The sequence below is a fragment of the Misgurnus anguillicaudatus genome, chromosome 13, assembly GCF_027580225.2.
Source record: "Misgurnus anguillicaudatus chromosome 13, ASM2758022v2, whole genome shotgun sequence".
Classification (NCBI taxonomy): domain Eukaryota; kingdom Metazoa; phylum Chordata; class Actinopteri; order Cypriniformes; family Cobitidae; genus Misgurnus; species Misgurnus anguillicaudatus.
This window is the reverse complement of record NC_073349.2, coordinates 13,385,488-13,457,576: the sequence shown is the minus strand read 5'-3', so window position 1 is coordinate 13,457,576 and position 72,089 is coordinate 13,385,488. Positions and strand designations below refer to the sequence as shown.

The following is a 72,089-nucleotide window of genomic DNA, read 5'->3' as shown; positions in this document are numbered from 1 at the left end:
ATGTAAACCCCTGAGCATTATATTAATATAATTATTGTATTAAGAGGGAGGGTTTCGCAGTTGCGCTGAGTGCAACCTTTAATAAAAAATAATGGCATAGGCAGTAAAAATAGTAAAAATGTACTCACAGTCTGGAGCCCTGTACCTGAAAAAATATCAGTATTAGAGACCATTTTCGATACCAAAGGCGAAAATCTGCCACAACATTAAGGCCTTAAATGTTTTATTTTAATTATTCTTATTATAAGACAAATATAACATGGCAGGTGTGTTTGGTCACTTTCACATTTTTAACATGACTATGAGGTCATTGGAGATTTTTTTCTCATTTGTTTCTGTCTGATGCTATAACAGAAGAAATAGGCCTTTTTCTTCAGGATTTTAAAATAAACTTATCTTGGAAGCTAAAAGTTAATAGTAAATGGTAATACTTTATAATTAAGGTCCATTTTTTCAAATGATTAACAATAAAATTTACTTCTGAAGCATTTATTAATGTAATGTTAATTTCAACATTTTCTACATTTACTAATTAAAATCAAAAGTTGTATCAAAGGACAAGGACTTAAACAAATGTATTGCTTTTTGTTCATTAATGTTAGTTATACATTAAAGGGCTGCTTACCTAGGTGTTTTATCAATATAAAAATGCTGGTATCCCCAGAATGTGTGTGAAAATTTTCAGCTCAAAATACACCAAAGATCTTTCATTATATGATGTTGAACATGTCCATTTCTGGCTGCAATGAAAAATGCGCTGTTTTGTGTGTGTTTCTTTAAATGGAAAGTAAGCCTCTATTCCCCTCCCCGTTTGCAAAGTAGGTGGTGGAGCGCTTACACATGTGCTTTGGACTACATCAAAACATGTGTCTCTGGCAGAAGGTTGAACAATGCGCTCATAAGTCTGTGAGCGGTTATGGGTGGTGCGTAATCAATGTGACATCACATTGATAGGGGATCCCCAACTGCTGGTTTTTGTGACTTTTGCGGTTTAAAGGAGATTACACAAAGAAGAAAATATGGATTTGTATCTGCGGCCCCCCAAATCACAGGTCCTGGTACAACATTCCCAGTTTTCCTTTCCTTTCCCCTGATGCAGTCTCCTCAGATGGATGACTGTGGGTGGCTACCGCCGAACAAGCAGTATAAGGCCTTGCTCTCTTTGTACTGTTTATGTTCTGAATTTGAGAATAATGCATCACTATCATTAGGCCAGTGTTAAATGTAGAGCCCGGACTCTCTGAGTTATCGAGTGATGCATAATGTATTAAATTTGATGCTGGTGATTGTTCCAGATTGAAATTTATGAGCTCCTGAATTGTTCTGGCTGGATGAAATCGGGCTGCCGCGTGCGAGCGTGCCTACGGGCTGAAGTCATAAACTTTTCATGGATCGACCACATCATTGTGGGTAAAAATAAATCATTGTATTTTGCGTCACAAACAATTGAGACGGACACAAACCTATGTATAATCCATGTACAAGATAAAGAAACAACATAGCAATGCCAAGTGTCAGGCTGTGTGCTGTTTGTGTACCTCCTGAGTCTTGTAAATAACAGATAAAATAATGGATAGAATTTCTCCTATTTGGCTCCGTATTGATTTTCTCTCTCTCTCTCCTTCACCTGTTCTCTCACAACAATCACATGACCACTAACATACAAGACTTTTTCTGGTTTTATGTGTGTGTGTGTTGACAAGTGAAGAAAAACACAATGAGTCGGGAGGATATAAAACACTTAATTTATTGCATTAATCGTCTTACAAAGTAAAAGTTTAATCATATTGTCTCACAAAACAGTGGTGAGGTAAATAAGGTCCGATCCCTCACGGAGGACCAGGACGGTAAAGCCCCGGCGTCAGCAGTCTTGCGCTCCTGCTTTAAAACTCTAAAATAGCTGGTCAGTTCAAAAACTTGATTAATTTATCATTGCATTAGTGAACGTGGCCCGCTTGGGCGACAAAGTTTAAACACACCGTGACCCATTGCAGGTTTGAATCCCTGCCCAGGTCTCAAGAAACTCGATTGGTAATTTTCAGAGTGGGTGAGCCAATCACGGCTAATAAAATCAGCAGTTCTTAAAGCCATTACGCAGAGGAATCTGAAGGAAATTGTGCAGGTCTCTGAATGTGTATGTCTCCGTAAAACACACAGATCAATATTAAGAGAAAAAAGTGTGTGGCTATCTTCAGCAGTTTTGTTTGCATTCATTCGTCAGCGAACTGTAAGTCCGTCATCGCTGGTGCTTATTATAAGGGTAATTAGCAATTGCTCAAGAAAATTAAAAGAAAAGAAGTACTGTCAGTTTAAATTTCTTTGATTGCCTCAGGTTATGTAATATCTTTATCTTATATCTTAGACTAAAAGCAAGCCCTCTTACAAAACACATAAGATCAAACATTATAAGCCTAAAATTGGTATCGGCACATAAAAACATTTTTATCAGACATCAACTGATTGTTCAAAAACAACCTTGGCAATCAAAAGGGGTTAAAATGGATAAAAATCTGATTATTTTGAATTGGGTTGCAGTGACAACAAAAAAATGCAGTTTTGCATAGTAGTGAAATACGTCTGTTCGACCAGATGTGGAAAACACACTGCTGTTTTTTACACAATGTACCTCATTACCCATCATATTCAGCCTGGTCCATCGGGTTGGATTGCTTTCTCACCACACGCTCCAGAGTTCATTTTTGCTGGCCGAGACCACCTTGTTCAGGCAATCTCGTACGGACATTTTTTTGTGCGGATCCGAGTGTGTTTGCCATGTTCATACATGCCTGAACGAACTAAGGAAGAAAACCCTACAGGTTCTGAAACAGATGCTTTCAACGAACAAAGTGTGAGCATATTGTAACCCTTAGGGTGTATTGAAATAAATGTATTGACAAAAACAAGCTTGATTTGACTGTGGTGCTTAGCTGTTCAGTGTCTGATTTGCCTTCATAGATGTACAGTACTGTAAGAAAACATTCACAGTGACAAGCCCTTTTCACACAGACATTCCGTAAAATACACGGGAAAGGCATCCAGGATTTTTCCGGGATCCTTAGATTTTTTATTCATTCACACTGCCATGATTAGCCGGCATCTGATGGTCCCGGAAAGACACGTGACCTATTGAAAGTCCCGCCCTCTCTTCTACGCAGCGTCTTAAGTTTGCATATTATATAGTATTTCTCTCTCCAAGAACCACTCGCGTGCATTTTTTTTTATGATAAGACTACAAAGGAGCGCGTGAACGCACAGTTCTATGCTGGTGAATGATCTCAGCTTCAGAGTGGATATTTGACGAGCTCCCTGATCTCTGCTTTAAAACAGTTTTCAGATATTTCTAATCGTGAATGTTTATATGCATTTAAAACCCGCATTTTGAGGAGCTGAACGATATATCTTGTTGGGATGACGCGCGGGTATTTTCCTTTATTATAGCTCAAATGAGCAGGGGACGCAATATTCTTTTATGCTGCTGAATGATCTCCGTTTCAACGCAGTAAGTAATGAGCTAACTTACCTGATATCTGCTTCAGTCCAGTTTGCTGACACTCGTCGTGAATGTTGTAAATCCCTCATTTTAAAGAGTTGAACCAACTTGCAACTTCATGTTGCCATGACACGCGCGTCCACACTACGGCACGTGCGTCATTGTTTATGCGTCTCATTTATCATTTCCTGATAACTGCATCAATATAGTTTGCAACATTTCTCGTGGTGAATGTTTATATGCATGTTATCTTTCGTTTTAAAGAGCTGAACCATAACTTCGACACGCCCATTACGGCATTCTTTCGGCTTCTTGTTCACACAGAGGGTTTTCCGTTTATCTGACTAGGTCCTGTTTTCGGAAACGATCCCAGAAGATTAACGGGACGAGTTTGTGTTCACACAGACGCTTGTCTGGCAATTTTACGGGTATTTTCTGGGACCAAAGGTCTGTGTGAATGGGGTTATGCATAGCACATCGGCTTCCCTCGTCTTAAAAAAAATCATAGCTAGCTAGCTAACTTGAGGAGATGCTTGCAGAAGGAGGACAACAGAGAGCAGCAAACATTGCAAATTATTATGTTGGCTGTAACTGTACATATGCCAGTGTCATCCTACAATGACAGTATGTGCAAATCAGGCAAAGAAACAGCTGTTTTTCATTGGAGTTTCTTTCAAATGAGAACCACCAGGGACAGCCTGAAAGATACTGAAGATATTTCATTCGAAGTCAAAGTGAACCTAACAGCTGAAACTCCAGAAAACCAGGACGTCTGGTCACCTACTCTAATATAAAGGACCCTTTTGGGTTTAGCATCACAAATTTTGTTGCCGTTTGTTGCTAGCATCTCTCACCGTTAAAACTCAGTGTAAAGTGTCTGTGTGACACCTGCATGCATTCTGTTGTGCTTGTCTAGCTGTTTAAAACACAACAACACGTTCTGTGTAAATGGCTACTTACTATACTTATTCTGTGCTGATTGATACTTTTTTACGTGCATGTCATTCAACATCACTCTGTGTTTTTGCGCCCTTGAAGGGCACTTCAGGAAGGGGGTGTCGCATAAACAAATAAAGAGAAAATGACGTTGTTTTTCATTGCTCTATTCACCAAGTATATTTTAATAAGGCTGCACTATTTGCTCTTGAGTTTACACATCAAGAGTTCTGATCTTTGAAAGGAGTAGGGCATAGGGATGATCACTTCCGATTGGATTTCGCCCACTGCCTGCTTTAATAAACATATTTTCTTATATGTTGTGGGACATCTCTCTGTGCTTTTTATCTTTTTCTCAGTATCATTGCTTAACTGCTGCAGAGTTCCTGCCATGTCTCAATGCTCTCTCTCTCTCTCTCTCTCTCTCTCTCTCTCTCTCTCTCTCTCTCTCCCCAACTGTCCTAGTTGGTCTCAGGGGATGCTTTGTCGGTGGCGGTCGGCTGAAGGACGTAGCATGGCTCTCTGCTCCCTCTTCCTTGAGTCTGGAGGAGTTGTGTGTGTGTTTGTGTGTGTGTGTGTGTGTGTGTGTGTGTGTGAGAGAGAGAGAGAGAGAGAGAGAGAGAGATGATTCTTTGCTATGTCAGGAACAGCTGTACAACATGTATAACTCCATGATTGCTTTAGACAGAGTCAAGACGACTTCATTCAGCTGTGTCGTGTTGTAGCAACATGACGGGCTGTAAACACAGACGAAGAGCAAGTTTGCTTGTGTGTGTGTGCATTATATAGATGTCAGCATTTAAAGAACCTTGTGCTGTCAGGTGTTATATATGGTGTCTTAAAGATGCATTGAAGTATAGTTTTGATCTGGGAATGGTGTGGATAATAATTTCTATATTATACATAGAAATTATACCCTTTCATATATATATATATATATATATATATATATATATATATATATATATATATATATATATATATATATATATATATATATATATATATATATATATATATATATATATATATTAGGGGTGGAATGGTACACAGAAGTCCCGGTTCGGTTCGTACCTCGATTCAGGCGCCACGGTTCGATTCACTTTCGGTACAATGGAGGGAAAAGCAAAACAAAAATGTTTTAGTATTTAGTATTTAGTACTTAAGATATTCTTAAAAACATAGGTGTCCTTATCAGTGTTATTTTGAGATGTCATGAATATGAACTGAAATGCATTTAACATACTATCTCGTATTTCAAAAATGCATACCATTTTAAGTAATCTTGTACTCATCTTTCATACAAATATGGGTTCAAATGTATTACAAGTGTTACCTAAATACATTTTAAAATTACATTTTGGCCTTATTTCATATCAATGTACTAAAGAAAAAAAATAGTCTTGTAGGATGAATTAATAGGTGTGAACCACTTCATGAGGCGCTCCAAGAAACGACAAGTGGATGACGTCAGAGTAACGCGAGAGCGATTTGAAATCAGCCTCCTCCGCAAGATTTCTCGCGGTACTCTGACGCTGATGGCGCTGCGTAAAGTTGGACACACTTTTAAAAAAGCAGCTGAGCTCGACAGAACTGTGCCTCGTCCATTAATTGTATATTAGCAGGACAATTTATCTCCTACTTCTCAGCATGAGAAATACAAAGTGTGAGCGTGTGAACTGACTGAAATGCGTGTGTGTCAAGGTGAATGCGTGAGACTTGAGAGCCCCGATTAGATGTATTTCCACTAACATACCTAACAACTGCTGAACAACGCCGACGCAAAGTCCTCGTCTTTTCCACCACTCTCTCGCCTGTACTATTGTAACTGACTGGAAAACTGGAGTTTTGCCAAACTTGCGATCTTAAAGAGGCTGGCGGAGTGTCTAACTCTTGTGGAACACCACTTGCCATCCTCGCTATCGCTGCTCACTAACTGACTGGACCGGCGGACCCTACAAAAAACTGCAGAGTGCCAGAATGTAGACGGGCTCTGATAGAGCGCATACATAGCCGGAGCTCGGCTGCATCGGCGCCAATCAGAGCTTCAGAGCTAAAGCGGGGCAACAGATTAGCTGTCCATAAAGAACCCGCGGATCTAACAGTAGTTCCGCATTACATTATTTATTTTGCACGCAAGTTTTTTTTATTTTCATACCGTGTATTCTCCGTTTAAATTCACGCACCGAACCGTGACCCCCGTACCGTTTCGGTTCGAAACGAATACATGTACCGTTCCACCCCTAATATATATATATATATCGGTCGTCCGATTCACGATTTTTGTTATTTCCCTTTGGCGTGTTGGTGTGTATTAGTGCATGTTAACAAAATGCAAAAGGTACAAATCCCAAAGTAAATGATGACGCGAGTTATCGTCTCCAACATAAATCTCTTTTCTTGGACTACGGATTGTAGGCAACAATTTACTTCCTGTTGACGTGGACAAAACTGACATTATCATAATTCCTCTCGCTTTGACTCACAGCCTGTAAGTTAACTCCTGTAAGCATTGCATTGTGAGCTAATCTTTTAAACATGGTAATGAGCGTCACATTTCCGGCTGACGTCAGAGGTATTCAGGCCAATCACAACGTACAGATTAGCTGGCCAATCAGGGACATAGAGCTTTTCAGATCGGTGAGCTTTGTACAAAATCAGTGCGTTTGAGGATAGCAGTATATCTGGAGCTACACAAAATGTATGGTTTGTGGAAAAGAATGTGTTTTTTAACCATAAACCACGCGAACACATTGTATTATACCAAACACACAAATTAACGTTGCATTTTAGCAATGAAATAGGTGCACTTTAAGTGTCTAATACCAGAAGTGCAAACTTTTTTTCTGCTGGCGAAACTTCGTGCTTATTCCGAGTTACGGAAGCTGTATCCAGCTGTTTCTCAATTTATTTTCACATTAAGCTAACACCTAATTAATTAATGTGGACTTCAATAACTATTCAATTACTCCAGCATGTATAAAAGTCTATGTGATGTACTAAATTACATTGAGCACCATGCAGGCCAAACTCAGAGGCTAACTGGGGTTATATAATCACAGTATTAGAATTAGCTGAAGGAAACATTAATGATGGTAATTAAAGCAGCCAAAAAGAAAGTCAATTCTGTTGCTTTCAAACAAATTGGTCAGATTTGCATCACAATACAGGTGTTTTGTCATCAGTTACAGTTACTCAGGATATCAGTAACAAGTATTGTAATTCCTGGTACATCAATTGACAGTAGGTTACAGTAAGGCACTGTAAACCCCTCATGGATGTCTTTAGATACATGGAAATGAGCAAGAAGCTGTCATGTTAAATAACAGGTAACTATAAAGAAGTATGAACCAGACATAAGGGGCATTTCGTAAAAGGAGTCATGCTTTTTTAAAATTCATGTTAATTTAACTTTTCACATAAGTGTGTTATAATAAATATGCAAGGTGCTCTTGTGCTTTAACGTATAGCAAAGTGGATATCTTATTTCAGTAAAACTCCTTATGTATCTGAAGTACTTCTCTACTGTATATCTTTCTGCTGAATAGCACAAAGTGGACTCTGCAGAAAGAGTTCCCAGTACTCTGATGTGACGTAGCGTTATGAAACCGCTTTGTTCCTACCTTCAAATACCAGAGGACTTCAATGCAATCAAACTGCCCGAACTATTGTGATGATGACTGGAGCGATTGACCATTGCCGCATCAGCAACTTCCATTTCATTGGCCGACTTCTAGAAGTTCGCCCCTCATGTTTCCCAAAAGACCCAGTGATGTGATGATTAGTTTGATAAATGGATTTGATTGAATAAGAGATACGGCTGCAGGTATTTGATCCCTGGACTGAATGCAGACCCTTATAGAGCCGTCATCTCTGTCTGATGCTTCATCAGGCCCGTGAATTCTCATTTAAACTCACACGGGCGTTTTCATGTTATCGTTTATGTCGTTTTTCTGCACTGTCAGCACTGTGTAAATATTCATTTAGGGAAATTTGAAAATCTTTTGCCTGTGATGTGCTTATATTTTTATGCATAGATTCTCAAAAGTGGTGTGTTTATGGGCCAAGCAGATGGTACAGTTGTACTTATTTTTACTTCTGTAGAGTTTTGTTTACTGCGCATCAAGGTTGTTTTGTGATTTCTTTATTCTCCCTTCTCATAAAAAATAACTTTCAATGTGTGAAGTTGCACTGAAAAACAATGCGTCCAATTATTGCATTCGGTCCAAGTTCAATGATTTGTAAAATGTTTTGGCCCTGTGCCTTTCACAGGTGACACATATTTATACAAATAAATTTAAATACTTTAACATAGTGATTGCTTTCAGGATGTGAGGAGACTTTTAACCAGCATTACATAAAAATGTTTCTGGATAAAATCAGATACACTCTAAAAACAAACGGTGCTATATAGCACCAAAAGTGGTTCTTTGCTCGTAATCATAGAAGAACCGTTTTTAGTGCCATATAGCACCGGTGAAGCACCAGTGAAGCACCTGTGTAGAACCATATAGTGCTATGTAGAACCATATTTGGTGCTATAGTGGTTCTATATGGCCCCTATATGGTTCTACACAGGTGCTTCACTGGTGCTTCACCGGTGCTATATGGCACTAAAAACGGTTCTTCTATGATTACGATCCAAAGCAACAGTTTTGGTTCTATATAGCACCGTTTGTTTTTTTAGAGTGCCTGCCTTTAATACATATTTACACCCTACTAATAGTTTAAAACATTTTAATAGTTTGTGATGCAGACAGAAGTGAGAAAGATGAAGAATATCTGAGACACCCGAGGAACCCCAGTGTGTGTGTGTGTGTGTGTGTGTGTGTGTGTGTGTGTTCTTGTATGCTCTCATAGTTCAATGGTCCATGCTGTAATGCAGGTTATAGGAATGTGTTCAAACATCAATACATTTTGAGTAAAGATGTCAAACTCTCTAGGCTGCCATGTTGACGTTTACTTTTTTTTCTGCCATGCACCCTTCAGTGCCCTCCCTCTCCATCTCAATATTAAAATGCCTGCTATTACTTTGTTGCTTGGCACTCGCTCTCCGCTTTTCCAATGTCATCCGCTACATAAATCTCGGTTCTGCAAGAAAAGGCCTTATCATATTATATTATGGCAGAGTTGTCATGTTTGTGAGTGCGGTGTCCGGTTGATTGCTGAGGTTAAGGAGATCCATTCGATTTTTACTGCTATATGCTTGATTATGCGTACAGTATAGCAGCTGTGGTGAATAATGAAAATATGCAGTTCAATGAGAGGAGTAATTTTTATTGGTTAAATACAAAATGAATGTTTGTTTAACCTGTTGTAGGCTGATAAACTGGTTGATTTGCAGTGTTTTAGTGCAGAATTCACAAAAAGATATTTGTATCTACAAATGCCGCAATACATAGTCATGAATTTGCTCTTTAACAAGTAAAATAAATACAGTAGAATAGAAAATGTATATTGACATTTGTTTTAAATAAAGTTTCATGTAATGCTTGCTTTAGGCAGTTACAGTGCTTCAATAATTGCATCTCCAGAGAATCATCAGTCTTTATTGATTGAGGATTGGTTCTTTTTAATGGAAGGTGGTACTTCTGTCGTCAGAACGGCCATATTGTGCATTGCTTTGTCCCCTATTCATAGTAACAGGAGGGCTCAGTCTTGTTATACTGTATTCAATATCTTTGGTTTTAATAAGAAGCCTTATTTACATAAAAATGAGGTGTGCTCCCGCTCAAAGCGAATCACACTGGATTGTAGGGTTTTAGTGAGACACATGGGTTTTGTGCTAATATAACAAACACACTAAACACTTAAAACCCTAATAAGTTGACAACTCATTAGATTGAATGAAGTAATGGGTCTCCTAAAAACTTAAAGGGACATTTCACAAGACTTGTATAAAAACAAATAAATCTTTGTTGTCCCCAGAGTACATATGTGAAGTTCTAGCTCACTAGACCTCTTAGATAATTTATTATAGCATGTTAAAATTGCCACTGTAGGTGTGAGCAAAAATGTGTCGCTTTGGGGTGTGTCCTTTAAAAAGCAAATTAGCTGATCTCTACACTAAATGGCAGTGCTGTGGTTAGTGCAGATGAAGGGGGCATTATCCCCGTCTGACATCACAAGGAGAGCCATTACCTATTTTTTACATGCTTGTAGAGAATGGTTTACCAAAACTAAATTACTGGGCTGATCTTTTTCACATTTTCTAGGTTGATAGAAGCACTGGGGACCCAATTATAGTACTTAAACATGAAAAAAAAATCTGATTTTCATGATATGTCCTCTTTAAAAGAAAATAACATCAATAATGCTATAAGAGTGAAAAACTCCAACTGTTTATATGTCCCAGTAATTGTAATTCTTTGACCAAAATTAAATAATTCAAAAGGGCTTATGGGTATTCCTCACAGCATTTTGAACTGATAAATTTAAGTTAATTGCACTTGAATGTTTAAGTTTATGGTTTTTGTAAGTTAAAGGAAAACACCACCCTTTTTGAACATTCCACTATGTTCTTACCTCAACTTAGACAAATTAATACAAACCTTTTTTTCAGTGCATGCACTTTTAATCTTTGTACAGCACCTCGTGAAGTGTTAGCATTTAGCCTAGCCCCATTCATTCCCATGGCTCCAAACAGTGATGAATTTAGAAGCCACCAAACACTTACATGCTTTCTTTATTTAAAGACTGTTGCATGAGTAGTTACACAAGTAAGTATGGTGGCACAAAATAAAACTTTTGTTTGGAGCCACAGGAACAAATGGGGCCAGGCCAAATGCTGTCACGAAGCACTGTACAAAGACCAAGTGCATGCACTGAAAAAATATAGGTATGTATCTAAAGTCATCCAAGTTGAGGTAAGAACATAGTAAAATATTAAAAAATGGTTGTGTTTTTCTTTAATAAGTTAAATGAACAAAGCTAGTTAAGTTATCGATCCAAAATTTAAGTCATGATTGCTTGACTTTTGGAGTACAAACAGCATTCAGTGAAGTACTCATGAATGGTGGTTACGGGGTTGTGTGAGTGGTTACAGTAACATTATCTCTGATGTGTGTGTGAGACAATAATCTGAGAAAAGTATACAAGGCTGTGTGTATATTCATAGCCTCAAGCGTGTACTGAAAAGAGAAGCGAGTAAATTTCTCTTTGATTGCCGTCACACGTAGTTATTCAGTAATGGCTTCTTTTACTGTGCTATAAAACAGAAATATAAGATTTTAATACTTTAAATCTCTCAGAGCAAAGCTTTTGTGCCATTTATAATAGGGATGCATAACGATTAAATGCAATTAATCTATAGACGAATAAAAGTTTTCGTTTACATCATATATGTGTGTGAACTGTGTATAATAACTTTATAAATGCACACACATGCATGTATATATTTAAGAAATGTTTACATGTGTATATATATTTGAATATTTATGTATAATTTATATATAAATACTTAATTTTTTTTCTTAAAATTATACATGCATGTGTGCATATTTATATATACATAATTTTTATACACAGTTCACACACATATATGATCTAAACAAAAACCTTTATTCTGTTATAGATTAATCGCGATTAATCATTATGCATCCCTAATTTATAAAACAACAAGTGTAAACAATGTGGGTTTGTTGCATTCTTCAAAACATTGCTTTTTGAGCATCTGAAAATTTTCCTGATGTGAGTTTGACTTTTACCTAACCAATGGCAGATGAGGAGAGTGTTTGAGAAACATTTTAGTAAATATTACTAGAAAATAATTAGTGTTTCACTCAGAACACTCTTAAAACGGTTGTGTTAAAACAACACATTTTGTGTTTAGTTAAGAACACATTTTATGTTGTCCCTTTTATTTATTTGAACACAAAATAACATAAATAGCATAACACAAAACAATGTTTAACAAATAACACATCCTTTCTTAGAGTGTAGTGGCACATAAATTTTACTTTTATACAATTTTATTTCTTTTACTTTTTAGAATTGCAAGAATTACCTTTAGTCGGGTTTCCTGAATGCTCTGCTCATCTACACTTGGTTGACCAAAGAGATGGCCCAGTTGCAATAAAAAGTACAGTAGTATACTTAAGTATTTACTACAGTAAACTGTTTTATTTAACATTTTATTTTATAGTGTTTTACAGTGTAATTATACATGAATAAAAATAATAATTAACAACATTTATTACTATAGGGTTAAGATTTGGTTAAGGGTTAGTTGCATGTAATGATGCATAATTGTTTTACATGTAACGTGTAACAGAGAGAGAAGAGAGACGGCTACTATAGTAGTATACAGTGTATTATAGTAATTGCTACACTTGTATATTATGAACTATAGTGAATTAATAAGGTGTGGTAAATATTGTAGTATACTTTAATATTTAATATATTAAACTGTAATAGGCTACTGTAGTACATTAAAGTAATTGTTACATTTTGATATACTTCAACATTGTGTACTTTAATATTTCTAATGGTATAGTTAAAACACATCTATTTTACTACAGTTTACTGTAGTTTTCTGATACTGTGACTTTGATTATTGAGGTCAGGATGCTTTTGACAAGCTTTTGGACATTTTAGCACCACAATGTTTACACTAATACACAACATGCATACTCTAAATACACGTCTGTGAGCGGAAATATTTTTTATATTTTAAAAAACTTCAGATGTGTGTGCTAAGGGGATCTACACTTGATGTTTAGACCTGTGTGGATCTCATGACTATTATGTTTGTACTTGTAAGAAAGTACCATGTGTTTGTATATCATTTTTTTGGATGTAATATAGAACATATAAAGTGTAAAACATGGACTGAATTGGAGCGCTTTGTGTTTGCTCAATGCTCATTGTACAAGATGCAAATCAACACATAAAACATTTGGAGATACAGCATAAGAACTTGCACACACATATGAACACATGATCTTTTAAATGTTTGTACAAACCAAAACCACCAAAGTGTTGTACAGAGGCTGACAAGAAATATAAGCAAGTGTAGGACATAACAGTTTACATCGTTCGTAACAGCACAAGCACCATCAGTTGAAAAATACAATATAAGTGTCTCAGCTGCACAGGACACACCCTCCAGCTGGTCATTAAAACGCTGATACTGCACACCATGTGGCGAATCATTAACACAATGTACATTTTGTACCCGATTCAAAGTTGATCTAAAGACAATAAAATGTTTGTTTTTTTCTCAAAGTTTAACTTATACATTTCTCCAGCTTCTTCAGCTCTTCTGTTGATGTTGCTGAGGCCATATGGGCATGGCAAAAATAATGTTGGCCAGTAGCATCGTAGCATAATGTTTCAATCCTATAAAATCCCAAGAGATAAAATCAAGTCCCCTCCCAACATTATTTCCCGCTGAATAATCTGTTTCATTCCAAAAACCACTTCAGCAGTTTATGAACTTCAAGATGAGCTTTTATTGATCAGGTGTGTGCATTAAGAATCACGACAAGCATAGAAGGAAAAAATAGTGAGGGATAAAGTCGAACGAAACGTTTTACTTATTCAACAGCTTGACATGCACCCCCTCACTCATTCCCCACATCCATCCACCTCAGCTCATCCCCCTCTCGTTCATCCAGTGGAGAGACGTGAAATCAATCGGTGGCCATAAAGAGCCCACTTTCCAATAATAGTGATTTTGGTTGAATACATAATCAACAATTATAGCTCATGTATAATAAATCCCATGACATATATAATACTCACCTGGGTTTTAAAAGCACAATGACTTTTTAATCATTATATTAGTGCTTAAGAAACATGCATTCAAAGGTGGGTCCTGAGTTGGACATGGCCGGAGTGCACTGTAAGCTTAGATCCACGTAATGGCGAATATGCAGGGACAGGAAAGGTTAGCACGTGTGCTCGTTTCCATCTGTCGCAGCTGATCAATGCACAGCTACAGCTGGTTGAAGGGGACCAAATCCATAAAACAGTTGATTTGGTTCCATTTTACCAGCTTTAGCAAAGCATTTTAGAAAAAGACCCCTATGTGTGTGCCAAAATCCCAAGTTTAGGCCGGGGAAACAGCTCGGGATCGGAACCTGCGGAAGAAAGAAAAAAAAATATTAAGACTGTGTTGAAGTAATGCCTATATTGAAATGGGCTTATTTTTTTTTATAGACCGCAATATGTTTCAATTTGTTTTTATTAAAATCTGGACGTGCTATTCTCTGTTATTAGGAGCGGGATTCATCTTATTGGATACATTTATTTGATTAAAAGAGTAAGTGCATTATGAATCATTGCTATGTTTCGGTTCATTTTCGCAATAGAAAAAAAACTGCACAACTTAATCTGCAAAAAGTAAATGAATAGTAGAGTAGCAAATATGTTAAAGCTAATAGACACTAAAACCACAAAAGCAAACCATTTCTAGGCTGATTTCCCTTAATAGATTTAACATTGTTGTGGTTTCAAAACACTGCTTTTCCATTGCTGTCACTAGTTGCACAAAAATTTGACACTTTAGCTTTAAATATGGCAGTGAGGCACGACCACTTGATGTTTACAAGGAGCAGCAACATACATTTTTAACCTGCAGCAGCACAGAAAACAAAGACAAACAGATTACAATCTGTGCCAATTTAGACAACACATGCTAACAAGGATTAAAGGTGCAGTGTGTAATTTTTAGAAGGATCTCTTGAAAGAAATGCAAAATAATATACAAAACTATATTATCAGGGGTGTATAAAGACCTTTTATAATGAATCGTTATGTTTTTATAACCTTACAATGAGAAGTTTTTATCTACATACACTGAGGGTTCCCTTACATGGAAGTCGCCATTTTGTGCCGCCATGTTTCTACAGAAGCCCTTAACGGACAAACTTTTTTACTAAGTTGTCTCCGAAGATGACATGTTTGTCCGGTGGTGGCTATCGAAGCTTCTTTGTGCATTTTAAAATTGAGGGTTGGGCAGTGGGCTGAGCCGTTGGTTGCAATTCGCAACTTCACCACTAGATGGCGTTAAAATTTACACACTGCACCTTTAAGACGTTGAGACAAAACCTACAATAAAAATAGACACAATTTAGAGTGATGGAAAAGAAAATGATTTAAGTTAAGCACCAGTGACCGCTGCTGTATCTGATGACAGAGGAACAGAGGTGTAAATGATGGCTGGGGACAAATATTAGAAAATAAATAAATCATAAGCCTGCCAATACAGCTAACAAAGCCAGAAGGCAGCACACTGCTGGAATTAAAGGGATAGTTCACCAAAACATAAAATATCATAATTAACTCAAATAAAAAAAATTAACCAAGCAAATCTGGGGCATCATTCACTTCCATAGTATTATGGAAGTCAATGGTGCCCCAGATCTGCTTGGTACAAAAACATTCCTAAAAATATCTTAATTTGTATTAAGCAAAACAAAGAAATGTATACAGGTTTGGAGCAGCATGAGGGTTAATAAATGACAAAGTTTTAATTTTTCAGTGAACTGTCCCTTTAAACTCCCATTTGCCAGATGACTTTGCTTTCTGCTCCTTATTTTGTTTCGCCTTGTCTATTTTTATGTCTCAATCACCCATGTGTTGCCTCTTAAACTCTCTCGCTCATTCTCTCTCTCTCTATTTGCTCTAAAGCCTTTGCTTTTACAAGGCAGGTCTTTGCAGTGACAACTCATTGTATTCGGGTCTTTATGTTTGTCCTTCGGGCTCCTCTCAGGGATCCCTTTTAAATTAGCATGAGCTAATCATTTTGCCATTAGGGAAGTTGGCTACCACAATTCGTGGATTGCCTGAAGAGAAAAGCCTGTATTTATGGTGTAAGTGTGTGTTGAATTCAATGGGATTATTACAAGAATGGGCTGCTTGTTCGACACCACTTCATGGATGGTCACAATTTCACACAGAATATTTTAATGTTTTTTTTTTAAATGATACAGTCACATTGCAAGTATTAAAAGTACATAAGATATACATTCTCTAGAATTACGTCTGTTCATTGCGGCCGTGCGACTCATTAAAAATAAATGCAAGTGGAGGGCTGAAATCAATGTCTCTACATGGACGCTGCTCCATTTGTTTGTTTGTTTAACCACTGCAGAAATCTCACACAGTGGAATATACAGTAAATTGTGATTTATTGTCTCAGATCAGTTTAGTTATAAAGGCAGCGAAGATACAGAAAGAATGAGATGGTTTGTCTCTAGAGTTTAGTAAAGCTAAAGAAAAAGGAATCGCTTCTGCATTATGTTGCGAAAGAACACAAAAAAGGAAGTACAGACTTAATTAAACATTTTCTATGTGTAAATAAATAATGTGTAAAGTGTGTACTGGAGGGACAAACAACGTCCACACCTGCCAAATATTAATAATTCTTACTGGCTACATTGTACAGTATGTATCATCAGTTCTCTGAATGGATTTAACTGTAATGTAGAGCAGTGGTTCTCAAACTTTTTCCACGTGCGGCCCCCCTTGTGTACGGTGCATTCCTTCGCGGCCCCCCCAAGAAAATTTATGACAAAAAAAATTCTAAAATGTAACATTTTAATTAAACAAAACATATTAATATACAAAGTATAACACAGAATTTATGATAAATAATGTATTTTATAAAATGTCATAAAACCGGGGGGCCCCTGGGGGACCCGGCCCCCAGTTTGAGAACCACTGATGTAGAGTATATCTGGGTTTATTATAAAGTAATGTCACATTTATTAGCTTATCAGGATGGTGGAGTGCACGTGTTTTGTGCTCTTGCTATTTAAAACTTACACATTGTGACTTGTAGAGATCTACTGTTGCTTTGGTGTGTCCTGTACACTCCTAAAAATAAAGATGTAACAAAGTTGCACAAATGTTCTTTACAATGATGCCATATTAAGTCAAAGGTTCATTCTTTCACACCTTTTCATGGTTTAAACAAAACATTTTCACTACAAAATAACCTTTTATGAATTTTTTTATGATATCCTACAGCCAAATGGTTCTTTAATTGCATAGTGTAGCACCTTTATTTTTTTAGCACCTTTAAGTGTACAGAATAGGTCTGGTGCTTCACTATAAAAATGATATCAAATCAACAAATATTTTTATGTTTCTTTAAGTCGCCATGAAAATAAAATGAAAAACTGTAATTTGTTTTGGAATATTGTGGTTCTTTTTTACAAATAACTTTTTTTGAAGGCACTCGATGCAAAGTTTGTCACAACATGTATGTAGCCAGCGTGTGGTTCGTAATTTCAAGTATGTGTTCTGCGGATCGAGCGATCCTGTGTGCATCACGTGTCTTGTCAAAATAAGTGTCTGCTGCAGACGCGTCTAAAGGGTTTATGATAAAAGAGACGCTCGTGTTTGCCAGATACTCACATAATCTCATGCGTAATCACAGTTTACTGTTAAGTGAATGTCTTGCGTGCATTTTGTGAACGTGAGCATCTCTTTCATCATAAATGGTTTTGACACGTGTGCAGCAGGCACTTTGACAAAACACGTGATGCACATGGTTCACACGACGCAACAAACACATATTTTGAAAACACGAGCAACACACATGACACTCCGAACACTTATATTGAATTTGCGGCCCTCAGATGAGCAGTCACAAACCGCCACTGTCCCTAATAATCTTTCATCAAAAACGTAAATCTCCTCCCCTCCCTAAAACGATCTCTCTTTACTTCCCATCATATGGTATGGCAGGTGTGCGGGGTCCGGGAAACGTTTGCTGCGATCAAATGATCCAATGGCGCCTTTAACAAATTAAGTTAAACAATTTCAACTTGTTATGTCAACTAAAGTCAAAACTTAAAATAGTAGGTTACACTACAGATAGAAGATATGATTGAAAATGTATAATTGTAACTATGCAAATGATTAATTTTTTTGTATTTTCTCATTCACCCTTCCTTTTCTTGCAAAATCTCTTTCTTTCTTCATATACATGCTCACAGCTTTTCTCATTTGCCTGAGTGACACTCCCCTACAAGACCGCAACGGTTACAAACTGCACCCTGTCATGTTTAAACATCGCTTTAAAAGAATACAAAATAAAACAAAACTATATGTGACCCATACCCAGCAAAAAATTTTTTTTTTTAGATTTACTGTTTTCTACAAAATACAATCTTGATATCTTTAATGTCAAACATTGAAATCAATGTGAAATTAAACTTTCAGACTTTCCAGACTTAAATCTGGATTTCACAGACAAGGTCACATATTGTAGCATCTTTAGTGTGGCCCATCTTACAGCACACACTGAAAAAATTCCTTGAATTTACTATTCATTTAAACATTCTTGACTAGTGAGGAGTTTATATAAATTATAAACATAATATTTTTATATAGAAACTCTTCAAATCAAGAAAGTTGAAATAAATACTTCAAGTTAAGTGCGATTTTTTTACAGTTTAGAAAGTCAATGCATCTAAACAGAAGATGACTTTTTTCCTGCTATACACTTTGCATCCTGGACAGAGAATGTTGTTGTACTCAGCGATATATATATTCCAGGTTTTTGTGGTAATGAAGTTGTTTAGCAGACCCGACCCCATCAGATTCACACAGCGTTGATGCCACAACAAGCAGCCTCTGTGAACACTTTTATTAACAGGTCGACTAATTGAGTTAATTCACTCTGCTGTAGTGCATTAAGCCAGGCCTTTAGCAATTAGTATTTATTTATTTCCTCTTTATAAACTACATCCAATCTCTGCGAAAAGAGCTGAATCACGACCGCATACCTATCAACTGCAACCCAGAACTTTGGGCCCGGCTTTGCGCAACGGCCCGGGGCTAGAGTTTTGGAGGTGTCCTCAGATAAGGCAGAGGATGTGGATAGAGGTGCTGCAGTGTGTTTGCAGTGCTGACTTCTCTCCTCGCCTCTGCATTCGGACGTGAGCGCTGGCCCAGGCCCTTACTCAGCACTATTTCCGCCCCTGATTGGCTGATTCAGACCGCTATAGTACCGCTAGACCTTATGTTTGGCTGTTTGACTCAAGTTTATCAGGACAAAGTGTCAGAAAGTTTATTCGCTGTTCTATGAACTTCGTGTCGCATATTGGGGGCGGATCATGAAATAACCCAAGTCGAACTCGGGCCTATCACACAAATTTGCGCATTAGCGCATGCAGGTGATCCACCAGGCCATGCGTCTGAATAATTTTTTTTATTATAACACAATTGAAGTAGTTAATTCATAACATTACATTTGCCTTTGCCAGACAGCACTAACTGAAGCGACTTAAGGTATACGTTTTATCAGCATGAACTTTTGTTGATGCAATATTTTGCCGATTAAGCTACAGGAACTTGTTCAGATATGCCCTTAAATGGGCACGATAGTTCTTAGATAGTTATATCTGATTCAACGTTGTTTTATCCTGTTTTGGTTACTTTAAGATTACGTGCATCTTTTTTTTGCAAATCTTTGATTTAATTTCAGAATGGTGTAATCCCCGGAGCGGTTTTATTTCTTAACCTTTTAATCTAATGGTAACACCTTTTAAGAAAATCAATAGCAATTTAGATTTAGCTATTCTGGTTTTTATTTCTTTCTACTCCCCCCGCTCTCTCTATCTTTCTTTTTTTACCTCTCAGCTGATTGTGAAACAGTGGTTGTCTAGATCATTTGCTCCTCTGTGTTACTGTAGGGGGGGTCTGAAGTTTTTATTACCCGTAGGTCACTGTAATTTTGGTTAATAGAGGTTTTAACTTAGAGCTGTGTCATTTTTCTTTCAAAGTGAAACATCTAAATTGTGATAGCTTGGAAGTTCACATTCACTCTAGTTTGTAGCGCTGTTATTTTCTTGTACTGTTTTTTATTGCATCTGTCCATTTTTTTTTCAAGAGGGTTAGCCATGAATGCGAAATAGTGTGTTAAAATCTGTAAAAAAAAAACTGTAAAAGAGTGACATGGCTGCTGAAGGGAGCGCTGTTATGCACTGTTATTGACCATGCCGAATACTTGTGTATACTGTATTCAAACACATCTTAATGCCCTTGATTATAGTTAGGACGTCAAACCCCAAGGTCACGGGTTCGATCCCAGGAACACATATACTGATAAAAATGCATAACTTGATAAAAGCATTTGCCTAAAATGCTTAATTTTAAATTCAATAGAAATATGGATGTTAAAGGGGCCAGGAAGGAAAAAATGTCAGGCAGATCTATTTCGCTATCAGTGAACACACATACATCAAGATAACAATGCCATAAATTAATCAAAAAGCCTAAAAACTGCCTGAATACCCTCTTTTCTTTATTATTCTTAAATATAGACTTTAAGACACACAAAATTTATTTGGATTTTTTTATGTTTTTAATCTGCCTGTTAGTTATCTATGTGTTAGCCTGGTAATACCATCCTCTGCTATTTTGCTTCGCTTCATAGACAGAGTCTGGCTGCGCATAATTGACAATCGTTTTCCTTCTCGTGGGAGGGGCTTGTCTGAAGTTTAAAATCATTGGTCTAAACGTAAGCCAATCACACATAACATTTGGATATGATGTGCTTTATGCACCGGATCAGCCGCATCGAATCTCTGCTGTAAAATACACGTATAAACCCATCGAGCGAAATACCAGAGTTAACATGGCTATGAACGACTTTTGCAGATTATGTTAAGTAAATCGTGCCAGAGCTAGTTGAACACTATCCTTACGGTGGCTTTCCACTCACTGTATGATGTAACTGTTCATTGGCTATTTTAATAAAACATTTACGTACTACATGCAAAACCTTTGATTTCCTTGTGAAATATATTGTGAAACATGCCTCCCCACCTCTATCCACAAGTTATTTTAAGCAGTGGAAACACAACACAGGAAGCTTTAAATACACACATTCACTCACAATACAGGTCCAGTAGTGAGACAGTGAGAATGGGATCAGGGGCCTGTGGTGGCATTGTGTGTGTGTGTGTGTGTGTGTGTGTGTGTGTGTGTGTGTGTGTGTGTGTGTGTGTGTGTGTGTGTGTGTGTGTGTGTGAGTGCGTGTTTTCTAAAAAGTCACATAGTTAAAGTCACACAGGATTTGTGAGTAAATCATTTTTGCATAAATTGTTGCATTCAATTCAGTAGGGTAATTTCAGTACTGAGAGATTTACTAATGATTTATATGTAAATGCGTTCAACGGTTTTGTAAACAAGACGCACAAAAAAATAAGAAAATACACATTTATTGAAATACGGGGCAGATATTATAATGAAATGCTGTCCTTTGTGATTCTGGTTTTATTTATTTATGTTTTGATACAGTATCTCTTTGATATCTTAATTTACACCCCCTTCTTCCCTCACATATAACAATAACATTAGCATTATCATACAAAAGCATCTTACACAATCTCAGATAAGTTTTTATCATTATATGTAAATGAATATATTTTACTTTGTGTTGTAACACTTTAATAAAGACGTTTATTATGGATCTACACTATTTTAAGCTTCATAGAGCGCAAAAGTAGGGTTTCAGTTATAAAAATCCCATTGATTTTCTCTATAGAGAAATTGATTTTTAACAATGTATAAACCTTTCAATAGACTCCATGGTTTTTAAGTGATGAAATATATTTTTGTAAAAGCCGTAAGTCACTAGTGTAATTTCATCTTTATGTTATATATCAAAATTCTAGATAAACTGCCCTCCTCATATTTCTAAAGAGAGATTCACCAATGAGAGAAATCGATGTTACCATGGAAATGTAAGTAGTAATCTCACTGAACTCTTAAACTATATATGAAGAGCTCAGATGCAAAACCATCTAAATGCGTCTGACATGTTTTATTGTAAATAAGCATTTCTCAGACTCTTAATGGATTCTGCCAAAAACGGTATTTCTGAATGGCCTGAGGCCGGGATTAAGCGGATTTGAAGCTAAAGTATAAAAAAACGTATAATATGTGCCGAGAGCATTAAATCATTATCTCATTTTTGACTGAGGTGGCGTTTAGTGGCTTTTGCATCTGAGCTCCTCATACTTTATGTATATATTGATATACAATAGGGGTCAAAAGTAAAATTTTTCAGAAAAACTTAATTTTAAAAGATAATGTTATAGTCAGAGATATATTTTCGCTGTGGTTAATACCTCAGAAGTGTGGTCTATCAATACCAGGTGGAATTTTGTAAAAATGTAAAACGACTTCAGTATAATTTCACTTTAAACATAAGTAGTGAATTGTTACTTTCGACCCCACCTGCAAGACATATTTTTTGTGTTACACTTGTTTTTATAAAATATACATGACTATGACCTCGTTACTTTGTGACTGCAAACATATTTTGTAATTTATCTTTGTAAAAAATAATGAAATTACATTTTTATTTTAAATTTCAGTTTTATCAAATGTTTCAAAAGCAATCAACAGTACAAACTTAAATTGTTGAGAATAAAAAAAAATTCAACAGTTTGAACATTATGTAAATAACATTAAATCAAATTAGAATATAATGACTATAAGAATATAAATTTTCAACATACATCAGTATTGGCAGTAACCCGACAGGAACTCCTCACATTTAAACCAAATTTACTTTTATTTTGAAAAACTCAGAGAAGTCAAATTTCAGGATGTGTTAGATCACTAAATAACCAGGGTAGGGTTGCACCAGTCGTTCGCAAGTTCTTACTTAAACTGGGACGTAAAGTCCAAACTAGAGGCTTAGTAACTACTAGCTAGTTTATAACTAACTCTTTACTTAATTCGGTTGCACCATTTGTTCTTAAGGCAGAACGTAGCTAGTAGGTCGTAAGCTCTCCGTAAAGTATAGAGACAGAGCGCAGTTATGCAAATTTGAAAACCACGCCCACCGGGGGGGAATTCAATCCAACCGTCTCCATTGACTTTGTATTGCGAGAAGCCGCCTCCTTGTCATTTCTGGCTTATAACAAAAAACTGAATAATGCCTAAAAGCTGCTGTGTGACAATATGTACAGCTAACAAGCCAAAGAACCCAGAAATAAGTTTTTATAAGCTGTCGAGCCGTAAAACCCAGCCTTTAAGGAGAATAAAGTGGATCGCCGACTACGTTTCCCCCTAGTGGACGCAGTTCTACTAATAGAAGTACTATGAAAAGTTGCCTCTATCCATTTTTGTGTCTTTAAACGCTCGTTTTTTGGGGTCGACAGCTTATAAAAACTTATTTACAGATTAAACTTAAAAACAGAATAATACCTAAAAGCTGCTGTGTGACAAGGTGTACATCTAACACGCCAAAAAAATAAATAAATAATTTTTTATAAGCTGTCGACTTCAAAAAACGAGCGTTTAGACACAGAAATGGAAACAGGCAACTTTTCATAGTACTTCTATTAGTAAAACTGCGTCCAATAGGGGGAAACGTAATCGGCGATCCACTTTATTCTCCTTAAAGACTGGGTTTTACGGCTCGACAGCTTATAAAAACGTATTTCTGTGTTCTTTTGCTTGTTAGCTGTACATATTGTCCCAAAGCAGCTTTTAGGCATTATTCAGTTTTTTGTTATAAGCCAGAAATGACAAGGAGGCGGCCTTTTGCAATACAAAGTCAATGGAGACTGTTGCTTTCCCCCCCGGTGGGCGTGGTTTTCAGGTTGTGACGCGCTGCGCTCTGTCTCTATTGCGTTGTCGCATAGAATGACATCTATTTTTCTTAACCCAATCACAAGCCTTATAATGGGTAAACAGAAAAATAGTCTGAACAGTACGTAATTTCAAACTCATTCTTGTCTCGCCTAAACTGAAAGTTAAAAAGACGTTAAAGCAAACGTTATCGAATTCAAAACATTACACTTTTAATTAAAATATCTATTCCACACATGGACGAGAAAATAAACAGGAAGAAATTTTAAATCTTATTTTAATTGATAGATACATAGAAAATTAAACAGTTCTTGAAAACTCGTTGACGAACTTGTGGCTCTTCATAATTTATACGAGCTCATCAATGTAATATAATCTGTCTGACATCTTATTCCAAGCGTTATTCATGGACAGAGGCTTCCGTAAATATTTAGTTACAACGTATTGTTACGTTTAAACTAAGTTTAATGGTGCAACGCAAAAACATTTAGTAGTGCGTAAGTTGTAACTTAGTGCCCATTTACGTTGTAACTAAGCTACGTTGAAACTTACGCACAGCTGGTGCAACCGGCCCCTGTAGATTGATCAGTACGGTAACACAAGAAATTAGAAACACAATGCTTTATAAGAACAAAATGACCACTTTAGGAATTTACTTATCATGGTTGAAAACACCTTTCTGAATCTACACGCGGAAAACTGTGAGTAACGTGATATTTGTCATGTCTGTCAGAGGTTGTGTGCCTAAGATGCTGTCGTAGTTTGGGATGCAAATGTTATCAGGGCTCGGAGAAAATCGATTTGTTACTTTCGTCCCGCGTTACCTTGGCCCGGTTCTCCCCAACTTATTTATTTGAAAATTTTGCAAAACTAGAAAAATAAATTTGAATCATTTAATATTATTTCATATGTAGTATGTATGTACTGCAGTTATTCACTATGCTTAATAGACGAGTAGTTCAGAATGAGTTTTATGTTTTACAGTAAATCGACTTGTAGTAATGTGATTCACGTCAGAGCTGGTTGGTTCGGATCACGACTCTTGATTGAAGATTTTTTTTTTAAAATCCCTACTGAGAAAATGAATGAGAAAAATATTTTCACTAAAGAATTGGTCAGCCAATGTTGCGCTCTACTGCAAATGCAATAAGGTCAATGATCGCAGCTGTAGTCATTATGTGAAACTCTGCTGTGCATGTAATGAATACGGTATACAGATCAGTGTGCACACATCACTTCAAATCTGTCCATACTAAAGCGTATTTGGGATCATCTTACCCTGTCTCTCTTTTACCTCTCTTATGCTGCCCTTTTCCCGAATGTCCTTCCTTGTTGGCCTGCGTTCTATCACTCTCTCTCTCTCTCTCTCTCTCTCTCTCTCTCTCCCTGTTGGAATGTTAACTAGGCTTTCCTGATTCTGCTCCTGAAATATATGTGTACTTAAGTGGCCGGTGCAAACTGTGGGTAAATCATGCATGTATATGTGTAACTACAGCCTTGCTAACCTGTGCAGCTGTTCTGAAAGTCTCACACTTTTGTTGCTCCCAATTAGTAAATACAAGTGGGACATTTGTCATTGTTGAGATTTAAATGGCTTCATTATTGTCATTCGATAAGAGTCAACAAATTCATATTATTATAATGATTACATAATGGTAGATGGTTATGTTTAAATGTGACCCATTTAAGACTAGAATACACCACACAAATTTAGCCCTAACCTTTTTTCAAGTTTGCCGTCGGTTTAAGGGAGGTCACACTAGTTGCCTCTGTAAAAGTTTTTGAGCAACTGAAGCTGACACACTTTACTTTTTTATTTTTAGATTGAGATTTAATATATTTGGAGAAAATCTAATGTGTTTGATATTTTGAGCAAAATTCATCCAAAATAATTATGCTTTTATTACACTCTGTCTCTATTATACTAATATGTTATATACTTAATGTAGGCTGTATATCCCCCACACAAAATTTTATGTATTTGTCCCATGAGTTCATTTTTACACCCTATGTTTACTTTTAATTCAGACCATAAATATTTCCTTTGTCCCTGCTGGTAGCGCTAACAATATACAATGTGTTTTTTATGGTGGCCAGTATTGCTGAATGTGCGTTGGGCTCTCAGGTAGTGAATTTGACTCTGCAGGCACGAGTGTCCTGGGAGAGAGAGGATAGACCACTGCAGGGGCTTTTTATCATTCTTACACACCCACAACTCTGAAGATCTACACCATTTTAAACTCAATTCTATTAATAGGTCAATAACACAGTTATTAATATGTAATAACGGCGTAGTTACTGAATGTGATACATTTGCAGTGGTCGTGTACTACGTGCACATTTCAATTAGGAAGAAGATGCCCAAGGCTGAGCTACATTGCAGCATGCAGTCTGCAGGGAATGATTCCCATTTCCTATGAGAATAGAGAAAGGAAAAAATACAGGGAATTTATGTTTTCCCATCACTGACACTGAACACTGCAACGGAGCGCCCTTCTTCTTTTAATTACTTCCTCCTGGTTTACAGCTTGAGTGAATTTTAATTATTCTACATGCAGATTTTTTGGGGAAAATATTGCTTTGGGAGAAGTTTGTTAGAGCCGGACTCACTGTACCTTTTGGCAGAATGCAGCTCATACTGTAAGGTCTGCAAAATTTTTAGCATGCGCGTAAAAAAATGCAGCATGAAGTTAAAACAACTTGGTTATGCAAGTCAATTCAACCTACTATTTGACTTGACTGAGTAGGTAGTAGTGCTGTGACAGATCGCTGTTGATCCGTACGGATCACGAACTGCGGTTCAGCTTGCATGCAATTCGCGGATTAATATGCAAATTTAAATAGGATTGCAAATGTTAACATTTAAGTGATTTAAAAAAAAAAAAAACTGCAAAAAGGCGCTAAACTGTGTGTGCACGCGTTTAAGTGCCCTCAGCAGTGCATATACGGAGAAACGCGTTTCAAAAAGTAAGCCAACATAAAATCTTTCTGTTCTTGACAGGGCACATACAAACAAAATGATCTCACAGTATTCTTTTTCTAATAAAAACATTTGTTTATGTCTCAGTGAATTATAGAGTCAGAATCCAGTATGTGCTTATTTGTTCTTAAAGAGACAGTAACCTCAATTAACCTACTGTGTCTGTGTCATTAATGTTAATCAAACAAGCAAAACAAAGAGAAAATCACTTCTGTGGCTCTAAAAAAAATATTTAATATGTACAATAAATACAGTGTTATTATTCATTTAATTCTATTTCTGTACCTAATGCTAATTTTAGACCTTACTCAATGTGCAACTTTGTTCTTTTTATAAATGTTTGTAATATCTTTATTTTTTTATTCGATTTTCCCAAACTGTTTTTTTCCTGATCCGAAAAATGATCCGATCCGTGCCTCAAAAACCGTAATGTTTTGTGAGTTTTGTGATCCGTCACACCCCTAGTAGGTAGTAGCCGAGCTTGTTTAACTTACGACCTGCGGTTCGGCTCGCATGCAATTCGCGGATTAATATGCAAATTTATGTAGGGAAAGTTTATCATTTGCACGTGTTTCTAAGGATTGCAAATGTTAACATTTAAGTGATTTAAAAAATGTAACCGCAAAAAGGCGCTAAAGTGTGTGTGCACGCGTTTAAGTGCCCACAGTAGTGCATATACGGAGAGACGCGTTTCAAAAAGTAAGCCAACATAAAATCTTTCTGTTCTTGACAAGGCACATACAAACAAAATGATCTCACAGTATTCTTTTTCTAATAAAAACATTTGTTTATGTCTCAGTGAATTATAGAGTCAGAATCCAGTATGTGCTTATTTGTTCTTAAAGAGACAGTAACCTAAATTAACCTACTTAAGTCTGTGTCATTAATGTTAATCAAACAACCCAAGACAAAGAGAAATCACTTCTGTGGCTCTAAAAAATATATATTATTTAATGTGTACAATAAATACAGTGTTATTATTCATTTAATTCGATTTCTGTACCTAATGCTGATTTTAGACCTTACTCAATGTGCAACTTTGTTCTTTTTATAAATGTTTGTAATTTCTTTATTTTTTATTCGACTTTTCCGAAACTCTTTTTTTGCTGATCCGAAAAATGATCCGATCCGTGCCTCAAAAACCGTAATGTTTTGTGAGTTTTGTGATCCGTCACACCCCTAGTAGGTAGTAGCTGAGCTTGTTTAACTTAATTTAAGTTAAAATAACATAAAAATATATGTTGATTTGATATCCCTTTTTAAAGTGCTGCCATCGCTAGTGTTATAAAACGTTAACCTCTTTCATGGACTGGAGTGATGGGAAAAAGCAATTATGATGTCACAAGGTGAACTTCTCACATAGAAAGCCCTAAGCTCAGCTAAAAGAAAAATTACAGCCCATAATAACACACCCATCTGTGATATTCAGCTATACTCTGGTCCACCATAATTATATTTACAGGACATGTTTCTCTCTCTCATTCTGTTTTTCTGCAGTGAGAGCATGTTAGATAAAAGACTGACTGTTATTGGGGTTTAAATGCTAGCAGATGTCGCTTTAATTGATTGAAACAAATTACCGACGCATTGATCCTCGGTTCAAGTGTTACATGCGAGTCGCAGATGAACGAGTTGTGTGTGTGTGCGTAACGAAAGAATTGTTAGGCTTCATTGAGACGCAATGCTGTGTGTATGCCATTAAAGGACACGGCCATGTATTGCCTCATAATCACAAATCAATCTTGCTTTGTAAAAATGTCACAAATGTTGGCACGATCTGTCCTCTTAGTTTATGTAAATGACCTTTTGTTCATTAAAAACGACTTTCGAACTGCATTTTTACACCCTTGAAGGGCACTACAGGAAGCGAACGCTATTCGAAGGGTCATTCCTAAATATACACTGCAATTTAATCCCATTATAAAGAGCTTTGCCACAAGGCTGTTTATATTGCGTGTGTAACATTGTGACAGTCACTTGAGTTGGATAATTTTGCCTGTAAAATTTACGGTCACACTGAAGTAATGCAACTGAAGACACACATTATATGCATTTATTTAGGGCTATATTAATTTGCAAAGCAACTTCATGATCCAAACCACCATATTTGAAGCACAAGCCCTGCAGCTGAATCGTGACCTTCATAATAAGTTTATACATACCGCTGCCCTGGGAACATTTTTACAGAAACACTTTTTTTGCACGAGTCGAGGGTGTTGACACACTGACACACTCGTAGTGTTTGATTGACAGCTTGACAAGCTCTAGGCGGTAGCATGGGACAGGAAGGTTGACTAAAGTTACAGAAGATTTGGATCAACTTCTATCTCGCCTTTTCCACACTCTCTCGACACAAGACCTTCGACCCCAATTCCACCTATGACAAGATCGATTGCTACGTATTTGCATATTTTTAATAAGTGCACAAACTTTTTTATAAAACTGTATATTTTCCACTGTAAAAATGCAGCATTTTTGTCAAATCAACATATATAAGTTACTTCAACTTAACAAATTAATTTAACAATTTCAACTTGTTTTTATAAGTTATGTCAACTTATCACAGGTCACAGCCTAAAATAGTAAAAATCTAAATCTTCCTGCATTTTTTATACAGTGTGGGTGCCTGCAGAGTTCATAAATTTATTGTGAATGCTCATAAGGCCATCAAACATGGCGTCCATACGCCTCCGAATGACAAACTCTCGCAAAAACACAAAAGCTTCAATTTTTTCTTTCGCTCTGTGCCAGCGCTGAGGCTAACCCTTCAGTACGGTTATGTTGGGAAGACTAATAATGTTATGCTCTGTAACCTGCCTCCTTATTGCCTCCTTGATAAACTGTCCTTGATTTATCTGCCTCCTCGCAGTCACCACCACATCACTCCCAGACCGCATTGCACTCAATCACCGCTCTCGACCTGACACCATCAGCCGGCGTATTTTTCATAATCTCGCAAATCAGACATCGATTTATGATTTAACAAATCCCCAAACCTCCCCGGAAATATTTCTTTATTCCCGCCGTCATTCCTCTCAGCTGTCCCGCCTGCCACACGTGACAAGTGAATCATTCTTGGAAATTTTTGTATTGTATGGAACGATTACCGTGCATGGGGATAATTTACAACTCGTTGCTGTGAGGTCAATGCGTGTTTGCTCTTTTACTGTGGGATATTACAGCTCTCGGATCTATTGTAATGTCATTACACACTATTTATTTAATGACTTGATTTAATTTGAATTATTTGAATCTGTTTTAGTTCGGCGCCATTGCTTTAGTGGTTGACTCACATACTCTAGGGCTTTTCCTCAGGCAGTTTCATTCTCTTTTCTCTTTATTAGGTTTCATTTCTTCCCTTCATTTTTATTTCTTTTATTATTTCATACTTGATGTACTTCTTGTCTCCATCTTTACAGAATGTGTGTATATGCATGTTTCTATATGGTTTAACTTGATTTAACACATAATTGGTGCTCATTTGGCCAATGTGGGTTCTAAATTCGTTTACCCTCCCATATTTCCTGTCCTTATATGTTTCGTCTTAAAGTACACTCTTGAAAAATAAAGGTGCTACAAATCGTTCTTCCAACATGATCTCACAAAGATCTGTGGTATAGTCACGGAATATTTTGCTCATTTATCCGTGTCATTGTCACAGATCTACGCATTTTTCTGTATCCGTACCACAGACTTTCTTTCCGTGTCAGTTTCACGTATTGGTTACTCAACTGTTTTTCCTATTTTTAAACCATTGTCGCTTGGGTTTGGGGTCAGATTTGAGGTTTGGGTTAGGATGTCACTTTAACTATTCTGCCCTACAAAGTGCAGTAACTATGCAAACACTGAAACAGAAAAATGCCCTAAAAGTTTTTACACCAGCCAGTCAAACATGTTACTGCAATTTTGGCACACACGTTTCTCTGAAAGAGAACAAAATTGAACCAGGAGACTTTGTCACAAGACACAACAGATCTCACAAAGGCCATTTCAACCCTTAACTCAATTTTGATCAAATTCGTAGTTACTTCGTTTTGGCTTTGTAGGGCAGTATTGGTTTATATTATTTTTTTCTCTGATTTTTAAACAATTTCCGCCTGACGTTATGGCGCATTCACAAGGGGCGTAAGCGTTGACGCTTCCCATTCACTTTTAATGGGTGATGTCAAGCGTTGGCGAACTGAATTTTGGATCCGTCAGCGCCGCGTCACTGCCGATGCTCACGGCAGAAGTTGAACATTTCTCAACTTTTCAAACGGCAATGCGAGCGTCAGCCAATCAGATTTCCCTATACAAATAACCTAGGCAGAGCCAGCCAATTACTTTTATGGACGAGTGGAACATGTGCTGCGGCCACTGTGATTGGCTGTTGGCCACGCTTCAGACAAGCCTTCCGTCAAGCGTTAACGCTTTCGCCCCGTGTGAATGTGCCGTTAGGGTTAGAGTTGGGTTTGGATGTCATTTTATGTAACAGGAAGTCGTTCTAACCCCAAACCCAAGTGACAATGGTAAGAAAATAGGAAAAACAATTGAGTAACCTATACGTGAAACTGACACGGAGAAGAAAGTCTGTGGTATGGACACAGAAAAATGCGGAGATCCGCGACAATGACACAGACGAATGGCAAAACACCCCGTGACCATAACACGGAAATTCGTGAGATCAGGTTGGTTCTTTACATCAATGCCATAGAGGAACCATTTATGTTTCCCTAAAGAACCTTTCAGTCAAAAATGGTTCTTCAATGGCATCATGAAGCACCTATATATATTAGTGTATGGCACTAATACTTTTAAGAGTGTAGCCAATTTTTTTTACAAATTACTGCTTTCAATTGATTAGTCCCGCCCCCCGTGAGTCTCGCTCATCATGACTGCACATTAAACATCAAACATCTTCTGTTTTTCGTTGTATCACGTCGCGCAGTTGTTTCCCATTCTGTGTGGACGGACAAATCGCCTGTCGTTGAAAACCTAGCAGAGACAAAGTGTTTGTGGTGGGTTTGTCCTGTATTTAGACTGGGTTTAAGCCAAAGCCAATAAGTGTGTTGGGATTCTAGTGGGCCCCTTGGCCCCTACGGTCCCCTCAGTGCTGGGCTTTGGCTGTCTCGGCTCACTGGCTCAGTCAGCATTGTTGCATATTTAATGTCCTGATGAACGCTTCCACCTGCTGACACAGGAAAAGTGACAGAACAATACACCTCCCCAACCCCCTCCATCTCTCCATCCAGGCAGATCCACAGTATGTCTGCCCGGAACACCGTCATCAATCCAGTCAGGATCTCTCTCTCCCTTCCTCTCTCTCTCTCTCTCGTATGGTATTTCACATTCCCACAAAACTTGACCTATCTTTTGTATGTTCCATGAATCCCCAGTCTTGAGTAATTCATTCATGTATATAGTGTACATTTTCTTAACCCGCTTTCATATCGGTCACTCATTGTCTCTTTCCGCTTTCCCCTAATAGGATGATTATCCCACTTTCCGAATTTGCATGTTTTGTGACCGTGATTTCTTGCGTTACATTGTCTTACAAGCACGACCCATCATAGGGCCACAAAATGAACGTGACGGTCAGGGCATAGCGGCACTTCTTTCAAATTTCTATATGCGCACCTTAAGGTGCCTCTCATATTCAAATTATATATACACCCCTGTCCTTCTACAATGTACATACACAGACACTCACACAAAGACGTAAGTCTGGCTCTGTACATAGTGGGGTTTGCTGTAGCCGGTCTGTTCTCTGATGCGATTGATGGTCTCAGTGGACGTGCTTTACCGGGTTTTGACCACTACTGACCATAACACAGTTTCCCGTAACGCAGTCCACAGACTGTGTATATGTGTGTGTGTGTTTGAACCCAGACATCCAGACTCTGCTATGTCCTGCTACTAACAGCTAAGTGAATATCCCTCAGTAGTGCTTACACACACATACACATACTCAAAATCAGGACAGCTGGGCCTGTCCATCCGAAAGTTCAACTACTGTACTTGATTCCTCTGTGTACGCATGATATAATGTATACATTTATTAATGAAAGGTCAGGCAGGACACAGCCGGAGGCTACGTCAAAAAACAAAAAACATTTATTAAGTGTGCACGCCTATGTAAATCTCACAGCATTATTCAAGGTATAGTTTATGCTTATAGTAATATAAAGAATTCTGAATCGAGGATGATGAGTAAATTCATATCTTCATCTATATCATTATATGCGATGCGGTATAAACTACACATGTACGGAAAATGCAAAGAACAACCTTTTAAGTTTTTTTTCCGCGTAACTTTCTTATAGTTTTAAACATGCAATTTTAAGCAATATTATTTCGACGACCAGATTTTAACTTGCTTACTGTATGCAGTCTTCTTTGTAGTCATAATGCGCATACTTACATTTTGCACGTAACCCACATTGTTGCAATATGGATTACATGCTGGTCGTTTTTTGGTTATCATAACCCATATTTTGTAGTGTTGACTTATACCCCGTGAATGAGTGGAAATCTGGCTAACCATAACTAGACAAAAATTACATGCACGTCCAGCACCTCCTGTGATACTATTGACCGCAAGATTTTGGAAAAATGTTGGATGGAAAATGCAATGGTCATCTGAACAACTTGTTATAAATTATTTGAGGACATTTCACATGACCGGCTTCATCAGTATCACTCTGATGCTATGTGAAAGCCCTCTCTCTTTCTCTCTCTCTTCCTCCCTGATTTTATTCATTAGTAAGCATTTGTTCACTGCACCATCTGAACTGCTGTCTGTGTGCTTTTCAACATGAGGCGACCACAGTTTGATTACTCCATAGAAACCCAAACGCTTCTGCAGCTTCTGCATCACGTCACCCTTTACATCATTCATCCTCTAATACCTCATTTAAAAGTAGCATACACTAGCAATTAACCCGGGAAAATTGAAGTCGCCAAAAAAGTCGTATTTTTATAAATGCGTTTCGACAAAGTTTCAATGACGTTGCGCTAAAACACCAAAACTTCATAACATTATTAACACACATGCACAAATACACATTGCAAAAATGCGATTTGAAACTACAAAAAACATGATTCTTCAAAGAGATTTTAAAAAAATGTGTTCGTGTTCCTCTGCCCCGTTCTTTCCCACACCTGGTATACATACTTCTTTACATTCCATAGCTGCTCTTTTTCATATGGGCATATAAAGAAGTATGTCTACCAAGCAGGGTATGTGGGCACGTGGACAAATCTTTCGCACCCTTGTAATCCAAATAAAACATTTTAAGGCCAAGAGCAAAGGTCATTATTAATTATATGCACAATGCAAATATATGCACAAGCACGATTTATATTTGCACATAAAGTGTTTTTTTTTTCGCTTTTAAAACTTTACACCTAAATTAAGACGATCTTGTTCAAATGTCAGGGCGTTGCAGTTTGTCACACTGGCAAAGTAATATACAATAACTGCAAAAAGTGATTGATTTCAACAGTTATATCCCTAAAAACGGCGTACGTTCCTGTGACATTACAGGTCAGGAGTTTTACACATATCTTGTCACTTCAACATCCCACCTGCGCTATTACACCACATGAGAACATCAGGAAGATCTGTCCGTATATATACGACAAATGCATTTACACCCCCAAGTAATTCTCACTTTTATTATCATAAACATACAGTTTTTGCTCTTCACCCTGAAAAACTGCAGTGCTGTACACACACCCACCCCCACAACACACGCACTCTGTATGTGCTAGTTTTACTGGAAGAGCAGTTTTTCACTTAGTCTACGCAGAGCACAGCCACACACGATTCACCTTGACTGTCAGCCAGAGAGGTACAGCTGCAGCATAAGAGAGAGAGAGAGAAAGATAGAGAGAGAGAGATTTGGTGCTTACCTAGCGGGTAGCTGTCAGGTACAGTTCCCCAGCTTCAGATGGGCCAATGCACCACAAGGAGGAATAAAACAATAAAGAGCAACCAGAAAGAAGTAGCTTCCAATCTCACTGTCCCAGGTGCTGCCTCTGCAGTCTCTCTCTCTCTCTCTCTCTTTCTTTCTCTCTACCTCACTTTCTCTCTATCTTACATTCCCGTTTGGTTCCCTCCTCCCCTGCTCTGCCCCGTCTCTACTGTCACACCTCATGCACACTTACAGTATGCACACGTGTAGTGAGAAAGTTTAGGTTTAGTGTAAGGCTGCTCTCTATCTGGTCCTCTGATGTCTGGAAATGAATGGATTAAATGTGCCTAGTGCTGACCTGCCCTTTCTGCATCTCTCTCGCTCTCTCTCTCTCTCTCTCTCTCTCTCTCTCTCTCTCTCTCTGATGATCTATAATGCACAGCCTATAGAAGCTGTACACTCCTCCTCCTAATTAACTTGCTACCTTTACTCCTCCCTCTCTTTTGCCCCCTCTCTCGCTCGTTTTCGCTCTCTCTGACCCTTGACATTTGTAGGCACACTATGTCTCTTAGCATTTTACTCTGTTCTTTTCTCTATACAGTTGTAGTTTCAATTTTAAAGTGCTTTATTGGCATGGCAAATAAGCGTTCATTTGTATTGGCAAAACATTTATGGCTTGGCTGTGTGCAAAACAAAAATGTGAAAAATATCTCTCATGCAATTTTTATATATTTTTGTATTTATAATTTTTCATTTTAATATACAGAAGTGTTTAGTTCACCCGACTGAAAAATAAAACTGTTCTCTTTGATGTTTTACTTTGATATAATTTGTTTAACTTTTTTGTACACTTGGCGAAATTTCCATACAATGAAAGTCAGGTTACTGACCATTCTACCTCTCCTTTTGTGCTCTTGGAAAGACAAAGTTACGCAGGTTTGAAACAGCAAGGGTTAATAAATAACACTGACTATGCATTTAAGGTTAGGGTTTATCATTCGTTTTAATAAGCTTCATATAAAAACTACAAACGCATATAATATACCCCTACAGTATAGCTGGCGAAATGTGTTTGTGTTAGCCACTGTTTATGGACACACTTGTCTCCAAAAGTGAACTAAATCTGCCGAAACCTCCCCAGGGATGTCTAGAGGACACTTGCACAAAAAGCAATTGAAGTCTACGGTATGTTCATATTTAGATAGCTAGATAAACACGTGCATGTGTTGTCTTTCACCTAAAAATCCCCTCTGCTCGCTTCTTCCTACTTCGATCAATACCAGTTTATAAGCAAATGCCGCCCAGCTGACTCGCCCATTTAATGAATTAGACCATCTCTGATGTCACTCCGCTAATGAAGCCCCTCGCAGGAGCAAATCTTAAGCAAATCTGCAGCGAGCTAGTTTGCATAGGCCTATGTGTGAGTGTGTGAAAGAGACATTTACAGAAAAACCGACTTTTACTTTAGTTTAAAACGATAGGGAAGGCATGTGCAACAATCATATGTGTGTGTAAGCCTATGGGAGGCTGTGAATGATATGTGACTGATAATTACAGCAGAGGGCAGTCAGAGGAGGAACAGACCACTGTGTCAGATCCAACAGTGCCATGTGGTTTATAACACCATACGGCTAAATCCTATATGGAACAACTCGCTTTAATTACGTTTGACCCTACTTAGATGAGACCGAAAATGAAAAAGAGATTTAATAGTTACCATGGAAAGAGAGAAAGATTAGTGATTTGATGCTATCTTAAACACACTAGCCTACACGGTACATGCGCTGCGGATGAGAATACAAAGGCGCATGAACCGAGCCTTGGCACGCATACAGAGCAGGACATATTTATGCATGTGATCCAAGTAGCTTACCTCATTACATTAAACATGTCCCATATTTCAACACTGTCTGTCTTATGTCCACACAGGGACATCTTAATATCTGTGCCACATAAAGACAAGCAATTGTTTGCCTTTTTGGGAAAAAAAACTATTCAAAGGAATCATTTTGCATATCTGTGTGTATTTCACACTTCAGCATTGACAGCATTTATTTTATAAGATTGTTGAACTTTTTTTTTTGACAGTAGAGCAACCATACATTTCGTTCCTCTCCAATAAGTATTTAATTCAATTGACTCCTTCGAAAGCCAACGACCTTAACAGCAGCTACAAATAAGTAACAATAATGCACTTAAAGACGATCACAATTTAATAGAAACGAATCGAAATCTGATTAGAAATTCAATTTCTGTCTGGCTGCGTTTTCTGTCTGCCAAGCTCAGCGATTGGTTGCTAACAGCTAATAGCTAAGAACATCGCATCTCTTCTATCTGAATCAGCACTGCCTTCTTCGTAATTAAACTAAAAGTCCTCATCATGAATCAAACTCCTTCCTTTTCACCCACCTCGTCTTTATCTGGATCAGATTGGGGTTGGTGAAAATCAACCCCCATGACCCCCAGTCACTGCCAGCTCAATAAGACCCTCCCTCCTCGTCCCCCAACAGCTCAACACCATAGATAGCATCGATACCAGGAAATAGACTCGTATGCCAATCAACGCACAAGCACTTCAGAAGCAGGTGTACCATTCCTGTCCTGTCCCGTAACTGAAGAGTTTCATGAAGCTTCGAGGACCAACGACAGCTGCCTTGCTAATGTCACCTGATCTATGCCAGCTTCTGCCTACTCCACATTTAAACCTGACTGACAGCCCAGGGGCTAATGCCTGTCCTCAAGCCATTAAAGTAAAATTAGAAAAAGAAGTGCAAGCAGGTTTGCGGCCCTCACAGCATTGCTAAATATCAATGTCAGGGGCCACCATAGGGGACGCCCTGTGCTTACTTTTAAAATCAGTTTGAGCACAATAAAAAAATAATAAAAGTTTAAATATTGCTCAAAATTGTTTAAAACAACCAGTTAGGGTGTTTTTGCATATTTACGCAAGAGCTCCACAACGCCCCAGGTCGTAGCTCACTATGATGCAGTGTGGAGTTACTGTACTAGCTTTGCATGCTAACACACAAGTACTTTGACAAGAGCCGGATGGTTGGACACGCAGCCTACGATTGTTCCTCTTCCATCCACACGCACACGCAGATACAGCACATCATTAGAAGCAAAGACACAGACTGGAGGATACATAGTGAAACACACACACACTTGCGTGCATACTGTATATATATATATGCATTTACTAGCAAACACATACACATACTCACCAGGGAAAGCTGGCGGCTCGTGCGTGGATCCTAGAGGTAGGGGGAGCGTCCGTTCCCAAGCAGCTGATTCAGCGTTTGAGAATTTAAGGATGAGGAGAGAGAGAGAGAGCGAGAGAGGGAGAGTGGAATGGACAGATCAGAGAAAGAGGTGAGGATATAAAGGAATGCCGAGCATTGACGTCTTCTTGCATCTTCACACGGCGCGAAAAGAATTGCAAAAATATGGGGAGGAAAGTGACCAGGTCACCTAAAACAAACCCAACCAATTTGAAAGACCCTGGATTATTTCTGTAGAGTAGGCACCAGCAACCCCACCTTTCCTGAGAGAGGGATACAGGGATAGAGCTACGCCCAGTACCAGCTGAAACAAGAGTAGGAGAAAGTATGGACAGTATGCTGACTGTACTAAATGAGAGACGACCGGAGAGGGATAGAAGAAGAGAAAAAGCCATAAAATGAGAAAGACACTCGAGGGAGGACAGGAAAGGTTTGGAGGAAATGAAGGTGAGGGAAAGACGGAGAAATCAAAGTACAGCAGGTCACCAAGATGAGAGTGATGTGTGCCATCCGTCTGTTTATCTCTTCTTCATTCGCTCTCACCGTATAGTCCATTCAGCCAGACAATTCTGTCCATACTTTCCCCGCAAAAACGTCACGTCAGAAGGCCCACTGTTGTGGCAAAAATGACGTCATGAATTCGCCAGTGCGAGGACTTTAAAACCCCACATGACCGAAACTGCCAATGTTGGCTTAAAAAAATAGCTGAACGTCATATGTTGGTATCAAATCGTTTTTGTAACGAATGTATCTACGGTTAAAGGGTGCAAAGGGGCTGGTCGGAGGAGCCTCCCACTGTTCCGAACCTTTTATACCCCTAAGGGGTCAATGCAAAGAGGACGCCCCCCTGGCCCTGCACCCACTCCCCTACTCTCTGGCCTTATTTAGTGAAGCAGGGTAAAAAATAGCTCTTTAAGTGCTGCTGGCTTGCTCTGATCCTCAGTGGGTGGGGCCAGCGGAAGGAGGGGCTTGTGCTGAGGGGAGGGACAAATATTGATTGGCCCGTTGGGGATTGCGGATGTCGAGGATGGTTAACCTCATAGTCACTTATTCTGACACCTGCCTTTCTAGTTATGTTTTCTTTCTTTTCTCCAAATTCTTGTTATTCTCAGCTTGCCTGACAGAATCCGTCTCACCTTGCTCTACAGTAAGCACACCTTAAATCCTTCAGGCTACCTGCGTGCACCTCCAGGCTTTCAGCTTGGCCTCTAGATGTATTTTTAGGCAGGCCAAATAAAGAGGTGCACTTAGCTCGCAGACTGCACACACCCTGTAGTTTAGCCGTTCGGTGCTCTCTGCTATCTATGGTCAGAGTCAATGTGTTTTAAGAGAGACATATAGAGCAAAGGTCACCGTTTTGTAAACCACGGTCCAAATCCAATCCCAAAGCAGGTTCGGCCAAGACCACAAAGCATTTATCATAAATTCATTTTCATATGATGTTTGACCTTCACTGTAAAATCAAAGGATTTGAAATGGACTTTGTACAGATACAGGTACATTTATAATACAGTCACACCAAACAGTAGATACAATAGTAATAGAAATGTTTTTCTAAAATTAAAAATAATGATGATAACATAATGTTATGTCTTCTTGATGATGTATATGTTGCGTATATTAGGGAAGTGTTTCGAATTGAGTCACATAATCAAGCGAGAGTAATTTCCCCTGAATTGTGTACTGCAAGTACACAGCATCTTGTTTGTGTATTTATTAATTTATTGACTGAATAATTGATTGTTGCCGTGTGTAATCATTTGCTCAGTGATTTTTGCACTTGAGCTATTTACCTTCGTACTTGCCCTTTGCAAAGCGGTGTGTGTGTGTTTGTGTGTGCATGTGCAGTATGCTGTTGAAAACATTTGTTTAAATGTATGGCGCTCGAAAGATATCCTCAGCTGAGTCTTCCCCACCAATTCTTTTCTTAACTTACCTGAACCTCTTAGATTTCTTTTCTTGCTATTGTCACTTTTAGGTTGCTCCCCAGGTGGTTGTAAGGTGTTGTACTATTCCCTCTACGGCATTTTTGGAACATTTTGTATTGTAAAAAGTGCTGTGCATTTGAATTGAATTGTTTCTATAAAGAGAGGCAGGCAATTGATGCGCAAAAGAGAGAGAGAGGATGGAGACTGTAAATGTTGGGGATTCTCTCAGAACTGATGGGGGAAGGAAGGGAGTGCAGGGAGTAGAGTTAAAGACAGGAAAAGAAAGATATTGATTTCCACCTTGAAAAGGCAATCTCCACATCTCAATGGCTCTTGGGAAAAGACAATGTTTTAGGTACAATGTGTGTGCGTAGATATTTGAATCTATCCATCCATTCAGCACGTATTTTGAAATGACGCGTGATGCACATAGATTCACATGATGCCGAACACATATTTTGACATGATGAGCCACACACATGACGGCTAAATCGACCCTTCTATTTATCTATTGGTCGTTCTATCTATCGGTCGTTCTATCTATCGGTCGTTGTATCTATCAGTGATGCGCGGGTTGATCCTAAACGAGCGGGTGCCTGCGATCACCCGCGGTTACGAGTCATCCAAAATATTTTTTATAATATTCGGGCCGCGGTCAGTGGGGTCGTTTGAAATTTAGATGCCAAACTATTTAAAAAATATCGACTTTTTAAAAAATGCGGGCCAGAGAGCGGGTCAGGTACAATATTTATTTTACATTTTTTTGCGATCCGAGTTGCGGGCGGGTTAGTTGAAAACGTCAGTCGGATGCAGGTTGTTTATACATTGACCCGCGCATCACTGCTATCTATCTATCAATCATTCTATCTATCTATCTTTCTATTGTTCTATTGTTCTATCATTCTATCTATCTATCAATCTATCGATCTATCGTCCTATCTGTCTGTTTGTTTGTCTGTCTGTTCTATCTATCTATTCATCTATCTATCGTTTTATCGTTCTATCTATCGATCTATCTATCGATTGCTCTATCGATCGTTCTGTATTGATCGATCATTCTATCGATCATTTTATCTATAGATCGCTTTATCACTCGATCGCTCTATCGATCGTTCAATCTATCGATCGTTCTATCTATTAATCTTCTATCTATTGATCGCTCTATTGATTGCTCTATCGATCGATCATTCTATCTATAGATCGCTTTATCGCTCTGTCTATCGTTCTATCTATCGATCGCTCTATCGATCAGTCATTTTATCTATAGATCGCTTTATCGATCCATCATTCTATCGATCGCTCCATCGCTCATTCTATCTATTGATTGCTCTATAGATCGATCGCTTTATCAATTGCTCTATCGATCATTCTATCTATCGATCGCTTTATCGATAGTTCTATTGATCGCTCTATCGATCATTCTATTGATTAATCATTCTATCAATTGATTGTTTTATTTATCGATCATTCTGTTGATTGTTTTGTCATACTATCAATCATTCTTGTTCTATTGTTCTATCTATCGATTGTTTTATACATCATCATTCTATCAATTTATCGGTTGTTATATCAATTGTTATATTGATTGACTGTTTGTTGTCTGTCTCTCTGTCTGTCTGCTTGTCTGTCTATCATTTCTATTTATCAATCTATTGATTGTTCTATCTATAAATTGTTCTATTGATTATCTATTTATTGTTCTATCTATCTGTCGTTCTATCTATCTGTCTATTGTTCTGTCTGTCTGTCTGTCATTCTATTGATTGTTCCATTGGTCGATTGTTCTGTCTATCTATTGTTCTATTAATCAATAATTATGTCAATGTCTGTCATTCTATCTATCATTCTATCTATCAATCGTTCTGTTGATTGTTATATCAATCTTTTTTTTATCAATTTTTCTATTGCTCGATAGAACAATAGACAGACAGACAGACAGACAGACAGACAGACAGTCTATCGTCCTGTCAATCAATCAATCTACCATTCTGTCTGTCTTGTCTGTCTGTCTGTCGTTTTATTGTTTTCTATCTATCGATCGTTCTATCTATCGATCATTCTGTCAATCGTCTGTCTGTTGTTCTGTCTATTAAACATTATTTCTGTCTGTCCTTCCATATTTCTACCATTCTATTGTATCTGTGCTTGTCCGTCTGCCTGTCTGTCTATCTATCCATCCACAGTTAATAGAAAAGAAAGGATAGAAACAACATGACAACTGAGCCTTGACTGGAGTATGACTCAAACCCAGAGTAACGTCTAATAATACTACACACACAGCAAGTGAGAGAAAGAGTAACAGAGATGGAGGGAGTCAGTGCCAATATCTATTCTTACTCTCATTATTACACAACATGCCTCTTCTGTTCCAGTCCCCTCTATCATACGTATTAAGTTACCCGCCCATATGTAAAGATGCAAACATTCAGATATGCTTGTTTCTTTGATTATTGTGCTTAAGTTCTTAAGTGTCTTTGTTAGTAGTAGACCAGTGGTTAAAGCTCTGGGCTAATCATGCAAATAGCGTAGGTTCGATCCCGGGTGTGAGTGACTCATGTATTGGAGAGTTACCAAAGGATTGTTGCCACAGTTGTGCCCTTGAGCAAGGCGTTCAATCCGGGTTTGCTCTCGGGTGACTGTCTATGTAATTAGTTTCCTTTAAGTCACTTTGAATTAAAAGGTCTGCTAAATGAGTAACCAAATCAGCAACTCTGAAATTTGTATACTTTCTGTGAATGCGTTTTTTCACATAGAAAAGAGATTATAAAAGTGCTGCTTTACAGTTAAAATTCAAATGATACTGTTAGAGAAATCTTTTTTGTGGCAAAACATGTTTCATAGCCTGCAGTGTTAATGCAAGGTCATCTTACAGAAGCTACAATGATACTAATATTCAAAGAAGTGGTATCTGAAAATCCAGACTGAAGACTCAATCTAATAATGAGATTTGGAGCATCAAAGTTTGATTTCAGTCATTGAGTTCACATTGATTTTAATCTATGACATGACCTTACTCAGTCAATATTAAATATATCAAGGTTATATTTTCACAGAATGTACTTTATAGTATAGAATGATTTTATGTAGAAAACAGTAAATCACAACTAATTTCTTTAAAAGTTATTTAAGTAACTTTTCTATATATATTTCTCGCCATTTTCTTGGTTTATCACTATGATGAAAAGGTACTGTTGGATACACTGAATGGACAGAATTAAATGCAGAACATTTTCCAACATGCTGCAGTGTGTGTGTGTTGTACATTTCTGTGTTTCTGCACAGGGTGCAGTTAACTTTCCCGAGGGAACGTCACTTAAGTGACTATGTGTAATGATCTAAGAGATGAATGCTTTCTCTGCATTATAGTGTGGCAGGAAGAAGCAGTGGATACATGCATTCGTGCATATGTCTCTCTCTCTTTCTCTCTCTCACTTTGTGCATGATAAACTGTTTCTGTAGCAGTGTGTTCATACAAAAGGTGTCACTTTCATTAGTGGTCGGTGCCAAAAAATTCAAGTGCCAAAAAATTACAGTGGGTCTGGGATGGGGGTTCAATTAGAATAAATTGAGCTGATTTATAGCTTTGTTCACTTGTACGCACTGTCTGTTTTGTTTCAGCATCTGATTTGCTATAAAATAATATGTGCTAAGATTCTGAGCTGAACTCAGTTCAGAAGTAATTGTACAGCATCACTCCATTGTGATCCATACGCCTAACCTTCTTCTCTATTATTTGATCATCATGTGATGAATCACTAATCACTACATTAATAATTCAAAATTACTGTAGTTGCAGTAATTCATAAAATATGCAGAATTAAAAAGAAATATTTTAATGTAAATATGCAAAATTGTAAGGTTGACCCAAGTGGCCAAATTCTTTAGTACAGTGGTTCTCAAACTTTTTCGGCATGTAGCGCAAACATATTAAATTATACAATGTAGTGCGCTTGGTAAGTAGACTTATTTATTTATTATGAGGTTTAATTACATGATAACGTAATGTATTTTATAAAATTTCATAAAACGGGAGCCCCCATGGCATCTCGCATCCACCCAGTTTGAAAACCAATGCTTTAGTAAATTTGCCCTCTGTGTGAATTTTAAGCATGATAGCCTTGAATAAAAACTCTTGAATAAAGCTGGTGCAAAAAAAGAAAGGGTAATTTGTTGGTGAAGACGTAGTTAAAGAAAACACTGACTGCTGTCAGGGTGTGTGTTGGTAAAGAAAGAGCTAGTGTTTATAAGAAGCACCAGTGAGTACAGTAAAGGGTTAAATGGCCCGCGTGCCAAGTAGAGGCCTGCTCTGATTTAGTACCCTTTAGTGAGATTTGGGCAGGTGCTTTTCCAAAATGGGCACGTTCCAGAGCCAGAAGACACAACCGAGCAAGGAAATGCTACTGAGAACACAGACCACACAGCTGTTTGCTCAGGGCTCGAAATTAACTTTATTTAGTAGGTAGCACTATGCTCTTAAATTTAAAAATTAGGAACACCAGCTAAAATTTAGGAGCATCCTAATAATGGTTAATTACATTTCACTTGTCAAACAGCATGTTTAATAAACTGAATTCATAAAATGTAAAATGTATCTTTTTTTAAATAATCAAACAAAAACAAAACAAATTCGTTTTCATCAAAACATTGCATTTTATTTTATTTTTGTCAAAGTGCTGCAAGTTAAATTAAAAATTAAAGTACAAATCTTTTGAGTGTGATTCTATTACTTAAGAAATAAAAATATTTTAAAATCATTATTTTATGTTAAAAGTAGATTTATGTTCAACAAGCATTTATTTTGATGGGTTGTCAGTGTGTATTTGATGATTGCATTTCTCAATGAAACACTGAAAGCAGCTCTGAATATGAACTTTATGTATTCGTGTCATCGGATGCTAAAAACAGCACGAAACTAAGTCATCCGTATAAAGTTTCATTGGTCTCTATGAGATGGTCGCTAAGTATTCCACAGTGTATGCGAACGTTTTGTAAAGAAATAAAACAGGTTGCACCACATCATTTGCACTTGCACAAATACTTTCAAAAATATATTTTGATGTCACGCCAATTAAATTTCAGAAGCATATGAGACCAAATTGGTGGCAATTTTGAGCCCTGTTGCTAATCCTGGATGAGTGCATTTGCTAGTGGACCATAGACTGTAAAAAATATGGACGTAGTGTCTGTGACGTCACCCAAGCGGTGCTAAACAGTGGTTCACTGGCTCGTAATCATAGGGGAACCATTTTAAGTGCTATGTAGCACCTATGTAGTACCTGTGTAGAACTATATTGTGCTATAGAACCCCCGGATGTTTCTTCATAGGTGCTTTATAGGTGCTATATAGCACTAAAAATGGTTCCCTATGATTACGAGCTTTTAGTGCTATTTAGCACTATTTTTTTTAGAGTGTAGGTTTGTAAAGAGCATATTTGAAGCTAATAGTTGGTGAAGCCTGCTGTCGCCATCTTGACAGCGCATTACTTGCGGATAACCAAAAATAAATAGTTAAAGGACAAGTGCAGTATTTTACACTTAAAGCCCTGTTTTTAGATTGTTTATGATGAAATAGAACGGTTTTGACTGAAATTTGGACATATGATGCTGGCCCGAGAATTTTGGGGTGTTTGTTGTATCACCTCCCACCTCTACAATGGCTGTATAGGTGCACTGGAACAATCCTTCCTAAAATGCATTAAACTTTCGTTTACAAAGACGTGAAACTCACCGAGTGGTCAGGGATGTTCAGTGATATGCTCACACAAAAGTCGCTGCAAAATATGCTTTCAAACAGGTTTTATCGTAGTTTTTGTCCAACTCCATTGACTTGTATTAGATGTGCTGTGAGGTATGGTGTTACTCCGCGCCGGGAACGTTGTTTGTACTCTTGTAATTGGCAAAGATGGATTATCGCCACCACCTGGGCTGGAGTGTCTATTATTCAAGCTCTCAAAGGAAGAATGTACGGGTGTGAGGCGTTTGGAAAAATAGGTCCACAAGTTAACAACGATTGCTAAAACAGCTGTTGGAAAGCATTTTTGCGGCGATTTTTGTGTGGGCATATCAGTGAACACCCCTGACCACTCTTGAGTTTCACGTCTTTGTAATCGAAATCTTAATGCATTTTAGGAAGGAGTGTTCCAGTGCACCTATGCAGCCATTGTAGAGGTGGTGGGGTGATACAACAGAAACCGAAGGTTCTCGGGCCAACATCATGTGTCCAAATTTCAGTCAAAACTGTTCTATTTCATCATAAACAATCTGAAAACAGGGCTTTAAGTGTAAATTACAGAACTTGTCCTTTAAAGAGGCGGGATGTGGGTTAAGCTGAGGTGGCTGGTTGTTGAAACCAATCAGGCCTAGCTCAACGGTAGTTACTACAGTGGCAGTTCACCCGTCACTCAAGTGGCCACGCCCTTGTTTATGCAAAACTTTAAGACGTAATATAATTTAAATGGATGAGTTACAAAACCGTTTTTTGGCTTCATCTGAGAGATCGGAAGGTTGCCCCTTGTAGCGGCATGTCAGAGAAGCTGTCTGTAGAGGATAAGGCTGACCTCAGAACAGCAGTGCATTTGTTTGAACCTAAAGTAGCTTTATGTTAGGCATGCCCCGCGAACACTGTTAAACCGTCAGTTTCGGGAGCGTGCACAATGTTTGCTAGCGTGGTAATATTTACCATTCCTTTGTTGTTGATTAAGCAGTAAATTGTGATAACAGATAACAGATAGACATAGATTTGCAAATTCATGTCGCAAACTGCTTTCTGATCATCGCCATAAATCTCCGCTGCATAAGCACGGCTCAAGGCATTTCGGAGGGCACAAGCGTCACCCTGATGCATGGAAGTGATAATCATTTGAAAAGGGGAAGGCGTTTGATTAAGACCACTGGAAAAAAGGCATCTCTTTTACCACAATCTTTTTTCGATTGCAAATCGAATCAATAATGCTACGGCATGCCGTTTTATATCCATTCCTCATCTTTCTCTCTCTTCATCGTGATTTAATGGCAGAGGGAGAGTGTCGGGACTCGTGGAGTGTATTCCAGATATGGAGAATAGCACAGTGTAATGTGACAGACCTAAATCAATAAAGATGGCTAAAAATAGCCCTGCCTTCTGTAACCGAGTTAAAAAACTGGCTTTTCAATAAATGTCCAGTCAAAGTACACTACAGGATTTCTGAGGTACAGTAAGCGTGTGTTCTCAGAGATCTCTGGTTTCTCAAGAGCAGCACATGTCTGACCCTCCACAGACTTCTAGTTCACCACAAGTTCTCTATCCATCTAGAACTACATCACCCTGTTCTAATGGTGCGAATAAAGCATTAACGGAACATTTACACGGGACAGAAGCATTAACGCTTGACAGAAGGCTTGTCTGAATCGTGGCCAACAGCCAATCACAGTGACCGCTGCACATGCTCCGATCTTCCATAAACGTAATTGGCTAGCTCTGCCTAGGTTATTTGCATAAAGCGACGCAGACGTTGTCGCTTGAAAAGTTGAGAAATGTTCTGGCGCAAGCAACGGATTTTGGCGGGAATCAGGAGCTTGCTCTAGTACAGGGGTGGGCATCGAGAGCCACAGTCCTGCAGAGTTTAGCTTCAACCTAAATCGAACACACCTGAATGTCATTTCCAAACAGTCCTGAAGACGTCAATTAGATTTTTCAGCTGTGTTTGATTAGGGTTGGAGCTAAACTCTGCAGGGCTGTGGCCATCAGGACCAGGAGTTGCCCACCTCTGCTCTGGTAGTAACGTGATTACGACTTAGCGAGCTGAGGCAGTAAAGGGCTTGTTATAGTTGTGCGTTGGTCCTACGTAAATCACACCTCAACTTGGCCCCTCTTTGTTTTCACCATTGCAAACGGAAATACCTATGACGCATTTTTTTACCTGATGGAAGGGGCTCTGGTGGACCAATCACAGCGCTTGCGGTCCGCGTAGAACTGACGCGCTGTAAAAAATTTTGCGAGGTGCATGTCAGGCTACGCAGAGCTACGCACAAGCTACGGATAACCTACGGCGTAGAGCTTACGCAAGACTATAAAGCAGGCTTTATCACGAAACAACAATGGAGGACAAAATACGACATATCTTCGTACTTTTATAGGAACCGGAATAAAAAGGATCTTGCTCGTATGAAAGCGAGTGAGAAAGTTGGATTATTTAAATTGTAAAAAACGCAATAAACTAAATTTTTGAGCTATATACGCATATTGAGACAACAAGCTAGCTTTGGCAAATTGAGCATATTCGCCTCTAAATTTCACGTGCAACTGATGCAAAATTCACATGCAAATGATGTGAATTTCACGCACGAATGAAGCGAGTTATCTAAAAAAATTCAAGCGCCCAACTACACACGAATAGTGTGATTTATTTGATTCATTTGCATCTTGTGTGAACGCACAGTACAAGGCTGTTTACATCTGGTATTAAGATGCATTTTGGTTGACGCTTAATACAGGTGTAAACAGTGTGTAAAACTTTTCACTACATTCAGAGGTAGTCTAAAATAGCCACTAGTAGTTTGAGTACCACTGACTTAAAATGGCATAAGTGTACAGTTGGTAATGCATCAAAGTTGAGTGCAAATAAACTAAAATCCACAGCACAGCAGTTGTGATAACATCCAATAGGAGCACAAAGGAGTAAGAACCAACGATATGAGCGATCTCAAGCAATTTATTCAGAGTCATTGTAAACAACTTTAAAAGTGCAGCACCAGCGAGCATCAGGCAGTCGAGAGAAGGGGACGGCTGTCTGTGTACTGTAAGCAGTGCCTGTGTGTTTTCGTATACAGCGGTTATTGTAGGAGCAGAGAGATGGAGTGGGGGCGGTGATAAAAGAAAAATGAATAAAAGTGGAGCGCTAATCCCGTGATGAATCTGTGTGTGTTTTTACAGTGGCAGCTTTGATTTATCGCCAACATTTTATTCAAGGTCCCGGAATTAGTGAGACGCAGCAGCAGATTGAAACTACATAGGAAGTAAAGAAAAAACGCAAGGTAGAGAGAGAAAACCAGACAAAGAGAAAACTAGAGAGAAATCATAAAAAAAGGCGTCAGGATTTGCTGATATTGAGCAAATGGAATGTTGTGATTTCATTATTTTTTAATACATTTCCATTTTATTTCTGCTCTTTAATCTCAGGTGTGTTGATACACCAGTGTGATTAATGATCTGGGTTAGTGAAGAGCGCTGAGCTGGTGAGAAAGTGAAGAACATTACTGGGGTGATGCTCTCATATGACATTTCCTGGAGTTCAGGGCCCCTGTAGGTCCGAAGAAATAAGCTAAAGCCATCAGAGATCAAGATACAGACAGGTTAAGAGAGATGGAAGGATGAGAGTAAGGTTTATAATGTCCAATACTTTGTGTATCTGGAGAGTATATATAACTGTGGTCTAGGCATAGAGATGAAACAGAGACCGGAGCCAAACACTGATAGTGTTACGTATAGAGGAATGACACAAGTGGGAATGACTGGTGTGTGTGTGTGTGTGTGCGCGTGCGTGTGTGCGTGGTTTGTTGTTGAATCTGCAAAAAAAAAGGAAATGGTTAGATTTCCCTGGTGATGTGCTTTTGCAGGATCTTACAAAAAATCTCTCAGTCTCTTTATGATTTATCTTCTTTAACCAAGACTCCTGTATACTTTTGATTCAAAGATTTGAGACAGATATGTTTGTTAAAATGTCAAATATTATGTTTTGTACAATAAACCTCTAACAGTATTTTTAAAGGTCCCATTTTTCCTGCGTTTTTGAAGCTTTGATTGTGTTTACGGTGCACAATATAACATGTTTTTTTTTTCGCAGTGTCCTAAAAACAGGCTGATGTCTTCCTTGTTCTATGAAATCCCTCCTTCAGAAATGTGTATCAAGTTCTGATTGTGTGTGTTGTGATTCGACAGCAGCTTAGCTTAGCTAGTGTAACTGTAGTATAAGCGGAATATTTGACGACGGGCTGTTAAATTACTTGAAAAATAATGCACACCTGACGCTTCGCATCGTGGCTGCATCACCACCTCGGGTGTGCATTATTTTTCTAATAATTCAACGGCCCGTCATCAATTATTCCTTACGTAATTAACTGTTTTCCAGTGATATGGACCCAACGCTGCATGGCTTAACCCATTATTATATAAACTTTATTACAGGCTCTAGGCCCAACATCAAGACATACAACATAACAGAAGGAATAAATACATAAACACATAAAAACATACTTTGATTCATGAGAGTCTTAACAGGCACCCATACCAATGTTTCCACAAACATGATTGATATCTAACTGTACTGTTTTCATTTAATTTTAGGTGAATGGGTTTCCAAATGCAATAAAATATAATTTTATCAATTTTTATTATTATTATTATTATTATTATTATTATTATTGGATGATTGACTTTATATATCAAACACCTGGAGGAACCTTAAAAAACATTATGAACTAAAGCAGTGGTTTCAAACTGGGGGCCCGCGAGATGGTGCCAGGGGGGCCCCAGTTTTATGACATTTTATAAAATACATTCATTTATCATGAATTCTGTGTAATTGAACCTAAAAAATAATAAGCCAACTAACCAACAGCACTACTAGGTATACTTTTATATGTTTTGTTTAATTAAAATATTACATTTGAAAACAGTTTTTGTCATAAATTTTCTTTCAGGGGGCCGCGAAAAAATGCACTGTACACAAGGGGGGCCGCATGCTGAAAAAGTTTGGGAACCACTGAACTGAAGAATATTCATGATATTATGATATATTCATGATCACTGTTATAAAACTATTTGACAGAGTATTATCACTTAATAACATTTTAATGACATATTCGATTTGTATCACTGCTAAAAAGTGGTAAGTTATGTTGTCTTGGTAATGTCAAGTTGTCATAGCAAAGACATATCAAACAATGTCATCTTTGCATTAAAAATGACATAATTAACGAATGACACTTAATGACAGTTGTCATAAACCTGCATAAAATCCCCCTTATGTTCATGACACGTGTCGTGTCATGATTATGAAGGTGTCATTGTCAGTCTTATGAACACCCCTTCAAATAAAGTGTTACCAAATTTTGTTTTTGAGAATTTTAGTTTATAGATATTCTTAAAGTTAACATATTCATACTGAAGGCCAAAAAAAATTTGTTTCATAGGGACTGAAATACAGAAATCAAATAATGGTGGACACAGGTGTGCATATGTTGGGAGTATAGTGTGCATTATTGTACAAAGGCTTCAAATTTGATTCCCAACTATTAGCTTTATTATTCAGATTCAAATGTGATTGTTATTGTATAGTGCTTGTGCATTTAGAGATTGAACAAATGTATGTATACACACACACACACATTCTGGTTTCCATGTTTTGTGGGGACATTCCATAGACGTAATGCATTTTATACCATACAAACTGTATATTCTATTCCCCTAACCTACCCCATTCCCTAACCCCAACCATCACACAAAACTTTCTGCTACTTCACATTTTCAAAAAACATCATTCTGTTTGATTTATAAGCATGTTTCCTCATGGGGACATCAAAATGTCCCCACAAGGTCACAAAAACACTGGTATTCCTATCTTTATGGGGACAATTGGTCCCCACAACGTGATAATTACCAGGTACACACACACACACACACACACACACACACACACACACTGCACACACACACTCTGCGCACGCACACACACACATACGCACAGAAACACATGTTGATACCACACTCTGATGTAGTTAAACAAATGCACACACTCACACAAATACATAACAAACAGAATATGTTATTTAGAAGGATTAAAGAGGATTTTGCCCCAGCACTGCAGTTATTAACCTAACATGATGTTGCACTAACAACCTAAAGCACAGGAGCACTGGCCAGCCTCTAATCTCTGTCATGCATTAAACATTAGCAAGTGCGCTGGCTCACAGTAAAACACATTACAGTCTGAGCTGTGTGTAATCACTCTCTCTCACAGAATAAGCCCTGACTAAAGGAAATATAAACAAGCCCAATGCACTCAAATCTGGGAGATAGAATGCTAATCACCCTTCGATCTTTTTGCAATTGTTCTGGGATCTGCCTCCTGGTCTAAAGTCAAGACTGCTGCATTTGTATTAGGTGTAATAGGACTTCACGCTGCATGCGAGTGCAGCTATGGAGATTCAGAACTCAAGCCTCCAATACAATCTCAAGGCAATTCGTAACTATTTTACGAGGTGGCTAATTCGTTTGAATTCGTACAATACAGTATGTTTAAGTACAACCTGTTTTTCAGTGGTGGATTCCACAATCCAGTGGTTGTTAGGTTTAGGTGTGGGGCTTCATTATTGATTTTTCTATATGCTTGTGTGTAAGGGTGTATTAATGATATGCAAAAATACAAATCCCAAGGTAAACGAATACGCAAGCTATTATCTCCAAATTAAAACTCTTTTCTTGGACTACAACAAACACACGGATTGTAGGCAACAGTTTACTTCCTTGGCCTGTTGACGTGGACATGATGGTCGTTATCATAATTCCTCATAGTAAGTAGTCTATTTCATATTTAAAGTATTTACTACTGACTAAACCATGATTTAAATGCGAGTTTTGAGTTTATCGCTTGTTGTTTGTCGTTTCTGCAATCACAAATATTTTTATGTTTTAGTATTCTTACCTTACCTTATTTGTTACGTCCTGCTCAAGCCACGCTGACAAAGTTTATCGATCAGCTTGTTCATCTGCATTTTCTGGATCAGATTCAGCTCGTATTGATAAGGTAGTAAAGACGATATTAACTCCTGCCGGTATTGCATTGGGAGCTAATCTTACAAAGAAGCGTCAGAGACTGTCCTCCAAAACTAACAACCTCATAGGTCGTTGGTGCAAGCACCTTTTACGACATAAAGTGACATATTAAGGGATTAGTGTCCTCTAGGGGCAGTAGCTTATACAACCTGTCATTACGTGTTAAGGTTTTTGCCTTATACATCAAATTAGACACATTTCATTTTATACATTTGTAAATGTAGAAACGGTTTCATAAACATTTATGGTTTTAAAGATATTTTGCATCCCACCCTCACCCTTACCCTAAACCCAACCACTTCTCAACCATATAAACACAACCCTTGTGAAATGAAGCCATACGATTACTTTATATGAAGAACTCAAATGCACAGTCAGATTCATTCAAACATAAACCAGCATGACGTAGTCGGTCACAAAACCCAATATCGCTTCACATTCTTAGTTAACGTAATGATGCAATTGGTCACAAGACACACGAGAGCCAATGCCTTTTCCCAATCATAGATGACGTAGCATTGCTTCTTTTGACGTCCAGTGTACCGGATTTGATATTTAAATCGTATTGTTATCACGTTTGCATCTTTTCTTCAAATAAATTGATCGTTTGACCTCGTAGAGTTGAAATATTTTATGTACATTTTTAAAAGGTTCTGGCTGTTTTGTATGCTGTGTTTATGTAATATAATAAATAAATGGGTATGTTATGTGCCCTAAATGTCTGAATAGTGTAATGTGTAATAAAATACAATTAATCCTGTATTTTTAATGAAAATCTTATCCCAGCACATCCTAGTAAAATTATACCCCAATATATCATTTTATATCCTAATATATTAAGTTTCACCTGCTGGCGGTAGAGGCGCTAAATTAGTAAATGCATCTATTGGTCGTATTTGGTGAAATAGACAAACGACCAAAGCAATCGTATGGGTTGGAGAATAGGTTGTAATTTCAGTATTTACTTATACATTTTAAATGAACGAAGACAAACATTTGTATTGTACCGAGACCCTAAGGTGACATTGGAGTAAAAAAAATCTAAAGTTTAGTTTCATGTGCTCACGTGAAACTTTCATGAGCTCAAGTAAAACCTTCATGTGCAGAATTTTTTAAAGTTTAGTTTCGCATGCTCACGTGAAACTTTTGCGCGCACACATGAAACTTTCGCGTGCGCACATGAAACTATCGTGTTCGCATGTAAAAGCAAAAGTTTCACGTAGGGCTGTGTTGAAAAAATCAATTCACCAATTCTTAATCGATTTTCAAGTAAATTTTTAAAGATCGATCCGTAACTCAGAGAATCGATTTAATAATTAATAACTTAATTGCCGCGTCATTGAATTCACGCATGAGCGCGAGGTGGGAGGACATTAAAACAACTAACATGGCGGTCAGTAACGTAAAGCAAGGGGTTGTTTCGAAAACTACAGAAATACTCAAAGCTGCGATCTACATGTAAAATAATCCACTCATAACAAACAAACGAGTTATTTGTGTCATTTTTATAATAAGCGCCAGTGAATCCACCGCGGGTCTCCAGCGAAACTCCCTCCCTCTGTGCTCATGCAGCTGGGTCTCTCATGGGCAGAGGTGTCTTGACGCGTGCGCCAACGCGTCGCCAAATAAAGAGTTCTTCTTGCACATAATGCTAATAGTTGTAAAGTTTTCTGAACTTTAAGCAAGCTAAGACAAAACCATCGTTTATATCAGTTACACGTGCGCTGCTGGAGCGATGTAGTTTGACACCTAATTCGCTTATAGAACATCTTTGATCTGAAAGACGAGTAAAAGACGCAACTGTTAATGTGTAATAAAAAGTAAAGAGCGTCAAGACCTTAAAACAGACTTCATCACATCATAGCACCCGTCATAATATCTATCTAGAGATCCGTCTCTCATATACAGATATTTATCCTGTCTGTATGTTTGTGCATATATTTATACCTGTTCATTTTACATAATGCCTATTTTTAATATAATGTATGCATAAATACAAAATACAATGCATACTATAGCTTCAATAGTCTATAAAATTTATAACTCAAGATTCTGTCTATCAAGACTTAATCTGTTGTTATCCTCTGGGCATTTTCACTTTAACATTATTTACTTTAAATTGTCCATATTTTAAAACGGTGGTGAGCAGGTAAAAGCTATAGTGAGTGGCAAATAACTGCACATTTTTATAATCCAAAAACAATATAAACTGAAAAACATGTATACCATGAAATATACCGTTACCGTGAAATAAAATGACTCATTCCATGGAATAGATTTTTGGTCATTCCGCGCACCCCTATCTGGCACCATTTCGGGCTTTTTTCAAAAACACTTATCTAAATCTCGAAGATCGGATCAGATCGAATCGAACAATGCTAATCGATTCAAGATCTTGAGAATCGGAATCAAATCGATTCTTGAAATTTGAATCGCAACCCAGCCCTAGTTTCACGTGCGCACACGAAAGTTTCACATGAGCACGCAAACCTAAACGCGGTAGTTTCACGTGAGCACGTGAAACTAAACTTTATTTCATTTTTGCTCCATGTCCCCTTAGGGGCTCCATAATATTGACATGAACAGAGATTAACAAATGCTGAAAAACACGAAACAGAAACATTGTTATGCTAGCTTATACATTTACTATTGTTAACATATACAACTCTATTTTAAATTGTTACCAATAAATTATATTGACATTTTTTAGCTTGACAGGTAACTAATAACTGAAAAAAGTTACATAAAGATTATTTTACAGATAAAGCATAACGTTTCGGACCTGAGGCTACTGAGGAACAACATGAAGTGTTATTTACATGTAAATAATGACAGAATTTGTACTATTTCATGTTTCATTTAAGTTTTTAAAACACTTTACATTATATTTAAATCCATTAGGGATACTCCGATCAATGCCGATCTCCACTAATAATACGTGGCCGATCACTATTCTGAAACGGACAGCCGATCTTATTACAGCTATTTCATGTACTACAGCTTTTGATCAGTAAGTCCTTATCGATCTAAAATCACTGTTAGTTTGAGTCGTTTATAACATGCATTTGAAAAAGCAACACTCGCCAAACATAATTATTAAACATATTCTTTATTATCATGAAAATACCTGAAAAGGTTTGAAGAACAACAATATAAATATATCCTTCAGCCATTTCATGGAGCTGCGTGTCATCACATCTGCGTGTGTATTGTTCTTCGTCTACAGCGCATTTTGAGTTTCTGCACGAGAGCGCCCCCTGGCTTTTGGGTGTAGCGGCATTTCACCGTAATTCATTGAGAAACATAGCAAGCATTATCGGCCGATCGATCGGAGCATCCCTAAAATCCATTACACAAAATTTCACAGATTTTTCACCACAACCAATGCAGAAAATGTGAACGTGTGTGACTTTCCGGTCTTATAAATCACCATAGTTTTTTCTACAGAGTCTCATGGTATCTGTGTAGTTAGTAAGTGAACCCCTTTGACCCATTATAATTAGAACTTGTCTGTAGTGCAGTACATTTGATCATCTTAATATTGCTTGTGTGAAGCTGACCGAGAAAGAGTGATCGTCGTAACACATTTTCCCTTAGGGGATGATACAAGGTCTCTTGCTTTTCTGCTTCACTTGTTACACTTTGTTCTTGTGAAGTAGCTGACTACAGATTTAGCGATCGCAGCTGTACACCAGAAAGATGCAGACATAAAGAAAATAATCGTCAATAAATGCAATTATGAAGCTGCTGCCATCCAGAGAACCATATTTACGCGTCTCTTATCCTCTTACGTCGACCTCTCTGCCTTACGTACTAACCACTTTCTCATTTTAGCTCAAACTCTTCTCTACACTTTCCTCTTTTCATCTAACACACACACACACAAACTGAGAGCTGTCAGAAGTGAAACTGTAGCTCTTTCCCCCTGTGCTTGTCCCAGCTGTATGGTAACTATTTTTTGCCTGGCCTCTAACAGTTGAGCCTGTCGCATTTCATTGCAGCCACTATGCTGATCCTCTTGAACACGGTACACAAACACACACACATTTAACTTTTCTATTAGCTGTCTTGCTGGTCAACATGTCATTGCAACACTATCTGCAAATCACGATCATCTTCAAGGTCTTCACTCACATGCATTCTCGAATGAACCTGTTTAACAATCCACAGGGCATCTTTGGACTCTACAGTAGTAAAATAAAGTAGTATTGAAGAATTTCCCATGAATGCTATGGTGTTTCTTGGCTGCTGCTTCTCCAGTAAAATAAATAGATCCTTTGAAAGAAGAAGAAACCTTTGACTGGTAGTGTGATGCCATAGAAGAACCATTTTGGGCTGAATGGTTCCACAAAAACCTTTAACATCCGGAAAATCTTTCTGTTTCAAAATAGTGTAATGGAAAAAAATTATGAGATTTTTTTCAGGTTTGACATTAACACAATTTTAATTTACAACTAAAACAGAACTTGCCCGACGTTAGACCTTGATATCAGTCCAGCGTTTTGACATCAGTTCGGCCTAGGGTTATGACATCAATTGGATGTTGGGTTTTGATGTCAACCCGTTGGGTTTTTATGTGAGTTTGGCTTAGGGTTTAATGAGAGTCAGACATTGGGTTTTGACTTCAGTTGGACGTTGGGTTTTGACATCAATTAGACATTGGGTTTTGACGTCAGTTTGGCTTAGGGTTTTGATGTCAGTCCGACACTGGGTTTTGACATCAGTCGGACGTTGGGTTTTGACATCTAACTGACTTTGGGTTTGATGTCTAATCTGTGTTAGAGTATGACGTCAATGCTATGTTGGGTTTTGACGCCAGTCCGATGTTGGGTTTTGACGTCAATCAGACATTGGGTTGGGTTTTGACATCAATTAGACGTTGGGTTTTGATGTCAATCAGACATTGGGTTTTGACGTCAGTCTGAAATTTGGTTGGGTTTTGACATCAATTAGACGTTCAGTTTTGATGTCAATCAGACATTGGGTTTTGACTAGGGATGCACCGAATCCAGGAATCAAATTCGGCCGAATACTGGGCTTTTTGACGGGGTTCGGGTTCGGCCGAATCCTAGATTTTTTTTCCCTCCGAACTGAACCCTAGGCTTGCGCTACGCTGGTCGACGTCACGCGGCCATTGATTACACATATCGGGTGCTGATGTGGAGATGAGCATTTTCTTTTAGTGAGCCTTAGGGGCAGTTCATATTTTACGGACACACCTGGAAAAACGAGCGTGTCGCAATGCATCGCTTTCATTATGCATAGGCTTATGGTAATTGTCAAAATAGTTTTTCCAACTTGTCATCCTGGCATAATGTTGCCTATCCTTTTTTTACAGTTAAAATGAAATAAAATGAAAAATACACTGCAGTGGACGTTGTTTACTTCATTAATGTGTTTTACTGTGCTAATGGAAGTAGGATTCGGGATTCGGTTTCGGACGAATCTTAAACAGTGGATTCGGTATTCGGCCGAACCCAAAAAATCTGGATTCGGTGCATCCCTAGTTTTGCCGTCAGTTTGACTTGGGTTTTGACGCCAATTAAACATTGGGTTGGGTTTTTATGTCAGTCAGACAATGAGTTTTGACATCAGTTGGAAGTTGGGTTTTGACCTCAATCAGACATTGGGTTTTGACGTCAGATTTGCTTAAGGTTTTGATGTCAATTAGACGTTGGGTTTTGACGTCAGTTTTTGCTTAGGGTTTTGACGTCATTCGGACGTTGGGTTTTAACGTCGATCAGACATTGGGCTGGGTTTTGAGATAAATAAAACATTGGATTTTGATGGCAATCAGACATTGGGTTTTGATGTCAGTTGGGCTTAGGGTTTTGAAGTCAATTTGACGTTGGGTTTTGAGGTCAATCAGACATTGGATTGGGTTTTGACATCAAATAGACGTTGGATTTTGATGTCAATCAGAAATTGGGTTTTGACGCCAGTCCAAAGTTGAGTTTTTACGCCAATCAGACGTTGGGTTTTGATGTCTAAAAGCCAGTGTATACTTTTTTCTGTGTCTGTTTCACACATACATGCGTCCGCACAGCTTTCAGAGTATACTCGATCGTGGATATGCGCGGATGATTGACACATACACCGTAAAAATTATTTCTTATTCAAATTATTACTTTACCAGGGCTATCAGAGAAGAACTTATTCGCATCATTTGACATCCGCAAATTCAGGATAGGTGAAGCAAAAGTAGTGGATCCACCATTGCAAACAAAGTTTACAAGAAAACAAAGAACAGGAATCAAACATTATGGTGAAGTAAATGATCCTTACCTTTCTGTTCTTGGAAGAAAATTTAAATAAAAGAAGATGTTGGTGTGTGCAAACACTGTCTATTGCCGTTTTGTATGTTTCTTTGTCGAACCAAAAATGTTTCTCATATGGCATCGCTGTGAAGAACCTTTAAAGCCTCTTAATTTATAAGAGGGTGATTTTCTGCTCTACCCAAGAGTCCCTTATTTAAACATTTCGCTTCAGGTCAAGTCTGCTCATCTGATCTAAGGCCACTTGCACAGATATGGATGAAAGACATTGGATGACACTAAAAGAATCGCCAGGGGCTGTATTATTAAACTAAAAAAAGTTCTTAAAGGGTTTTTCTGCTATAGGTGAACCATCTTTGGTTCCCCAAAGATCTTAAAATAACCATTTATTTCTTACCTTTTCATAGTCTGTTGAACATTTAACTACTACAAAAAGGCAACACTAAGGTTCTGTGGATGCTCAAGGTTCTTTATGGAGCCATGCAGCCTGACAAAATACCTTTTTTATCCCTTATTTTTAAGACTGCAAGAAGTATGATGACCTTAGCCTTTAAGACCTTTATGAAGGTAAAAGAGTTTAATATTCCGTAGTGAAAGCACAGGCTGTGACGTGTAGAGTGACTGTATAAATCGACCTGTCCATAATGCCCCACCTAATAATGACTAAATGCAGTTTATACAGTTTACATAAAAAAATTATGATGCTGATATAGAGATGATCGAGAGGGAAGGTCAATTTGGAAATGTACATTACAGTTTAAACCCTTGGGTCAAGGGTCTCCCTTAACAAGCAGCATTAAACCTCACTACATGGACAGCAATGAATTCTGTTTGGTAAGTTTAGTGACATCCAAATGACATCAAATAAATTCTTCTTAAAGAGGACTTTATAAGTATTGCAGCTTGTTTTTGTTTAGCTATTTAGTAGAACTCTTCTACTCCCACCATTTAAATATTTTCTTCTTTCAATCTAAGAGATTAAAATATCACAAACTTAATTACTGTTAATCTCCTTTTACTTTACTGAACAAAGAAAACTATTTCAATTCATTACACTGGATTAGACGTGTCTGAGAAACCGTCAATAAGTGTGTTTTGGTACAGTATGCGTAATGGACTAAAGGTACATTTAAATGTGAGTACACTGGCTATAATAATAAACATCTCCTTTTCAGATTGTAGGCCTATTGTTCTGTCTTTTATCCACTTTTATTACTGTGTGAAATAATGGTGATGTTTCTAAACTCTTCTCTCTGAAAATCAGAGTCTGAAGAAGATGATAATCTAATGATTATGAAGGTATTTTTATATTATTGTCGGTTTCTGTTTTATTTTCATTTCACTCACAGCATTTAAACCTAAACATGTTTTATTTAGATCTCATTGTATTGCACTGTTCTCACTGTTAATGTACTTGAGGGCCAGTGTGCGTTATTACTGTATATGTGGATTAAAACAGACTTTAGGGCTCAAGATAAATACAGTATATAATGTTGTATATAAAAAATAACCTCATAACTTCAATGATTACTTAACTCTCTGTAAATCTCAGCCATGCATGTATTGTGAAGATTATAGACTTAAACATTTTTAGAAGCGGAGAAAAGGTTTCTTTAGTAGTACTTTAATACTGTCTGACATACCCTGTGCTTAGCACTTTACCTTTCATAACATGAGATTTTGTCTAAATTACTAAAAAGGCTGAGCAACCACATAGCTACAAATAAATCTTATATCCTGTAAGTTGAAAAATGAATAAGAAGTACTTACTGTACCATATGGGGTTTTTCTAATGCTAATGACAAAAGAACCACACATAAGGAGCTCAGATGCAAAAGCCGCTAAGCACCACCTCCATCAAAAATGAGATAATGATATTAGCTAATTGGTTTTGGAACATACTGAATATAGTACTGTGCAAGTTAGGCCACCATGCTACCATTAGATTTGTTGTTTTTGCAATTGTATAGTGATCATATATATTTATTTCTCATTCTCTTTATTAGAATACAACCAGAAAATACATGAAATGTGTATGTAGTATTAAAAACTGTTTAAAAGTATAAGCCAAAGTGTGAAGTATTTAGGGTAAACTCCCCTTCAACTTGAGCAATAGCAGGCAACTGCAGGATCTCTTAAATAAAATTAAATCCTAATTTCTAATTCTAATCAAATGACTTCAGGACTTCAGTCTCCTCAATAAAGCTCAAGATGTTTCGTGCCAAGAGAGGTCACACTAAATACTGACTGATGCCTGAAAAAGATATTTAGTACCGAAAATTGTTTTGTTTTTAATTTTGTGTACCTTTTTTCTGTATTTTCTGTTTGTATCTTAAATGAGAGTGAAAAATAAATATGGATGGATATTAAAACTTTGCTAAAACAACAAAGCTGGTGTTGGTGGCCTTTAACTTTTGCACAGTACTGTACGTTTATCAAATACTTTCGCTTCAAATGCACTTAATCCTGGCCTCAGGCAATACCGATCTTTTGGCAGAATCCATTGAGAGTCTGATAAAAAAATTATTCACAAGAAAATATGTCAGATGCACCTGCAAAAGGATAATACATGAAAAATGAAAGTTTGACCAAAGAAGTAACAAAAACCTGAAATATTATTGAAATGTTGAGAACAAATGAGCAACAAAGCAAATGCAGAAATCTCTGAGGAGTCGCTACATGAACTGTATGTGCTGTATATCATCCGTACCTACATAGGCAAATGTAGCATATATGCATTGTTCTCTGAATAATTTATTTGCATTCGTCTCAGAAATTGTTGTATTATGCACTATGAGTATATGGCTTTAAAACATTAAATTGTGGTCGTATGCACTCCTTAAAGCAACCAATGTTGTGACGCATACTTACATAGACAAAATGACAAAAAAAACTCCCCCTAACCTAAAGCAAGGTTACTTATTTTTCAAAATCTTGTCAATACAGATGCATCCCTCAATGTCTTCAAGATTTGGAATTGTAAGAATCTAAAGGTTTGCAAAAATGGTAATGCTCTGCAGGATGGCGGACGGACTGTTAAAATAAATGTATTGAATAATTAATTCTACATGACTATAAAGATGTAGACATTTCTTTAAGAATGGGTGGATGTGATATTAAATAGTTCATGTTGAGTGGCTCCTTTGTAGAGGACAACAGAGCAGGGACGGTGTTTTATAGACTGTGATGGGGAGGCGGGGGTCAATTTCATATCAGCCACTCTACATATCTGTCATCTCCATAATGGGATCAGGTCTACTGGGCCTTTTTCTCCGGCCAGAAGATAGAGAAGAGGAAAAACAATATCAGCAAAAAATGACCTCTTTTTTTAAGTAGAAGAATATTCCAGTGTTTAAATGGGTGCCTTAATAGAAGTATTATATGCAAGTATTCTCACATTTATGTACATATTTATATGTTTAAATTATATTTAAATAGAAAAGTTTGAAGTTTAACATTTCTGGTTTGACATATGATTTTGCTGTATTCATTTGAAGGATTAGTCAATCCAGATAATTTACTTGTTGATGTCTTTCTTTGTTCAGTCGAAAAGAAATTATGTTTTTTTGAGGAAAATGTTTCAGGATTTTTTTTTCATTTTAATGGACTTTAATGGACCCCAACACTTAACAGATTTTTCAACGAGGTTTCAAATAACTCTAAATGATCCCAAACGAGGTGTTATCTAGCGAAACGATTGTCATTCTCTCTCTCTCTCTCTCTCTCTCTCTCTCTCTCTCTCTCTCTCTCTCTCTCTCTCTCTCTCTCTCTCTCTCACACACACTCTCTCTCTCTCTCCACAGCACCTTCTCATCTCAGTCCACAGGAACTCATCTTCTTATCACTACAAAAGTGTATAAAAATGAAGTGAATTATCTATCAGAAAGCACCTATTCCTTCTTCTATTTGTGCTCGCCGTCTCTATCGCTCTGCCCTTGCTGTCACCTCTTTCTGTCTTTTCTTGCTTTGCGCTGACTTCCCATTTTATCGTTTACTGCATATTTGGAGAGGGAAAGCGTCTTCTCTCTCTCTCTCTGTCGTAAAGTTGCCGTCTGATCTATCCTTTTGCCCTTTGCCCAAACACTTGAGTGCAGTCAGATTTCTTTTCTCAATCTCACTATTTCTCTCTTGATCTGTTTAAGTGACCTCGTTGACTTTTATGTGTGCGAGTGAAACCATCAGAGCTCAGAGGTGAGCTTAGTCAGCAACATGTGTACCCCGCTCTCCCTCTCTTGCTCTCTCTCTCTCTTTCTCTATTTTTCTTGCTCTGTTCTGAAACTCATAGCGAGCTGCCTACAGAGGCAGCATTTAAAGGTATCGTAGTGTCCTGTGTGGCAAGAAGAGCCAAATCCAACTTTTTGGGTTGTAATTTAACCTATGCTTGGTTGTTTGAACAAATGTAAACATGTTATGGGTTGATTTAACCCTACGGCTGGGTTTGTCCCTTTTTGATCCAAAGGTGGGTTGAAAATAACTCAGAGTGTAAAAAAACTCAGATAACATGATTTAAACGCTGGCATCAGCTCAGATGACAATGAACACAATGAACTTAAGTATAAACACAACAGCTCATTTTGGCTACAAGAACAGTGTTAAATTACTGGAAAATCGTTTCCATTGATCGCTGATTCAGTCTCATTTCAACTTAAATTTTACCACAAGTTTCATACTTTGATGGCTAATAACAGTAGGATTTGTGCAGATGATTGTAGGGCCCTATAAAATCCGTTTTATTTTTTCCCAAATTCCGTTTTATTTTTTCCCAAATTCCGTTTTCTCCGTTTTAATTTTTGCAAATTCCGTTTTATCCGTTTTAATTTTTGGAAATTATATTTTTTACCCTTTACTTTTATTTTAGTCATAAAAAGAGTGTGCCTTTAATGTTAATGATTAAAATGTAAATGATTTGGGGGAAAAACTGGATAACAGAATTACTTAATGACTATAAAAGATGCATTTACACACGCACACGCACACGCGCGCGCGCGCACACACACAACTCAATTCAATGCATTGTTTTTTAGTGTTGTTGCAGGAGGCTACAACAAGGTGTCAAAGCAGTGGTGCCTTCAGAAGTGCCTTAAACACATCAATCCAGCGGATCGCGATCCATATTTTATACACAATCGCTTGAAATGCATATAACTTTACAAACATACACAGGATAGTGATCTGACTTAGGACAACATGAGCACGCAGCTCATTGCACGTGCGAGCGAAAGAGAGACAGAGAGCGGCGCCATGATGCAGATGATTATATTTTAAATGCGAGGGATAGTTAGTTTGCCTCAGCTCGCTTGAAATGCATAAAACTGAACAAATACATGAGGATTTGTGTTCGCACTTCGGACAGATGCGTGAGCGCGGGCAAGTAAGAGGTACAGTGATGATCAGAGACATGGATGAGAGAGTGCATGTATCTTTGCGCTCACCGTGAACAGAGTGTTGACTAAACTTCCAAAATAACAGTTCTCCGGTCACATAAAAGTCATGTGAGACCTGCTCGGAACTAAGTGCTTAGCGTCGAATTTCTTAATTTTTTCGCTGACGAAAGCAGAGTCGTGGAGAGCCGCTTCGCCATGGTTTCAGTGTTTTGGAGGGGGTCTGAAACGACGGGAGGGGGCGTGTCGCCCAGATTTACTTCCCCCGGTCTGCATTTCCCCCAGACATACGTTCGTCTCCCACACAAAAACATAATTTTATTCAAAAAATGTAAAATTCCCCAAAATTCCGCGTTAATACTAGATTCCGTGTTAATTAGCCAATTCCGCAATTCCGTCCGCGATTCCGTGATCGCGGAAATTATAGGGCCCTATGATTGTTTTTAGGGACAGCTAACTAATACATTGTCTGAACACTTATTTTGAATTTGCGCCCCTCATATGAGCAGTCACGAGCTGCCACTGACATTATCCCACTTATTACATGGCACATAAGTGAATATACAGAATATAAAATATTGATTTAATATATTTTATTAGCTCATATGTAAGAAATGCACATGAAATCTTCTATATTTTATGTTATTAAATTGGTATATTTAGATTGAATTTTTTTGCAGGTTCTGTCAAGATGACCTGTACCCAGATGAGGCTGTGTTATCAGTTTCAGGCAGTCGTTATCTGGGTATAACAAACCCCAGAATGTCACTAATATGAATAAAAACATACCTGTACACAGTATTTGAATTAACATTAGAAACGACTAAAACATGCTCTAAAAGTATGTCGCTCATTGTTAGCTTACTGTATGTTAAGGCGGGTACACACTGCATGATTTTCAAAGCATCCCTGAATTTAGTTGCTGCTGTGTGCACATTGCACAATTGCATGACTTTGCAACAGGATAAGTCATACCCCTCAAACCATGTTTCATTACCAAAGACACGCACAAAGTGATACAGGAAATAAATGCAAGATCATGCATGAAACTGGAGTTCTTGCGCGCAATGGCATAGCCACGTGTGTGGCACACTCACAGTGGCAGATGGCACACCTTAAAATTTTTATTTTAATAAAAAAAAGTTAAATTGGGCTTTTGTTGTTTATAGACCTACATAGGTCGCTGATGTAATTGTCACAGGTCGAGAAGCGGACCGCCGCTGTCGCGGGTCACGCTTCTCCTATTTCCACCCCGAGGAGGTCCCAAAACACCCCAATGACCAGACAGACAAAGAAAATAAAATTTAACAAGTTTTATTAAATACTAAAAGAACAGGTAGGGGGGATTAAATACTTTTTAAAAAATCTCAGTCCTTGGACCTTCATAGCAAGTGGGGGGGAGGCATTAGGTGCTGTGGGCTCTTGGCTCCGGGCTTACGGTGAGTATACAGAAGAGCAACTGGTTCTTTACGTGGTCATATAGGTGAGTATACAAATGAGCAACTGGGCCTTTACTTTGGGCACACTGGTGAGGGAAAATGGATCAGGAGTCACGAGCGGCATCTATGAAGAGCGGTCGTCCCACAGCACCAGTACACGTTCTTTTCCACAGTGCTCCTCTCCCGGCCAAGGGGGTGATCACTGACAACATGACGCAGCACAGCATTGCAAACTCCACGTGTACACACAGCAAGGGAAAGGACTCACCCACTGCACTCCATACACTCAGTGAATTAAGGTCAGTACCACGCGACTCTTCAGAAGGCATGTATTCTGTCCGCCTTTGGCGGAAGTGCGTTCGCCCCGAAATCAACCGCGCTCTTCCGGTCTCTCACTGCACTATTTATGTGCCTCCTCTTCATGAGATCGCCCAATCGTCGATCGCCACACTCATCTGTACACCTGTTCGCAATAAAACCCAAATTTGGGTTGCCCGGAGTTATGGGAAGTGGCTGGTGTTCGAGGATTGTTATCCGGGCGGAACTAATCTCCATCACTTTCGTTCTGCCCTTTAAAAGTCACTCCGTGACATAATTTTCAGTCAAAACTGTTTTACACTAGGATTAGTCGCAGACAGGCACAGATATGTACATTTCAAATATCTCGAATACATCGGCAAAATTGTGTGATTGTCGCTTACAAGAACGAGAACAGATTTGCTTCTGATTTTGGGCATTTGTCAGTGATTTCCCCAAAACCTGTCGAGTAGTGAAAATCTGGAGCTAAAATCATGCCGTGTTAACTTTGCATTAGTTAATGCCATAACCATATCCTTACTTTCCACACATGTAAAACTTATAAATAGAAAAACCTCTCATTTAGATTAACATTATAGAGAAAACCTTCCACTTCATTGAAAAGTAAATAGGCCTTCAAAATGTTCAAAATCCATTTGGATATGATTCCCTGCACAACTCCATTGATTTTTTAAATCTTTTAATATGGTAATGTTATTGTGCTCATAAAGCAGAGGAGCAGTGTTGTTCCTGTTTTGATTATTTCTCTAATGTGCATCGACAGCAAGAGTGCATTGACTTACCTGCATACTCTCTGTCCCTCCGCCTGCACGACACAGAGCATGACGCTCCATTAAAGAAAGTGACAGGACTGTGTCACTTTTCATTTTCTCCTTCCCTTTTATTCCCTCCATCATTTAGAGCCCCTCCAAATATCCCCTCTTCCTAAATCTCCTATATGCCAAATGCAACACTTTCAAGGTAATGAATGGACTTCGTTGCAGTTGAGGAAATGATGAACGATCTGTTGAAACACAGACACTATCGAGGTATTGTGACCTTGATGTTTTATCCAAGAATCATTTAATAGGTAAATTCAATTCTCTGGTTATAATGCTAAGAGTCAAGTAGGCTAGGATCAGGGCGTTTTCAGATTGATTAATAATTTGGTTCTCTCATTAGGACCTGCACCATTTTAAGATACAACCAAGGTGGTCTAATTTATATTGAGTGCTTTAACCCAATTAAAAGTAACCCAGTTTGTGTTATTTTGCTACCTGATAATAGGCCAAAGATAGGAAAACACAACCATGGGTTGTTGTTGTTGGTTACTAGTATTTTCTGCAGGTGTATTTTGCAATACTGCATAGAGTATGTTTCCTATTTCACTACCTTAAGTTATTAGTCTATTTCATAGAAAACGCTGTATATTCTCATAAAACAGGGTGTAAATCAATTTAAATAATCCGATTTCTATTCACAAAGCCTATAAATTACATGAATCACTGTACTTCAACAGCACATTAACATGACACAAGTAACGCAAAGTAACCATAGTGCTGAGTGATGCGAGATATGAGTTGGGTTGATGTGTCAGGATGTTGGGGAGGGATGCATTCTTTTGTGACAATGATCCAAACTGTGACTTAATGAACTTACACAAAAACTACTCAACACTTAGAAAATAACCCAATAAAATCACCCAACTAGCTCAACACAGTGATTGGGTATAGAAAACAATTGACAGCATGCTTTAGAAATCCACCTGCCACAGTGACTTTTTACCAGGCAGGTTTTTTTTGCCTGAATATGTATAGTATAAGAAACAGTATACGACACAGTAGCGCCACTCTCTCTAAAGTTTACACATCAAGAAGTCTGATCCGTCACAGCACTACACATCTGTGCAACTGTAACCTATGTCAGCATTGCATTCTCATCCCATCTCACCAACAGTTTAATACTTACCAGCACATCCAAACGTAGTCACGTTGCGAAACAGTGGTCTCATCCTCTTAATAAATCACTCAATTCGCATCAGTGATGCGCGGGTTGATCTGAAATGAGCAGGTGCCTGCGGTAACCCGCGGTTACGAGTCAACCAAAAATATTTTTAATGATATTCGGGCCGCGGTCGGTATGGTCGTTTGAAATTAAGATGCCTATTAACTATTTTAAACAATTAAAAAATGCGGGCCAGGGAGCGTGTCGGGTACAATATTTATTTTTTATATTTTTGTGGTCCGAGTTAATTGCGGGCGGGTTAGTTGAAAATGTCGGTCAGGTGCCAGTTGTTTATACATTGACCCGCACATCACTGATTCGCATTGGCTCCCGCCAATGTGGCCAGTAGATTGACAGTGTTACCCACCAATTGCAAAATTCACCCGCATTTGGCGCATGGTCAGGTGTTACTTTCAGGCCCTGGCGTGGACACTGCTGTTTTACAACTAATCTTATTTCATATGCGTTTGTAGGTTTTTTGGGAGGAGAGTATTTAACTGAATCAGGCAACATGATTTACTGAGATTTGCGAGTGTCAAATTACCGGAATGTGCACCATTATTTAAGAAAGCATATCTTAAACCCTGCGCTAATTTGCGCTGCTCAACAATGGATCCAGGATGTGTTCGTTTTAACACATTGTTTTGTGTTAACCTATTTAACAAATTATGTGTAATTTCGTGTTGATTTTGAGTTCAAATAAATAAAAAGGACAACAAAAGATGTGTTAAAACAATGTGTTTCATAAATAACACAGAGATGTATTAAGTGTGTGTGTGTGTGTGTGTGTGTGTGTGTGTGTGTGTGTGTGTGTGTGTGTGTGTGTGTGTGTGTGGTGTGTGTATTCAGTATATGCAGTAAATCCTCAATCACCTGTTACTGTCTATTTGAAATGCACCTGCTAGACCCTTAAAAACATATGCACACACGCATATGCGTGCGTGTGTGTGTTTGTTCGTGTTCTTGTGTATGCGTATGTGTGTGTAGCAATGGCTGTCCCCTCTTCTCTTCCCTTTTCTGGGCTGAAAACACAGGGGTCATCTATTAAAGGAAAGACCCTGTCAGACTATGATTTAGCTCTCTCTCCACACACTGCCACAGACCTACAGGATATGGGCCAGGAGGGCCAGCTGAGTTTACTAAACTTTACACGGGACTAAAATAGCCTGTGTGTGTGTGTGCGCACGCGTTCGTTCATGTGTGTGTGTGTGTGTGTGTGTGTGTGTGTGTGTGTGTGTGTGTGTGTGTGTGTGTGTGTGTGTGTGTGTGTGTGTGTGTGTGTGTGTGTACCTGGTAATTATCACGTTGTGGGGACCAATTGTCCCCACAAAGATAGGAATACCAGTATTTTTGTGACCTTGTGGGGACATTTTGATGTCCCCATGAGGAAACAAGTTTATAAATCAAACAAAATGATGTATCTTGAAAATGTGAAGTAGTAGAAGGGTTTCTGTGATGGTTGGGGTTAGGGAATGGGGTAGGTAAGGGAAATAGAATATACAGTTTGTATGGTATAAAATGCATTACGTCTATGGAATGTCCCCACAAAACATGGAAACCAGAATGTGTGTGTGTGTGTGTGTGTGTGTGTGCGCGCGTGTGTGCGTGCGTGTGTGTGTTTCAAGTTTTGTTTGTCACATACTGAAATTAGAAATATACATAAAAAATGAATCGATATGGAAAGAAAAAGGAAAGGAAGGAGAAGTGCAGGAGCTGTGCAGTATGTATTTAGTGTACAACATGTGCATTTGTGTCCAGTATACAATGGCGAAACCAGTCCTGTTTGTTGTATGAGTGTGTGTTATGCAGGAGAGTTCTGGTTGATAGCCTGAGGGAAAAAGCTCCTCTTCATTCTCTCTGTATTTGCCTTTAAGGAGCGGAAACGCTTCCCTGACCTTAACAGAGAGAACGGTCCATTGTTGGGATGGTTGAGGTCTTTCACTATCCTCTTGGCTTTGGTCAAGCACCGTTTAGTGTAGATTGTATGCAGGTCAGGAAGCTTAGTGCAGCGTCGCAATGGCAACGAAGAAAAGCTGCTTGCCAACCACAAGAATGAGGGAAAAAGAAGGACACCACCAAAGGAGAGCCAGAGGAGCAGAGGATTGTGGGATACATGAATATGGCGACAGGGAAAACCTGCTAATTATGAAGTCAGGCACATGTCAGATGACAGAATCCTGTTTTTCTTTTAATCACTATGTATCTCTTCCTAGTATGTTCCTCGAGGTTCCTTGCCATTAAATATGTTTTCCTTAGCAAACAGCCGCTGGCACAGTTCTCGTCATTCGGACTCTGCTCACTGGACTGTTTTGGTGCAATAGTGGCCAGTCCTCAGGCAGGAGTACTGCGACTGGAGAGATGAATGAAAATCGTCCGGATTAATGAAGCGATTTCAAGACAGTTGAAGTTACTGACAGCTCCTCTAAACTTCCCACCCAGCCTGCTTTAGCATGAGTAATAGCCCAACGCCGGCACAGCCCCTTATACTTAAACTACTGCAGTAAATGCATTTAAAAGGGGAAATCCCTCATGAGCCAAATCTAGACACACACACATGTTTTTATATTTTCACAGAATGATTTTTTTACATTATGTAAGATGATTTTATTAGTTGGGTTTTCACAGACTGGGACAGAAATATCTTAACACAAATCACATGTGTTATACACTAAAACAATACAGTATGGTCACAAGAAAACTATGCTGAACAAATAAAATAATATAATAGAAATATAGCATGATAATAAAAGAGATCTTATAATCTTCATAATTTAATGACGTTAAAATGTGTAATAAAGCTTGGCCGATGTAGTTTGACAGAAGCTGGCACTCTTCTGTAATTAAACTACAAATAATAAGGCTGTATGTGAACCGAACCAAGAGAGATGCATTATTATGGCACAGCGTAATAACTTGCGTTTGTGTATGTGTGTGTGTGTGTGTGTGTGTGTGTTGTGGGTGTGAACGCTTCTGTCTCTATCTTCTCCACTGTCTGTTTACTGCAATGCAGGAGTTGCTCTTTGACTGCACTCGCTGGAAAGCGCACCAGAGCTCTCCACGCAGAGACCTTCATGTCAGTTCCCGCCTGAGCTTGAGGAACATCACTGTCTGTTTTCTCTGCTGTTATTTACAGGCGCAGTTCTGTGATAAACGACTCGAGAGAGGCTTGAACTCAAGTGATGGCACTGAAACACTAAATTGTCCTCATCTTTCTTTCTCTACCTTTTATCTCTAGCTTTTATCTCTTTTCTCTAGCTTTTATCTCTTTCGTTCTCTCCCTTTTGCTTTTTTCCCTAACTCCACACACACTCTTCTGTATAGCAGCAATTTCTAATAAAAAAATCAGTTTCTTAGACTTTTTACCAACTTCATCTTAGTTTTGATTTTTAAAGGATACTGTGGAGAGCTTGGTGTGGTGGGTGGTTGCCAGGGCTTTGCCATGGAGTTGCTAAGTTGCTCTGAGCATTTTTATTACATTACAGTGCAGTTGCTATAGCCCTTTTTACACAGAGAATACAGAAAATACATGGAAAATGTGGGATCATTCAATTTTTGGTTCGTTCAAACTGCCAATGATTTTCCGGAATCTGTGCGTGCATTTGCACACATACTGTACCATAAAGATCCTGTAAAGACACGTGACTTATTTAAAGTCCTGCCCCGCATTGAAAAACCTCTCAAGAAGCCACGCTTGTGCATTTTTGTTTATGACCGGATCATAAGGAGCACATGATGTGCTGTTCTGATATGCTGGTAAATGATTTAAAGGCGGAGTCCACAATGTTTGAAAAACGCTTTGGAAAAGG

The 72,089-nt window shown here is 38.1% G+C and overlaps 1 long non-coding RNA gene across 1 annotated transcript; it reads right to left on the bottom strand.

The window, feature by feature from the left end:
* Positions 1-13,356: 13,356 nt before the first annotated feature.
* On the bottom strand, positions 13,357-38,920 carry LOC129430693 (uncharacterized). Its single transcript, XR_008639590.2, has 2 exons — positions 38,092-38,920; positions 13,357-14,508 (listed from the first exon to the last, which is right to left on the bottom strand). It is a non-coding gene; the product is annotated as an uncharacterized lncRNA (long non-coding RNA).
* Positions 38,921-72,089: the final 33,169 nt, after the last annotated feature.